This window comes from Sorex fumeus, unplaced genomic scaffold (genome assembly GCF_029834395.1).
Source record: "Sorex fumeus unplaced genomic scaffold, SorFum_2.1 ptg000008l, whole genome shotgun sequence".
NCBI classification, from domain to species: Eukaryota; Metazoa; Chordata; class Mammalia; order Eulipotyphla; family Soricidae; genus Sorex; species Sorex fumeus.
Window position 1 is genome coordinate 72,139,095 of NW_026606065.1, and position 72,089 is coordinate 72,211,183.

A 72,089-nucleotide genomic window follows, 5' to 3' on the forward strand; every position below is an offset into this window, starting at 1 on the left:
AGCCGGGATTTTTTTCCTTGTAAACTCATATTTTTTTCCTTACTTTTTTCCCTTCAGGGGGGAAAAACTTGATGAGGGCTTTATTTTGGAATTCCTCAAAACTTCTAGCACAGAAAAATGGTTTTACTGGGAATTCAATAACAATTTGCTATTGATTTGACACTGATAAGGGCAATTTTAACCTTAAAATGAATTATTTAACCTGTGGAGTATGCAGTACTCTCCCCTCGCCCCCAACACACACCAACTAGTATTAGTCTTAATGATATTCTAAAAGGGCAGATAGGACTTAAAGGAAATAATACCTGTTATAGTTTTAGTTAACTACTTCACGGTAAAAGGAAACAAATTAAGAAAAGGAGAAGTCAGAAAATCAATGCTAGAAGTCATGCTCAAGCTTTTAGTGGGTATCTCTTTCCAGTGAAAACTGGAGATCATATGCTCAATTCTTCAAGCAGCAATATGTTAGACTGTGTGACATGTTTTCCACTCAGAAGCTCAACAGGTCTTGGTATTTCATTAGTATTAGTCTTCTTGGCATGTATTTCTGCATGACTCACTTTATTCAGATTCTGATCTTCCCATACTACACCAGAGGAAAAGCATGTTCACCATAAATCACATTGTTTATTTGGTCAAACATATAGTAGAACTGGATTTAAAAACTCGGGCATTAAAACACACACACAAACACACAATATTTAGAATTTGATGCAATAAATCAAATATATAGAATTATTCGTCTCAGCAGTCTCTACCAAAGACTGAGAGGTATTCAAAGAGTTTACCAAAGCTCATTCCTGAAAACCTATCTTTAGAATGTATAGCACTGTAGCACTGTCCTCCCATTGCTCATCAATTTGCTCGAGCGGGCACCAGTAATGTCTCCAGTGTGAAACTTGTTGTTACTGTATTTGGCATATCGAATACACCACGGGGAGCTTGCCAGGCTCTGCTGTGCAGACGGAATACTCTCAGTAGTTTCCAGGCTCTCTGAAAGGGACGAAGAAATGGAACCTGGGTTAGCCGCATGCAAGGCAAATTCCCTACCCATTGTGCTATGGAGCTTAAATAATTGAGGACTTCATAATTCTCACGTTTTTGCCTAGCAAAAATTCATATATATATATAAAATATGTAAATATGTGCAATATATTAAAAATTATTCTATTTTTTCTAATCCAGTTACTTCTCCTGATACCAGTAATAATCTTAATTTTAGAAGATTTTTTCAGACATATATGCATGCATATTTTCTTCTCCTTTCATATAATATTTCAGCAGTGTTAGAACATTGATGCAAATAATGTCCTCTACTTTATTTGAATTGAGAGTATATATGCGTATATGTATGTGGAATGGAGAGATGGTATAGTGGGTAAAGCACTTGGCTTGTACACGGCCAAAACAGGCTTGATTCTCCAGGAACACATAGGGTACCTAAAGCCTTGCCAGGAGTGATCCCTGACCACAGAACCAGGAGTAAATCCTTAGCATGGACCAAAACACACACACACACACACACACACAAATAAATAAATAAAATAAAATAAAATAAAATAAGATTGCTTAGAAAAATTTTATGTGAGCACATAAATAAATTCCCTCATTTTTTCATGGTTAATAACTTTCCCTTTGGTGATTTTTGATAATGGATTTAACTATATTCATTTTTAAGCAACAGTTTTGATTATATATTTAGAAATAGACAACAATTTGCTTTAGTAAGACTGACTTATTGACTAATCATGTACAATAAATTTTTTTTTAGAATTCTAAATTCTTCTTTAAAATTTTTTTTTATTAGTGAAACACCATGAGGTACAGTTATAGACTTACAAATTTTTGTGCTTGGGTTTCAGTTATACAATTTTCAAGTACCCATCCCTCTACCAGCGCCCATCCTCCAAGACCACGGGTCCCAGCATCCCTCCCAACCCCCATTCCACCCTACCTCTGTGGCAGGGCATTCCCCCTTGTTCTCTCTCTCTTCTTTTGGGTCCTGTGTTTTGCAAGAGGCATTGAGTGGCAGTCATGTTTGGTCTATAGTCTACTTTCAGCATGCTTGAAAGAACACAAATATATTCACATATTAAAGGTTGAAATCAAAATTTGAGTCATTACATTTCTGGTTGAATTTACAAAATAATTTTGTTAACTTGTATTTGATCTTAGCAGATCCCAGGGCTGAGATCTCCAAGCCTGCTTGGATCGGGACTGGGCCTCCTTCACCCAGATCCCCCATCGTCCAGTAGGTAGGCGTCACACCCACCAACTGTCCCTGGCGCCAGGTAATCCCATCAAGGACCAAGACCCAGAGACTTAAAACCCAACTACATTTTATTGTCTAGTTCTTACTCTGTAGAACTTGGAAGGCTACCAAAAGCATCCTGACTGAATGGCAGAGTCTGGCAAACTCCCCGTGGCGTACTCAATATGCCAAATACCCATAACAATGATGGGTCTCATTCTCCTGACCCTAAAAGAGCCTTGAATATGGCACTTTCTAAAATCTCAAGGAATAGGACAAAGGAGACGTTACTAGTACCTGTTCGAGGAAATGGATGAACAAGAGGATTATTGTGATCATGAACTTGTATTTAGACAAGATGGTCTGATGAAACTAAGTCAAAGCTTATAAAGATAGGTTAATTACAACTGTTTAAATATTAGCAACATTAAAGAGTATAAATATGAAACATCATATATAAATCTGAGGCAAGCAAATCTTACCTAGGACAAGCTAATGTAGTATTGATTATAATGTTATTATGACCACAGAAAATTTAAGACAATACTTGAGTCAGTTTTTTCTTTTGATTTTGTTCTATTGAATTTTATACATTTCTCTATTTCAGAAAACAAGTGTTCTGTTATAGATATCTTTATGATTGAGTTTGCAAGTCCTGATTTCTTGTAATGAATATGGTGAATTAATAATGCTATAGTTGTATCACCTCAGATAATTAGACATGAAAGTAAGAAATTGTATAGTTAGGTAAGTGCATGGCACACTTTGCCTAGAAAGAGATTTTTATCCATATAAACTTGGGGAAATATTTCAAATAGAGTTAGAATTACATTTTCAACTAATTTTAGCTAGAGTGTGAAGAAAACATTTCAGAAAGAAAAGCTCTTCCTGTCTTCATTTTGATGACATACTCAGCCATTTTGTGTGGCCCTATGGTTTTTGTCATGAAAATAGAGTCTTTTTTTACCCTTTTGTCGTTGTCATTTCTGACACAGGAACAAGATACCAGAATTTTAATACTGTGTATATACTTTCAGTGATTCTAGCTGAGATAAATTACCAGCAACCTACATACTGTAATTCTCTCATTGCGAGTCTCAAGAATTACAAGGATTCTTGTACAAGACAAGTTCCATGAACACGTTTTTCCTTATAGGACCTTCTCCTAAATGTGATGACTACATATAGCATATCTTAATGATTATATAGGAAATTATTTAAAGGTGACTATCCTTCAATATTTTCTCACTTTGACAGTTTGTATGTATAATGTATTGTACTCCTTTACTATAAATATTATAGACCTAGATACAGCTTTTAAATCTTAGAGAGCTTATCAATAGAAGGCACTTATTTTAATATTTAATTTGATATAAGATGTAACAAATTTTAATATCTCCAGAGCTAGATTTGTATCACAATGATTATTGTAATACTTTACTTTTACAGTTACGAGCCTTTGTGTATGTTCTATTACTAATACCTAATTTATAGAGGATCACTCATTTCTGGTTAGTTATTAAAATTAGCTTGGTATATCTATTTACAATTTACACACATTAGGTTATTTTCCTCTTTATTTTTTTGTCAAGAAAAAAGGCAGTGATTTTGTGTTTTTTCTTACTGAATTATGGAGGAATTTAATACAAATTTTAAATTTAATTTATATTAATAATAGTTTTAGTATTTTATATTATTTAATACAAATGTCAACATTTGCTAAAACCATTCATTTACTTCCCAACTTTTGGAGCATTAAATAAAGATAGGGGCTGGGGTGATAGTACAGAGGGTGGGCTGTTTGCCTTGCAAGCGGCCAAACCGGGTTTGACTCCCAGCATTCCATATAGGTCTCCTGAGCACCGCCAAGGGTGGTTCCTCAGTGCAGAGCCAGGAGTGACCCCTGTGCATCACCAGGTGTGACCCAAAAAGCAGAAAAAAGAAAGAAAGGTATATTTTATGAGCATCTTCAAATGTTCTTTTTATTATATAAAATGGTAGATAATAAATTCTGCTTTCATAGATTCTCCCATGTGCTTTTGACACGTGCCATCTTTTTCAGCACATTATGACCTTTTTCCAAACGCATGACTTCTTTCATCGATACATATATCCACCAATTTTATATTTGTCTAGCTTTTTAATATTTTCTGAAATATTTCAGAAGTTAGAATGCAGAACCACTCCTATCTCATATTAATCCTGGCCATGCTTTCTTCATCTTTAAAAATCTGGTGTCTTTCGCCTTTTGGACCGCTATTACAAAAGTACCATAGATCTACTGGATGATAAAAATCAGAAATTTATCTTAGAGATTTGGAGGTTCATTTCTAAGACCTAAGGTGCCAACCAACTGAGTGATTTGGAGATTATGTGTGTTTTTTTTCATTTCTAGCTAAATCTGTTTTGTTGTCACATGCTGGAAGAGACAAGGGGATTCTATCGAGTCTCTTTAAGAAAAAAAAAAACTAATCCCATTTCTGGGCATTCTCTTCTTAGTCATCTTCCAAAGACCCAATTTCTAATATACTGGAAGTTAATATATTATTGTTAAAGTTAGAGGGAGGGGAAAGAAATGTACTCTAGAGAAAATAGTAATATCTCTCATTAAGATCATATAAATATTCAAAAACATAACTTAGAACATAGAAAACATTTAAGAAATTATAGTCTTGATTTATGGAACTTAAATACAGACATTTTGAGTCATTGCATCTGGATCAAATTTATACAGTATTCTGTTGACATTGAGTTTTCAGTAATTGACTCAGGAAGACAGCCTTACTTTCTCAGCTGAGAGGTTGTTTGACATATTTCCTGCTGAGACAATCAGTAGTGTACATGTAGGAAGTGTGGCATTTAAAGGACACTAGATATCCAAGAAAGTCTCCCTTAAAAGGAAAAAAGAGTACTTATAGTAGCTGGTTTCGTTTGCTATAAAGAGAATTTTTTTTCTATTGGTGGTTGGAGTAAATTTTGAAATTTTTCTAAATAATAAATTTAACTATTCTTTTAAAAAATGGATCTTCTAAATATCTTTATTTTACAATTTATATAATTTAAAATTTCAACAAATATTTAGAAAAGTATGGTAATTTGGAGAGATATGCATACATATATGTGTATATATGAGACAGATATATATACATTTAAATATTTATTAATATTTATATATAAAGATTTGGCTATAATACTAAAATAGCATTTTTAACGGTTACAAGAATGATAGAGTATATATCTTACAAAGAAGTAAAAGCGGTATTATACCTTTGGAGTAGGTCCATTTAAGGTCACTCCTATACCTTGGTTCTAAAATTTCATAAAGAAGGGGAGAACTGAAAGCATAACTAATTATACATATTAATAACTAAATGAGCATGTGATCAAAGTGATTATTGTGTCTTTTTTCCTAGGAGCAGAACTAAATATACTGCTCTTATTTCCTGGATTTAAGATCAAAGAAGAGAATAATTTAGCAATAGATCAATTACAGGTTGATATCTCACTTGGAAACTGATAAATATCTACTGTTTCTTCAAGTATTCCTTTTAGAAAAAACTTTGAGAAAAATATTTCCATTAATATTTTGTTTAGTTCTTTCATACTTTATTAAAGTAAAAGTAAAGTAAAGGCCCTCCCGTTGATCATCGATTTGCTCGAGCAGGCCCAGTAACGTCTCCATTGGAGACTTTGTGTTACTGTGTCTGGCATATCGGATACGTCACGGGGAGCTTGCCAGGCTCTGCCGTGAGGGCAAGACACTCTCGGTAGTTTGCCGGGCTCTCCGAGAGGGGCAGAGGAATCGAACTCGGGTCGGCCATGTTGGCTGCGTGCAAGGCAAATGCCCTACCGCTGTGCTATCGCTCCAGCGTCTGATCTCGTCTGATCTCGTCTGATCTCATCTGATCATACTTTATTAAGTAGGTATAATTATTTATGATAAACACATTAACTATATACTTTCCTGATTTTGGAACAGCTAAATTTCAAGGATAGAATTTTAACTAGATTCAGATTAATTCTAAAGCTTGGCCTCTTACCCACTATTAATGTTACCTAGTTATTCGAACAAATACAGAAAACTTCTGAAACACTAGAGATACTATTTAAGGGTCTTCCCCTTAGTCAAAAATGTAAGAACATGGGGTGGGAGAGACAGAATAGGGTTTAAGGCACTTTCCTGTTACATTACCAACCCCGGTTCATTATCCAGAATTGCACATGGTCCCCTGAACATGGAGTAATTCCTGAGTACTGGTATTTGTGATCGTACTCCACCCTGCCCACCAAAGTGTACAGACACCAAGTTAACTTTTTCTTTCAGAAGATGGTGACCCTGGAGACTCAAAAATAAATTCAGAAGAGAGCCTCAAGCAGCATAGATGTCTCCATACACCTCTTCAGGCTGAACTTCATTTCCAGGGCACCAGCTCCAATAGAGCCCTAGCAGCCAAAAACCTCCAGATACCAATGGCTATCATACTCAAGGTTGATATCCACAGGATTAGGATGAGTTCCTCACGCATGAGAATGAATCTGTTGCAAGCCTCAGGTATGTGGCTTTTGTGACTGAAATCTCCAGGCTCTTTCAGAGTCAAAAATGGGCGATCTGCTCCCATTTCCCTGTCTTTTCAAGAGTCTGGTGGCCATGCTCAAAGACTGCCTTCTGTGTAATATAAACTGTCTTATATGTAAGTTCATTAATGGCTATGATCCAAAGACTTACAAATAAATCTCAGAAGAGAGCAACAAGCTACAGAGATGCTTCCAGATCCCAAAGTCATCTCTAGTTGTATCACCCTATTTGAAATTTTAGAATCCTGTAGAATATGGTTGCAGTCACAGCCACACAAGATTTCAAACTCCATTCCACTGATGTACCAAGAGTAGCATACCACATTTGATGGGGTTTAGGGAGAATGCAATTGATCTCTATTCAAAAATAAGTAAATAAATATTAGCACAAAAGGCTCAACATATAACAACATGTAAATCATCTCCTATACAATGGTTTAAAGATACTAGGCTGAAATATAATAATCTTCACACATTTTCCTCTAAGGAAACTCTTTGATCATTTTAACATATTATTCATAACAAACCATACAAAACAAATTATTTAATTTGTTGGTAAAATTCAAAATGATGGTGGTGGGGTGCTGTTATGATGGTGGGATTGGTGTTGGGATATGCACTATAATAAATTATTGTGAACATCATGATCATGATCACAATCGTCCTGTTGTTCATCGATTGCCTCGAGCAGGCACCAGTAACGGCTCCTTCTTCCTAGCCCTGAGATTTTAAAAGAGCAATTTCAATGCTCTCTCAGGGTTAGGAGAATGAGACCCATCAATGTTACTGGTATTTGGCATATTGAATATGACACGGGAAGTTTGCTAGACTCTGCCGTGAGGGCAGGATACTTTTGGTAGCCTGCCGGTTTCTCCGAAGGAAAAATGAAATAATAAGATGTCGTGCAGCCACAAATGCAACTGAGCACTTTCAGGAGCTGGGTTTTATAGTCTCTGCGTCTTGGCCATTGAAGGGACCAACCTGGTGCTGGGGACAGCTGATGGGTGTGACGCCTACATACTGGAAGATGGTGGGGGGTCTGGTTGGAGAAGGTTCCGTTCCAATCCGAGCAGACTTGGAGATCTCAGCCCAAGGACCCGCATGCCTGGGTACCTCTGCCAGTTCTTTCATGCATGAGGCTTGTCTGGATGTGTGGAGAGTGGTCCCAGCATGGCCGTGGCTGACTCCGGAGGTCCTCAGCTGCTGGGGCTCTACTGTGGGGACTGGGGGGAGGGAAACTCAACCCTATGAACATCTATAAAATTAAATTAAATAAAAAATAAATTGATGACTCTTGTCTTCCTTCTTTCCCTCAGAAGTTTAATTGCCCCAAGTATTAAATATGTCTTCTTCCCAAAGAGTGTTCAGGATAATTTACATACAAGTGGTACTACATAGAATGTATCATGTTAAGCAAAATGACTCAGAAAGAAAGGGATAGACATAGAAAGATTGCATTCATCTGGGGAACATAAAGTAACAAAATAGGAGACTAACACCCAAGAATAGCCGAGATAAATACCAGGAAGTTTACTCCATGGCTTGGAGATCAGCCACACACCCTAGGGGAAAAGGGAGCTCAGATAGAGAAGGGAGCACCAAATAAAGGGTGTTGGGAGGATCCTCCCAGGATGGGAGAAGCATGCTGAAAGTAGACTATAGAACAAACATGATAGCCATTCATTACCTCTTTTGCAAACCACAACACCCAATAGGAGAGAGAGAACAAAAGGGAATGCCCTGCCACAGAAACAGGGTGGGATGGAGGGAATGGGGGGTGGGAGGGATACTGGGATCCGTGGTTGTGGGAAATGGGCACTGGTGGAGGGATGGGCATTTGATCATTGTATAATTGAAACCCAAGCACAAAACTTTGTAAGTCTACAACTGTACTTCATGGTGTCTCACTAATAAAAATTTAAAAATATTATAAATATTTTTACAAATCAAATTCTAAAAAAAGAGTGTTCAGGATGATATTAAAATTCATATTAGTTTACAAATTTTATTCAGCTATCTTCGGGACTCAGGCTCTGAATCATCCATATATTTTTTTATAGGGTGATATAGTTGAACTTTACTTCTCTGCAAGAGAGCTTTGTTCTATTTGTATGTCTTTGTTTTGTGGTGTTGGTGTTACTGAAGCCAAGGTCTCATTCCCTCATGCTCAGAGGCACTCGAGAGATAAGAGTTATTGAGAGAAAAAACATGTTTATTCGGGGACTGTCAAACTATGAAGATGGCAGAATATTGTCCCCTCTTACTCTCAGATTAAAGTTTGGAAAAATTCACTTGATCACTTGACATCTCATTACACATTGATTTGATTGAGCAGTGCCAATAACATCTCCATTCATCCCTGTCGAGTTCTAGTGTAGCCCAATGGTTTCTGCTTACTCCAGGAACATGAAAAGTCTCAAATCTATCATTCAGGGTCTTGACAAAGAAGTCTCACCATCTTGTTGGTGGGCGGCAACTTGATCTTTTGATGTCCTGTGGAATCAGTTGGTAAAAGCTCTAGTCCAGCTTTCATCTCCAAATCGCACTACATATCCAGCCCATCTGATTTTTAATGCTTTGGCAAACGAGACAGCATCTCTGATTCTTGATTATCAACAGAGGTCGGACTCCGCACTCTTTCTCTCTCTTGAGTGAAATGTGATAGTCCAAGTATAGCTCTTTTGATTTCTCTTTGGGAGACCCAAATAGCGTTCTCACTCTGTTTTCCTAGGGTCCAGGTCTCTGAAGAATATGTTAATGCGGGAAGAACAGCGGAATCAAAGAGATGTGCCCAGAGGTGGAGTTTCTTTGTCCTCTTAGCTATTTCTTTGACTCTCTTGATGGCGTTCCAAGCCTCTCCCTTCCTCCTGCACAACTCAGTGCCAGGTTATTCGTCATGTTGACTTCTTGACCTAGGAACACATAACTGTTGCATTTGAAGATGTTCATTCTGTTGAGAGCAAATGGATCGTCAGGACGAGACCGATTCCCATAAACATTGTCTTCATGAGATTCAGCTGTAGTCCCACCTTTCCACACTGATGGTCGAAGTCGGCCAGCATTTGCGCCACTTGACTAATGTTTGGTGTTATTAGAACAATGTTATCAGCAAAGCGGAGATGGTGTAGTTGTCGACTGTCTATCTTCACTCCCATTCCTTCCCATTCCAGTCGTCGCATCGTCGCATGATGTTCTCTGAATGGCACTTAAGAGTTTCAGTGAAATTGTTTCACCCTGCCATACCTCTCTCTTGACATGGATGATCACTTCCTTGTAGAATGGTGAGATTCTGGTAGTGAATCCGTAGTACAGCTCATGAAGGATCCTCATGTGTTGTGTTTGAACACCCTGTTTGTCTAGACTGACTGCTTTAGTCTCAACAGAATCAAAGGCCTTCTTTAAATCAATGAACATTAGACAGAGTGACATCTTGAACTCCTGAGAAACCTCAATGAGCTTTGTTACCGTGTGGATATGGTCAATCATGCTGAATCCTTTTAGGAACACAGCTTGCTCTCATGGTTGTACCTCATCTAGTGTTCTGCCAATCTTATTCAGGATGACTCGAGAGAACAGCTTGTAGACGACAGAAAACAGGCAGATGGGGCAATAGTTGCTAGTGTTGTGGAAGTCTCCCTTTTTGTGCAGTAGAATAGTCCTGCTCGTTTTCCATTGGGACTGAACCTTGCATTCAGACAGGTAGCACTACCTCCACTACTTCCACTACCCAGCCGCCACCACCGTCCAGGCTGCTTTCTAGACACTCAGGCCAAGACTCATGCACGAGTGAAGTCCCACAGAATCAGTTAAGTTGAACTTTGTGTCCTTGGACTTCAGGCTCAACGGGACCCAGAAACAGAGATACTCTACCTGCTCCCACCAATCTCTGGTGACCCAGGGACTAAACCCAAAAGCCCCACCCTACCCTGCACTGCCTGCTTCCACCAATCTCCAGCGACCCAGGGATCTCACCCAGAAGCCACACACTCCTGGTACCAGATAAATACCTCATCAGCAGACCTCCACTACCTCCACTACCCAACTGTCGCCACGTTCCACGTCGCTTTCTGGAACATCACAAGACAGTTAATACCCATCTCCCAAGATTACGGCACCATATTTGATGGGGTTCAAATCTTTTGAACCATGGGAATACCTACAAGGGCGATTAGAGGCTTCCATAAAAGCCTCTCTCACATTCCAAGAGCCTGGCAAGCTACCAAGAGTATCCCACCCGCATGGCAGAGCCTGGCAAACTATCTGTGGTGTATTCAATATTCCAAAAACAATGGGTCTCATTCCCCAGACCCTGAAAGAGCCACGAATGTGGCAGTGTTAAAAAGAATGAGGAAGGAGAGGCTGATAAAATCTCTAGGTCAAATTAGGCTGCCAAAATGAAGAAGGACTAAAATGACTGTCTACTTTCAATGCATGTTTGCTGGCATGAGATGCATCCATCGAGGATCTGATGGTGCAAGAGCAAAATATTAAGTATGACAACATTGTATGACCAAGTATGACCAAAACAAGAAGACATCAACCGCATCATGCATTTTCGACACTGGAGAAGAACTGTTCCTTGGAACATGTGACAAAAGAGGCATTGGTGGTGTTGGTGTACTTGTCAACACAAACTTGGCCGTAAGCATTGATTCATTAGAAAGCCTAACAACCCAAATTGGACGATTACACTTGAATAGATGTGGCTCACTGCCGGCAGTTTCTATCTTCATTGTCTACGCACCAACATCAAATTATGATGAAGGAGAAATTGAGAAGTTCTACATGGAGCTAGGGAAGTTCTATAAAGAAGACCACACCTTCCACAAGATCATTGTCAGTAAGGAATGCCGAGCGAGAGAGAGCCACAAAAAGACGCCCGTTTTTGGAAACTCTTGAGTCCATTCACTAATGTGGCTTGGCACAAGCCTCAGGCAATCCACAAGCAAATATCCGAGCTTGCAAAGCAGTGCAGAGAAGCTATAATGGAAAACCTCAAAGAGAGAAGAGCAACAGTGCTGGCAGATGCAGCAGAATCCAGGAGTAGCATTCGCAAAGCCTACCTGTCCTTCGCTGACTACAAGAACAAGATGACTGCCCTCCGACATCCTGATGGATCTATCACATCTTCCAGAAGGGAAACGGAGATTATTCATGACTTCTACTCGGATCTCTCCAATAGCCACGTTCACTTGCCCACATACCAAGTTTCGCAGGATGGGTATGTCGTTCCCAATATTCTCCCTTCCGAAATCCCATGCAGCATTTCATCTGTAAAGAAGCGAAGAGTACCTGGCCCAGACAGGGTCAGACCCGAACACCTGAGGAACCTGCTATCAGTACTCATCAATACACTGGCTCAGCTCTTCACATGCTACCTTGGAAAAGATTTAAATAAATAAATGAGAAGTGGGACAGGATGTTATAAGAAAGGAAGGCACTATGTGGTTATCTGGTTGGTGTCAGTGATTAATAGTGACTGTCCATTTCTGGTAAAATGTTGAAACCACATTCTCTTAATGATCTCTATCCAAAGGGCCTAGTGATCATTTTTGTTTGTTAGTTTGGACCATGATTGACTCTGGCTTAATATTAAATATACAGACTAATTAAAAAAATTTGTATTAATGAATATAAAATACTCTATAGTCTCCAGGAAACTAGGGAAGGCCCTGGATGGATCTTCCCTTCACTACCTGTGTTCAGTGGTCTCAGGCACAACCTTACCCAGGGCTGTCCATGTCATGGGCGAGGAGGAGGAAACAAGGACCAAGACACTTGGTGGTCAGTTGCTGTTTATTCCATTCTCCCCACATGCCTGCTCTAGTCTCCCTGAACCCCTCATTCTAATCTCACACTGCCCCTCATTCCTTTCTCCTCCTGTTTCTCCCACTCATCTCTCTGTGCTCCATCTCGCAGCCTAGGCACTCTCTCTCCATGTGCCTGCTACTATATCTTCTTCTACATTCTTCTCTTATATTCTTCTTCTACATCCTTCTGTCCCCCTTGCTAAACTCTCCGCGCTCCATCTTGTTGACTTGCTCTCTCTCTCATCTTTCTAAAGAGTCTCTCAACTCTCCAACTCCCTCATCTCTGTTCAATTCCTTCACACTAGGGGTAGATGCTATACCCTATCAGGTAGCAAAATTAACATAAAAAAGTTCTTCCTGACTCAAGGGAGGAAACACCACCTGGGTGTACTCCTCTTCTCCTTAGTCCAATAGCTTAATTAACGTCTTTATTAACATCTTAATTCTACTAAATATTAGTTATTTTGCATGGACACAGTATGAGATGAATTGAGCTTGTAGGGTGGGTTTCCTGGGAACATCTCACCATGGACTCAGAGTACAGTTCTCAGGCCGGATTAACCATTCCTAATCTTAGCAGGGTCCGAATTTAGTTATTGCTTTTTTTTTTTTAAATAGGAGTACTGCTATTTATTCAGCCACTGATTAGCTGGTTGAATTGTGCATGAACTCCACCTTACTTTTTTTCATTTTTTATAATTTTATTTATTGAATCACCATGAGAGCAGTTACAAAGCTTTCGGGTCTAAGTCTCAGTCATACAATGAAACACCCATACCTTCACCAGTGCCCATTATCCACCACCAAATCCCCAGCATACCCACATCCCACACACTCCCCCTACCTGTGGAGCAGATGATTTCCACCATTACTCTCTCTCTCTCTACTTTGATCACATTCAGTATTTCGACACCAGACCCACCATTATTATTTGAGATTTTACCCCAACACCCAGATCTGCTGAAAAGGCAACAGTAGACAATTAGTGTTCTATTGCTGGTTATGAATAACATATGATGTCACGTGGCTGCAATAGGACCACGTGATTTTGAAATTCTTAAATTTTAACACTTAAATCTGGAGGGATTTCTGCCAAAAGCCACTGGGTTTTGAGATTTGCTCCTGAGTCTCTGGGATCATGGCCGTTGAGCAGCTGGATTAGTAGCCAGAGAAGCCATTCAATGGCGATGACTTGGGGTCTCTTTGGGACAGGGAGACCAGGACCGGCTCCACCCCCATCCTGTGAGGCCCAACAAGTTTCATCACTGCGGACCCAGACCTCACTGTCCAATGGCCTCTGGAGGATGACGGCCACTGAGCCACCAAGGGGGAACAGGTAGAGGGACAACACCCTTTCCCTCCTGGGATGGCCCGGCAACAGTAACCTACTGCGGGGTCTGGACACATTTCTGCCAAAAGCCGCCGGGTTTCGAGATTTGCTCCTGAGTCTCTGGGATCATGGCCATTAAGCAGCTTGATCAGGAGCCAGAGAGGCCATGCCTCCAATTATATAGTTGATCCGGAGGTGGTTTGTGGCTGTGTTTCCCACATACCTAACTTTTGGCAGTTTACTTTCTTGGTAAACTTTGCCCCAAGTTATCGTGGTCTGGCCAAAGGCACAGCAGCAATTTTGGGGTATCTGGAAGTCTGAAGGTGCCATCAAGCTTCTGATCCACTCACCTCACAGGTACAGATTGACCTTCTGGTGGTACCATACCCCCTAGTTATTGCTTTTTGGATCATGACAGCATTTGTCCATGACCAAGTTCTTAACTTATAGCTAAGCATTATGGCACGTTGGCCATTCCCATTTCGATGCCAGGGTAGCATATAGCTCACTGTTGCCCTGGGTCTGTTCAGTCCCTAGTTGGAACCCTGAATTGGGGGTGCTAGGAAGTGAGGGCAACTGAGGCTTAGTTTGAGAGAACAGATGTCCAGGAGGTATATATCATTCAGAGTCAATTAATTCCCAAGTTACGAAAGCACAGCATTAACTGTCTTCTTGTGCCCATACAGAAAGGACATTGCTCTAAATTAACTATGCAAACGACTTAAGGAGATGAGAAAAGCAATATTTACAAGTCAACAAAGCACAAAAAAAGAAGTTACAAATAAACACAAAAGAATGGGAGCAATGTGACTGGAGTAGCACAATTAACCCAAGCTCCCTGTGGCAAGGCGGAAAGGAAAAAAACAATGCTATCTTACATAAGACAAGGCTAAGTTACAAGAAATAGATGTGGGAACAAGTAGATGGAATATTAATGCTTTAATCATTTCCAGGAGAGATCAGATCCAAGTCCTTACACAATGTAACACACTAAGAAACATCCCTGAACCTTATTTGGGCATTTAATTTAGAAAACTAGCGATGTTAATCCTTAATCTTAGAAAGGGTATCAATTATTACAGAGTCAGAAATGTGCTCAGTACATCTGATTGATCAACAACTTTTGACTATCCGTCAATAAGTTCGCTAGCTTACCAAAGATTTTCTTTTAAAAAAACCCAACATTATGTTTCAGTAAGATAAATTTAGTCATTTTAAAAATTGCATTCTTCTTCAATGAAGTCTTCCATGTCATTTAATTTTGATGAAAATGTTAGCATCGGTTGTGGTAAAGGGTTAAAATTGACATGCTATTTAAATGGCATAGAATATAAAGAAATAAACTGCCTCAGTCTTCTTTCTTTAGCATGCATTCAAATGTCTCCTCAAATTGCTTTATTTACTCCTTCACAAATAATTATTCTCTCTTTGGTAGATTTCAAACTCCATTTGTAGCCCTCAATGTATTTATGCTGTGACTTCCACATTGTTTGTGGTGAATTGTGGCAATAGCCCACATAACAGTATCTTATTCACATGGAAGGAGGGAGAGTGAAGAGCTATTTCTTTTTGTTTGTTTGATTTTTAATTTTAATTTTTTGGATTAAATATCTGTAACATAGACCAACCACAAAGCTGTTAATGATGGGTTTCAGTCATACAATTATCTACCACCCAGCCCTTCACCAGTGTATGCTTGCCTTCACAATCCAAAAAAAAATCTTTTTCTTTGTACTTCTTTTTATACTGCTTCACTTGCCAAGCTCAGTACTACAAGCTAGAAAGAACAGATAAATTAGGAGTAACAAAACAGAACTTTAAAAAAAAATTACCTTCTGTCTGATCAAAGGTCAATGAAAGCAAACTAGTATGAAAACCATTATGGAAGAATGAGTGAGTCACTAGGTATGTGAATTAATTATTTGGGGGCAAAGTATAATTTCTGTTTGTGAAATACACTGCTTTACCAGAAAACTGAAAAGGAATTATTAAGAGAACTGCTCAATGGTGCGCAAGTCCTTCTAGGAGAAGTGTTAGAATTAGGGTGCTCTATTAGATTTCTACTAAGCCACCAGGATTCACAATTCTGTCTGTTTCCCTAGTATGGATAAGAAAACTTTGAAAAATTACCTTCGGTCAAATCAGGGGAAATAAGGAATGACATTCTGGGAGTTATAGGCTTCCAAAAAGTGACACTGAGGAGGTAAGAAACTATTGATACTGGGAGCTCTGGGCTTGCTATGATTTCATCAAATATCTTTCAGTAGATGTCTACCACCTGGGGATGAGATGGTAGATTTGTAGATAAAACTACTTAGAAAAGTTTATTGCTATGCAGTGGAGTCATCTGGTGGTTTCCAAACTGGGATATTAGTCTCCTTCTCAAGCAAATAATGATTTTAATAAATCCCACCCCCTCCTATTTCCTTCATATTGTGCTCAGCACAGTTCAAAGTGTAAGGAAGTATGAATAGGCATCAGAAGAGAGTAGAGTATATTGCAATTTTACCAGAGTGGAAAAGCCACAGTCTGTTGCGCATTGAGTGAAAGGGTGAATCTAAAGTGGACTGACATTTTCAAAGGGCACAGTAAGTTTCAGTGGCTAACGTAATACTGCTTAAATAATCAAAAGTACCAGAAATTTTGTAAAACAAGACTGAGATAGTTTAAAATTAACTATTTGGGGAACACATTATTCTATATCAACCAGAAGAGGCTTAACTTACACCAGCTATATAAATTTTTATCTCTGCTATCTGTAAAGCTTCTTTTTAAGAATTGGTGTCTGTTATAACACAGATATTGAAAAGACAAAAGACTCCATTTCACTTGTTACACAGACTAATAAATAGTATCAATGGTCTTGATTAAGTATACTATTAAAAATAGTGTGGGAATAATTTGTTTAATAAGGCTGAAATGTGTGTGTGTGTGTGTGTGTGTCTGTGTGTCTGTGTGTGTGTGCGTACTGACTCTTGGATAGATAGAAGCAGGTATAAATGTCAACCATACATATTGATGCAAAAACTCCAATGGAAAGCAAATGTACAATTTGTAAACAGATTAGTATGGTTTCTTCCGACAGAGATACTGTCTTAGAAAAAAAGAGCAATTTAAAGATAATCCTGTGCCAAAAATAGCACTTTTTTATCCAGTCTTCCTATTAGGAGTTATGCATTCTTAGCTGAAAACTTGAATATAAGTATATTTTCATAAAATAGATGACTTATTTGTTTTTAATCAGTTCCATATTTATTGTACAGGAATGCATATATCTTAATCGAGACAAAGCATAGATCTGAAATTACCCAGTTTCAAAAAAATTGTATTGCATCACCCATTAAAACAATGAAATTGAAGTCATAGCTTTTAATTCTAAATAGATATATTAAAGTTTGAAATTCTTCCAAGCACTGCTTGAATTTGTTCTTCATCTAGGAGATAAAGGACAGTAATGCTGTTCTATTTCACCAGGGTGCTTGAGGAATAAGTAGTAAGAATTGTTGTAGCTTGCCTTTATTAAGCTAGAAGTTCTTTATAAATGCCAAAAAAAGACAAAGGGCCATAAACATACAACCAGGAATGTGTTTATAACAAAGAATACATTTGGATAGATAAATTACATAAATTGGAAGACAGTGCTTAGGCAGACTTTAATCAGCTTTGAGAGTCCTGCAGAGAGCAAGTACCGCTGGTATGGTGCATGCTTAGCTTGTGCCCAACATTCCAAGCATCACATGGTCCTTTGAGAATTGCTGAATATAGCTCAGGAGGCCCCAAGCACTGCAGAACAGGTAGTCAGGTAGCCCAGGTAGACCTGCACTACTGGGTCTTAGCAGTGAAACATTTTTGGCACTTGCTTTGAAATGCAGATGACCTGTTTGACAAAGAATCAATTTTGGAAGCCTCAACCTCTTGAGCATCTCCAACGAACCATAACCCACCCAATTCTTTATTATTATTCTTTGAGTTTAAGAAATCGATACTGGTTTTCATGTGATAGTTCTTAGTAAAGATCAAATCTTCTGCTAAACAATAATCATGTTCTAGTTGTCATCAAAATAAAAAGTCAGAATTATGGAATGTGGTTGTGACCACTAACCACCAAAAGCTTTCTCCAATGCCACACTCTGCTACATGATTCGTCACTCTTTTTAGAGAGCAAAATGGGATTGTCAATTACAACTTTCAAACTCAGTTATGTGTAAAAACATGACTGTACAAGTCAGAGATAGTCTCCTGCAATATTAGTTCCCTTACTCCTTATTTTTGGATTCAATTTTGAGAAAATATAGCTTCTTTATAATTCAGCTACTAAACACAATATGTGACACAGGAAAAATTTCTCCTCAGGCTGGTCGATGACCTTTCCATATCCAGAGGAAAAATAAAGGTGAACTGGATATAGGCTTCTACATTGTACAACACATTCCACAGATTCATCCTTGTTCTTTACCACCAAAATGCTATTATTCACCAGTAGGTAGTCATTTGCATCATGAGAAGCATAAGTAGGCATTTTGCATTAAGAGGAGCATAAGCAGGCAGATATTTGCATTAGGACCCTAAGTAGTTAGGCATTTACACAAGGAGGATCATGGTATTAACTCGTTATGGGAGGCCTCTGGAAAAGAGCTGAAATTGTCTGCTCTAGATGAGGATAGAATACATTTTGGTATTGAGTATTTTTATTTCTTCAAACACTTTTCTAAAGAAAACTTACAAAGAAATCCTTTTGGTGACACTGCAAAATTAAGTTTAATGTTCTTCTATTTGCCTGTGTCTTTTATCAAGGTATTTCAAGAATTCAAATGATTTTATAAAATTCCACTCTTTATTACTTCCATGACTATGACAATGGAAGGGTGTGACACTTCCGCCATCTTCTATTTTTTTAAACAGAGCAGGAAAGTTTTCTTTAAATAATCTTAACTAGAAATGGCCAACCTGTTCAAAAATAGCTCTGGTGACAGCTTCAACTTCATGCCTTTTCAGAATTGAACATAAGCGATACCTTCCCCTTTTCTCTTGTAAGGCCTTGAAATAATTGGAAGGATATTTTTATTATACAATTCATCTGGAAATGAAAGGCTGGGGAATTTGGGAAAGGGCCATTTTTTCTTTCCTTGTGATATCTTTGCCTGAGTCTTGGGGTATGATGTTTGATGTGCCACGAGGAAGATGGCCCTCATTAGAGTTTCAGACCATTTGCACAGGCACCAGAAGAGTTCAAAATGGAAAGATCCGCATCTGTGTAGTAACTCACACAATTTCTGCTTTGTGACTTTGAGCTATGACTAATTTTTATAATAGAGTTTTTACCTTTTGTTAATATATTTGACTTATTGTCTTTATTGCTCTCATATACATAGTTTCATAGTAATGTAACCACATGTTCAGTGTCATTTTGCCATTGATAATAAGAGCAATAATGCACATCTATCCAGGGGTTCTGAGCAGTTCACAAATATCATCCTACAAAAATTGGTAACTTTATTGTTGGATTGACCACATTATATCTTCTAATCATTTTTAAATTTTTGCATAGAGAATTTCAAATCATATTATTTATTCACAATGACATACACAGTTACAAAGTTGTTCATGATAGGATTTCAGTCATATGATGTTACAACACTTGTTCCTTCACCAGTGTACTTTTCCTACCAATCATGGTCCTAGTTTCTCCTCCACCCTTCTCTATGGAAAGAACTCTCTTTCTCTCCCAATCCTCTCTCCCTCTTTCTCCTTCTTTCCTTCCCTCTCTCTCCCAATCTCTCTCTCCCTCTCCCTCTCTCCCCTATCTCTCCCCATCTCTCCACATCTCTCTCTCTTTCTATCTCTCTCCCTCTCTCTCTCACCTCTTTTTATCCTTCTGTCCCTCTCTCCTTCTCTCTCTCTGCCTCTTTTTCCTTTTGGGTCTTATGGTGTGCAATACAGATATTGACAGGTTATCAGGTATAACCTTTACCTATTTTCAACTCTATATGATCATGTTTATCCTACCTCTATTCTAAGTGTCTTCACTCTCCACAACCTGTGGCAAGCTTCCAACCATTGACCAGTCCTCCTGGTCCCTATTTATCCTAGCCTTGGATATTTTAGGTCCTTATATATATATACATATATATATACATAAATATACATATATATATAATTTAGTCATGCTATATCTGTCCCATACCTTCTGACTTATTTCACTCAGCATGATGCTTTCCATGTAAATGTCACCAATTTTTAAGCATATTTCATGACATCATTCTTTCTTATGGCTGCATAGTATTCCATTGTGCGGATGCACCATTTTTCTTTATCCAGTCATGTGTTCTTGGGCACTCAGGTTGTTTCCAGATTGTGCTACTGGGAATAAATAGTGCTGAAATGAACACCAAACTTCAGGTGAAGTTCTGCTGTATGTTTTTGGGTCTCCAGGGTATATTTCCGGAAGTGATACTGGTGAGTCAAAAGGGAACTCAATTTCAAGTTTTTTGAGGAATGTCCATATTGTTATCCAAAAAAGCTGGACCAGTTGGCGTTCCCACCATCAATGAAGGAGAGACCCTTTATCCCTGCATCTGTGCCAGCATTGATTACTCCTATTCTTTTTGATGTGTGCAGGTCTCTTAGTTTTAAGAGAATATCTCATTGTTGTTTTGATTTGCATTTTTCTAATGAGTAGTAATGTAGAGCATTTTTTCATGTGTCTTTTGGCCATTTGTATTTTTTTTAAGTTTCTGTTAATTTCTTCTCCCCATTTTTTGACAGAGTTGGAGATTTTTTTCTTGTCAAGCTCTACTAGTGTCTTTTATATCCTGGATATTGACCAATTATGTGATGGGTATTGGGTAAATAAGTTTTCCTGTTCTGTGGCCTCTCTCTATATTTTGTTCAACATTTCTTTTGTGATGCAGAAGCATCTTAGTTTAATGTAGTCCCATCCGTTTATGTTTGTTTCCACTTGCTTGGTCAGTGATGTTTTATCTTTGAAGATTCCTTTAGCTTCAATGTCATGGAAGTTTTTGTTTATGGTTTCTTCAATGTACTTTATGGATCCAGGTCTGATATTGAAATCTTTAAAACATTTCATCTGACATTGTGCATGCACATGGATAATAAAAGTCAATAAAAATACAACCACAGCCGCATAGGACATTGTTGTGTGGACTAAGCATTTAAATGGGGTTAGGATGTAGCTAGTTTCAAATATTTCATAAGTCCTAGAAAGAATAACAATTATATTTTTATTCTTTAATTATTAAGTCTCACATATTAATTTATGCTTTCATTTCCCTGTTATAAGTAAAGGCCCTCCCGTTGATCGTCGATTTGCTTGAGTGGGCCCAGTAACGTCTCCATTGGAGACTTTGTTGTTACTGTGTCTGGCATATCGAATACTCTCGGTAGCTTGCCGGGATCTCCGAGAGGGGCGGAGGAATCGAACTCAGGTCAGCCATGTTGGCTGTGTGTAAGGCGAACGCCCTACCCGCTGCGAGAGCCCGGCAAGCTACTGAGAGTATTCAATATGCCAGACACAGTAACAACAAAGTCTCCAATGGAGACGTTACTGGGCCCGCTCGAGCAAATCGACGATCAACGGGAGGGCCTTTACCTTTACCTTTATTTCCCTGTTATCATTCTGGTCTCTGTTTGACATTGAATGTATCTTGTGTTTGTCCTTCTGAATTTCACTGAAATTTATTGACTTTATATTATCCTAATGAGTCAAGATGTTTAATATCTTTGAAGGGACTATTAGCCAGGCTGATAATCCTTGTAAACACAATAATAAGAGAAAAAACAAGTAACACTTCCAGATCTTTCTTTTGCAAAGTTTGTCAATGAGACCAAGCTATTACAAAAATACTAACTGCAAGGTGACAGATTCTGCCCCTCAAAAGAGGCTGAAATTATTGATATTTTAAATAATTTATGGAGAAATAATTCAGAGCTTTAACTGAGGTGGTTAAACTGCAGAGCTTTTAGCCAGAGTGGTTGACTCTGCTGGTATTCCTGAAGGGAGTCATGAAGCTGGTTGTACAAATGTTAGAAACATTTTTCCATGGTTTAACTACTACAAACTGTAGTATATGGCCACAACCAATGTAAAGATACATTGTGAGCAGAGTACTGACAGAAAAACAAAGAACAATTTTCTTTGTTTACCTCCAACCTTGTATTCTTCCTCTAGGCGCATAATAGGAAGTCAACTGGAAAATGGTATGTGGCTGGAAATTTCATCCCCAGATTGTTAAAGGAAGGGTTAAGAGGAGGTACTTTACTAACTGGCACAAGTAGTGTAAGAGTAAGATAAATGACAGAGTATAGATAAAAGACTCTTAATTGTAGATATTAGAAGAGTAGAGGAAAGTTTATTACTTTAATCTAATCAGGTTAATCACTTAATCACTTAACTTCCTGTTAGTCGTCGATTTGCTCAAGCGGGCACCAGTAACATCTCCATTTGTCCCTGTCACGTGCTAGTGTAGCCCAATGGCATCTGTTCGCTCTGGGAACATGAAGAGCCTCAAACCGATCGTTCATGATCTTGATGAAGAAGTCTGACCATCTGGTAGGTGGGCGGCCACGTGGTCTTTTGACATCCTGTGGGATCCAGTCAGTAACAGCTCTAGTCCAGCGGTCATCTTTAAATCTCATTACATGACCAGCCCATCTGATTTTGACACCTTGGCAAATGAGACAGCATCCCCGATTCTTGATCGTTGACGGATGTCGAAACTTTGGATTCTTTCTCTCATTTGAGTGAAATTTTTTTGATATTTTTTGATATTCCAAGCATAGCTCTTTCAATTCCTCTTTGGGAGACCCGAATAGCGTTCTCATCCTGTTTACGTAGGGCCCAGGTCTCTGAGGCATATGTTAATGCACGAAGAACAGTGGAATCAAAGACATGTGTCCGGAGCTGGAGGTTCTTCGTCCTCTTAGCTATTTCTTCAATGCTCTTGAAGGCGTTCCAAACTGCTCTCTTCCTCCTGCGCAGCTCGGGTGCCAGGTCATTTGTCATGTTGACTTCTCGACCTAGGTACACATAGCTGTTGCATTCAGAGATGGTTGTTCCGTTGAGAGCGAATGGGGCGTCAGGAACGAGGCTGTTTCTCAGAAACATTGTCTTTGTAAGATTCAGCTGTAGTCCTACCTTTCCACACTCACGGTCAAAGTGGGCCAGCATTTGTGCCGCTTGGCTGATGTTTGGTGTTATTAAAACAATGTCATTAGCAAAGCGGAGGTGGTGTAGTTGCCGACCATCTGTCTTCACTCCCATTCCTTCCCATTCCAGTTGTCGCATGATGTTCTCGAGGGTGGCACTGAAGAGTTTTGGTGAAATGATATCACCCTGCTGAACCCCTCTAATTACAACCAGTAATTACAACTGGTCTCATTCACCTGACCCAATCAGTTTTATCTGTTTCATATTGAGAATCACAGAGAATTTTCCATTGTTCTTCATTCTGCCATCTACAATTATTTTTTTGTTTTGTTTTGTTTTTTGTTTTTTTGGGTCACACCTGGGGATGTACAGGGGTTACTCCTGGCTCTGCACTCAGGAATTACTCCTGGCAGTGCTCAGAGGATCATATGGGATGCTGGGAATAAAACCTGGTCGGCCGCGTGCAAGGCAAACCCCCAACCCACTGTGCTATCTCTGCAGCTCCCATGCCATCTACAATTCTGACTTTTTTTTTTTAACCCACGTGGTTTATAACAGTATTCACCTTGATCTCCACCCCCACTTCCCTTGGCATATGGCATGTTATGAGTTCTGTTTTAATCTGATTTTATTCTCTCCTCTATTGAATACTGGAAAATTACTCAGGTGCTCTTAACTCCCCCCTCCCCTGTACACAAAAACAGTGTAACTATGTAAAATTATCTTTAGTGATTATTTTACCAAATAGGTCTCTCAAATCATCTTATTGTACACATATAAAAAGTCTAGAGATTCAAAGAGACCAGTGGGTAGAATTAAAGAATAATTTTTTAGAACATCCCCTTAGTGTTTTAAGCATACAAACCTTTTAAAAGAAACACAGAGTTTACATTTACATTCCTCAACATTATTGTTGAGGAAACTGTCACATTATATACTTTCCTTGAAACATTAATCTGTCACAGGTTTTAGTTTACAAATATTTAGGAGCATAGTGCAAAAGAACATGAGCTTTACTATGGGGGATAAGGAATAATTGAAGAAAATCAGATAAAGTCAGAGAATAATGGATCTATTGGAAAGAATATAGTATTAAAGAAATATTTAGGGGCCAGAAAGATAGTACAGCTGGTAATGTACTTGTGCTGCGTGATACAGAACTGAGTTTGATTACGACCACCCCATATGCCCCCCAAACCTGCCAGGAGTGATCCCTATGTACAGAACCAGAATAAGCCCAGAGAACTGCCAGGTGTGACAAAACAAAACAAAAAAATAAAAACAAAGAGGTATTTACATGAAATAACCAAACTGTGCATCATGGGTTATAATGTGTATAATTGATGAGTAACAGGGACAGGGACACTTAGTCTTTACAACCAGACTGTAAGGAAGAAAGTGGGTACTTACATAGTAAAATAACAAATTATGCTGGTAAATGCATTCACATTGAGATTTCATAAAGTTGTAGAATATATAAATGTAAAAATATCTTTTTGAAGCAAAGAACTGTTTTAAGATTAAGGCAGTCAACCAGGGTTCATCATGTCCTGGACCATCACCATGAGTGATCCCCGAGGAGAGAGTGAGGAGTGATTCGTGGCTTAAGTAGGGTGTGACCCAGCCATTCTACACCCATCACCAAAAAGTAGCCCTACAACAAAAACCCAGAAAATTGTTTTCATAATTTTCAAAATTATACATTTGCAGAAACATCAGAAAATCTTGAAATGTTCTAACTAAATACAATAAAAACTGGCATATTTCCTGGTCCAAAGTAAGGAATTAATATCTCTTACTCCAAAAAAAATAGTCATAATTACTCTCAGTTAACATTTCAAGTCAACTATTTTCCTCTGTATTGCTTTGCTTTGTTTTTTGATGTCTCGAACAGCATCACCAAAAATACCGCAGTTATGTATTACAAGTGCAATTTTTTGACCAAAGAAAATCTCCTTTGAGATTTACTTTAAATACTATCCTCTATACCTTCACTACTCAATCTTTTGTTCATATTACAACAGTACCAGCATTATAGATTTCCCTCTCTACCTGAATAAAGAATTTTCCTATTTCCTACGTAGCAATGTAGCACTGTAGCACTGTCCTCCCGTTGTTTATCAATTTGCTCGAGCAGGCCCAGTAATGTCTCCATTGTGAGACTTGTTGCTACTGTGTTTGGCATATCAAATATGTCGTGGGGAGCTTGCCAGGCTTTGCTGTGCAGGCAAGATACTCTTGGTAGCTTGCCGGGCTCTATAAGAGGGGCGGAGGAATGGAACTCTGGTTGGCCGGGCTGGTCACATGCAAGGCAAATGCTTTACCCACTGTGCTATTGCTCCAGCCCTTTTAGCTATAATTTGCATGAGGATGCTCACAAATTCTGTATTAATTAAAGGTAATAGTGTTTAGTTACCCCCAAGTCATACTAAATAGTATTATTTTACTTTAAGATAGTGGTGAAAGAGCATGTTTTTGTGCTTACTCTAATACAAATGCTAGGCTTCAAGTAAGAGGAACTGAATGAAACAAAACCAGCATATCCCCATGACCTTCAAGGGATACATTGCCTAATCTGAAAACCTCAGTGTCAGTCCCAAGTCTGACACTGTGCAAGTCTTTTTCACTTATAAAATTTGAGACTAACTTGCAAAGATTCCTTTTACCTTTGAAAAAGTCACATGCATAGTGCTTTCTAGATAGAGGCATTTAATAATGATTGTTAAATTGGATTTAGAACATTTATCTCACTCATGTGAAAAGTTAATTACTAGTACCATCTTTATAAACCTGATCATTTAAATCTAAAATTAGTGACTTCTTTAGATCAAGCAAATGCTAGGATCAGAAAGCTAAATAAGGAAAAACAAAACCCAAAACCTGAGCTTGTCAGCATCCATTTCTGCATCTACGAAAAGTTTATATGATTTCTTGTGGAAGTAAAATTCTCACCATATTTTTCTAACAAAAATGCATTCTACAGTATTTGATATTTCCTCAAAAATTCAATGTAAAATTATATTTCAAATTAAAAATTGTACATTTTGCTTGCATGGGACATATTTTTCACTTTTATTTTTAAAGCACTATATCTATACTGGATCAGTACTGCACACATATCCTTTTAATTTTTTCTCACTGTATACATGTTATCACTAAAACCTAAGAAGAGGAACACAACATTCCTTGCACTGTATTTAATCTGAATTGCCACTATTTTTACTAAGCTGGTCAGGTAAGTTTTTACTTTTTAATGTTTAAAATGTGGGGGCTGGGTTGGGGGTGTAACACCCAGAGGTGCTCAGGATTACTACTAGCTCCACAGTCAGGAATCATTCTTGGTGGGCTATAGGGACATATGTGATGCTGAGAGATTGATCCTGGGTTATTGTGTGTAAGACAAGGGACCTGCATGCTATATTATTTCTCGGGACCATAGTTTGGTAAATTTCTAATCACCATTCAGATTGCTCCAGGACAGAAGAACTTGAGTGACTCCTCTCAATATATAAGCTCTTTTCCCTTCTAATTTAATAATAATTTCAATGAGAGTTTCTTGGGGTGTACAGGTTCTAAGAACAAAATGAGCATTTGTCTGATGACACAACACATAATAGTTCAAATATAGCATTTCAGTTTGCATAGGAAATCATGGAATCTTCTATTGTTCACAACACAGAAAAGGTTAATAACTAAAGGGAAGTTTTATCAGATTTCCCTTAACACCATACATATTTTGTAAGTCTATTCTCTACTGAAATTTTAGCAGTTTCCTTACTTATACAGTATTCATTTTAATCTCATTACTGTTATAGAAAACAAAGGAAATAGCACATTAACACTTCAAAATACTATTCACTTTATAGTCTATAAAAGACAAACTTACAAAAAGATTTATATGAATTTTCAAGCACTGAAACATGAAAAGTAAAATTAAAATAAGAAAAAGAGATAATAAGATGTTACCATAAGAAAAGTGATACTGTTATGATCCATATAGAAAATATGCATTCATTAATTCACAAAATATTCACTGCAATGCCACCACAAACTGGTTAGAATTATGCTATCCAAAGGGCTATGTCTGTGAGTCAGTATGACCACAATGATTTTACATTCTTGGGAATACAGATGAATATGTCACAAAAAAAACATCCAAGTAGTATACAATAAATCACCATAAAGAAATTACATATACAAAGGACTAATGGGTGAAAATAAACAAATGAGAAGAAAACATTCTGGGACAAATTTAATCCAAGAGCAGGCAGCTTGAGTAGGACATTGTTTAAGACTGGGGGTTGGGGCGATCCTGCAGTGCTCAGATCCTATTTCAGGCTCTTTGTTCTGGGACCTTGATGGTGCTTAGAGGATCAAACCAGGATTGGCCACGTATAAGGCAAGCACCTTAACTCTTGTATTATCTCTGCACAAAGTTTAGAATTTAATATATGTGTCATAGGAGAGTGTGAGCTGCACCTGGCAGTGCTCAGGGCTTAGTATGACTCTGTACTCAGAGATCACTACAACAGATGCCCAGAAATTGTATGTGGTGCCTGGGTTGGAATCCCGGTAGGTCACATGTAAGGCAAGTATCTTACCAGCAATACTATCTCTCTAGCCTAGTTATAGATTTTTTAAGAAAATAGAAGTTCCAGGCCAGAGTGATAGTACAGCAGATAGTGTATTTGCCTTGCATATAGCTGACCTAGGTTCAATTCCCAGAATTCCATATGGTTCCCTGAGTGCCACCAGGAATAATCCCGTAGTGCAGGGCCAAGAGTGACCCTTGAGAATTGCTGGGTGTGGCCCTCCCCTAGTATCCTCTCTGAAAAAAAATCAAAAGTTCTTCATGAAAAGCAATTTTATTAGACAAAGACAGTGTCTTATTTAAATATAAAATATATAATTGCAGTGTCTAGATGATTTTTTACCTTTTTACCAATAAGTTTTATACTATTTTACAAATATTAAGTAAATTACATTGTAATGTGAGAAATTAATGAAATAATCAGAAGAAAAAAGCAGGCATAACTTCATTTTCATGCCTGCATTTCAAAATATGTCCAGAATATTCATTTCAAAATTAGCTTCAAATGAAATTAAAACACTTGATTACTTGTCAAAGACTAAACTCATGAATGCTGATTTGTTCCTCTTACAGCATGTAAAATCAAGGCATATTGTTCTTTATGCCTGGTATCCTGGAGAGCTCTTATTACGTTTTTATTCCTCTACAAACTTTACCCAGATCTGGTAACTTAAGGATGGCACTTGATTATTGAATTAATTTCCAGAAACATGCCTGCAGAGTATCAGTATTTAGATATTCTTGTGGAAGCAGAATTGTAGTTAAATGCAGTATCTTCAGATTTTGTTATCTATTTGGATCTTTCTCCGCTTTATTGGTTGTGGGACTTTGAAGAAGTTAATTATCCTTTCTCAGACAATTTTTCTGTTAGGTTGAGGGAAAACAATAAGAATATACGCAGAGGACTTCTTGAATGATGAAATTATATTGATGTATTTCAAATATCTAATGACAATATGTGAACAGAGTAAAGAGAAGTTGCAGACATTCAAAGAGAAATCACAAGATCACAGTAACACCTTTTCTCAGAAACTCTTAGACTTTTCAGTAACTAGATTTAATATCAATTGGCAAAGTTCAGTTTATTTTGTCATATTTAACTTCCTCCTTCAGTTAAAATTATTGAGGCAGGCAGTAGGATTACAGGCTATAGGAAACTATCAGTTCAGTACTGGACTGTTAGTTACCAAAGGCATCTGAGGAGAATACACAAGTGATGATTTCCTCCCCCTGGTGAATTTAATGGCATAAAATCTGTCATTACTGCTGTATCAAACCCCTTTTAAAAATTAAAAAAAAAAAAAAGAATTTTAGACTACATCTTTTTAATGAGACCACAAATTGCTTTCCACATCATAGAATGATCCTTTTTAGGAAAGAATTCTGGGTATAATTTTCTACATATATAGCAAAATGTAATTTTATTTCTAGTATACCACCGTTCTGTATTATGCATGTTTAGCCAGGCAAAAGTTGTTCACAGAAATTCCTTTACTTATATGAGAAGCAAAGATGAGAAGAGGTTTGTAAGAGTGATAGAAATGCTTTATATCATGAGACAAATCCCAGTACCACTAGGGAACTGATTCAGTATGGAAACAATTTCATTTTTCTTTCATTATGGGAATGATACTCTGTCTATTAACAGTACTGAAGTGAGATTGTCCAGACAGTTATTTTAATAGGATAACATGCTATGCGTTGTCATTTGGTTTTGCAAAAGTGTGTATGCCCATTTGTCTATGGAACTATGCTTCAAATAAGTTCAATCTATCATAGTATAGTGGTGTTAGCCCCTTTTATTATATAAACCTGTCAGGGCATTACAACATAAACAACACATTCTGCCCAGCTGCAAAATACTTATTCGAAGAGTCCATTTAGTTTCATAAACTTTTTCTAAGTCACTGACACCTTAAACAAACTATGACAAGCATTTATATTATACACCAAAAGAGAGGAATAACTCACTCTACAAATTGTATCTAGTGACTACCAGCAAAAGAAAAATATATGAGAAAAGATAAATCTCTATTCAAAAAATCAGATATATTAATAATTCCTAGGAAAATGTATTTATTTTCCTTTTACTGTCTTCAAAAACAGGACATGACAAAGGATAAAATTTATCCCAGACTCATAAATCTATTTCAACTTTGGTTTACATAATTGTTTTCTTACTGGTAGAACAGAGTCTTCTTTCTGTAGTGTTATGTTTTTCTATGCTTATTTTAAATGATGTGGTTTAAACCCAAATGGTATGTAAATATGTACTTTCATGTGACTATAAATGTGTCCATAAAAATATACATTCTCCAGAAGTCAGTCATCTCAGCTTTTCCTCATATATTTGTGCAAATCTATAAGTGTGCATATAAGTAATAGTAAATACAATAGTAAATAAAGTAAGGCAACCGATTTGGGATTTACATATCTATTTTCTGCAGAGTAACTATTCTTTTAACTGAACTTCCTAACTGAAATGTGCCCTGAGGCAATTCTGTATCACAACATTGTGGTTAGAGAACTGGTCCCAATTTCTTCCAACTGTACCATTTAGAACTCTCCCCAAGTATTGACAAGATGAGCCGCAGCCTTTTACAGAGGAGAGCAAGCTTATATGAAGAGAGACAAGGATACTTTCAAGGGACTAAGATTTGAAATATTGATATAGTCACATTAATTGAATTTTTGCCTTGAGAAGTGATTACAAAAATGTTGCTCCAATATTAATTTGTATCTGCTTTGGATAAGATTAACATTAATTTCTTCGCCAGTCCCCATTACTCTTTTATTATTCATTAGCATCTCTCTTTGCATGTGTAAGAGACCTTGATGAAGCATGTTTATTCATAGACTAACCTTTTTAAATAATTCTAACAGCTCTCTAACTGTAACCTTCCTGGCATGCTGAATATCTCCTCTTTGTTTCATTATTCAGTGCTTGCACTCTATCCTCCACTTGAGATGCTGAACATGAATCATCCTCCTCTTCCTATTGCTCTCTTCCTCCCACTAAAATGTCCTCTGCAACCCGATCCCACAGGAGAGCTGTGTTCACAAAATACTGCAGCAAAATAGTCTCTAGGTTGAATCAGGCACAGTAATTTCCACAGATCTCAAGTGCAATTATCAATCTTTTTTTTGCTTTTTAGCTTAGCATATATGTTACTATGCTTTAGTTCATTGTTCATTTACCTTTTGTTAGAATATTTTGTTTGAGTTCACTTTTGATGAAAGCTTTGGAGGTGACATTTTATCCTTTCTTTGTGTATGTAAGCTCTAGGGTTTATTTTTCTAAGTAGATAAAATGGACAAAGCTGTGAAAAGGAAAGGGAGAAAAGTAGAATCAGTGAAGTAATTATGATTTTCTATAGCTGGAATTGCATTGTCTTAATTTCCTAATGCTGCTTAAATACTTGAAAATGAGCAAATCATATTTTTTTGTTTCAGTAAGTTTTAACATTAGACATTACTTTGAAATAAAGTGTAGGAATACTTCTCTCATTAAATCACAGGTCTGCTTCTTTTTGAATTATTCTGTATACATACATATATGTGTATATGTATACACATATATGTGTGTATATTACTGTTAAACAGACCAAAATACGAAAATATGTTTGGATATTCCTAACTCTAAACATAAATACTCTGTGACACGGACAGGATACTATGTATACACATTTTATAGTTAAACTCTTAATCCTTGGCAAAATAGAATATTTCTAATAATTTATTTTAATGTAGAAAAAGCCACAGTGTTGATACAGTTCTAGAATTAAAATTGATCAGATAGCAAAGCTAAAATATTAAAATCAATAAGCATAAAAATTAAATTTTGTTAAAGTTGTTATATCTAACCATGGGGCTCTTAAGTCCTTGTCTAAGAATCTATTAAGCTTGTTGCTAGTTGAGTAATCCATGTTATGATGTTGTTTGTTAATTTTAGTCAGCTTCTATGTTGCCTCCCCATCTAATTTGGTGCACTTCTACTGGAATTTCAGTGTTGAAAAATTAGGAGGTTTCAAGTGGTCCAGACACACTGGGATCTATGGTCTGGGCCAGTGAGCCAACATTTCAGTGACTATGGGAGGTAGGAGTAGCTTCTGAGTCTTTCAGAAGTATGGGGGTTGTGGGTAGGCTGCCCACTCCAACTCCAAAAAAAAAAAAACCAACAGAGTTATCATCCTGGACATGGGCTTATCTGAAATTATTTTCAGTTTGCTATCTCTGCAGAGAATGTTTGTGAGGGTGTGGAGTAGAATTCTAGACATGGCCTAAGTGGTGGGGTGGTAATTGCAGCTATTGGAGCTTTGGCTGGGCTTGTCTTCAGCCGGCTTGCCTCCTCAGAGTGTCCTGAAGTGTTTAGCTAGAAGGACTGGTGATCCCATAAATCTTAGCTGTTTGACATGTATCTCCTGGGAAATTTAGTTATGGTGTACTGTACAACTAAGTACTTTATGTTGTAACATTCAAATAAAGGTAATGAACTTCCACAGAGTGAATCATATAGGATCTAGCAACCTATTGTACTAGAGTAAACCAGTAAGGAAAGTGCTATTGTTATATTGGAGAGGAGCCATTTCATTCTTCTTCTTCTTCTTCTTCTTTTTTTGATTTTTTGGATCACACCCAGTGATGCACAGGGGTTACTTCTGACTCATTCACTCAGGAATTTCTACTGGCGGTGCTGGCGGGACCATATGAGATGCTGGGAATTGAACCTGGGACGGCCGCGTGCAGGGCAAACGTTCTACCTGCTGTGCAGTCCCAAGATTTCATTCTAATGACCCCAATGAAACAGATACTTTTATTAGAAAACTGATGTCTTTTTACAGAGAAACAAGATTTTGGTACTCCAAGGAAAAGGACCTCACCTGTTATATAGTCAGAAGACAATCCCAATTAAATGAAGATAGCTTTGCTGGAGGCTTTGAGTTAAAATTCTAAAACTCCATAGGCAGCAAGTAAGTTGAGAAATGAATGGCCAAAAATCAATAAAGGACATTCTCATTATCTAGCTAACTTGAAGCAAAAGGGGAAAGCAATCACTTAGAAATTTTATTTCCCTGTTACAATTCAAGAGGTGTAGACTGTTTAAAGTAAAGGGCTTGTTTCCTGAGAAGAAATCTAGTTGAGCAGAACTGACTGATAGGGACACACTTGAGGATAAGTGAAAGCATGAGAGGTTCCTTCCTCGCTTTTGCTCCTTACTTCTTACAAGACCCCTCCCAGGCATTTTTCACCAAAAGAAATAAATTTTAAGACAAATTGAAAAACTCCGCGAAGCTCAATTGTAGATGATGTTTTCTTCAGTGGAGCTGGTCTATCCTTACCAATAGCTGGTTCCTTTGTTAAAATAAAAAGCAGTGAGTTTGTTTTATTACTGCAGTTTTCGTTCACAGATAAGACATATAAAGTATATCTATTTATTTTTCTTCCATATGGTAGATATATAAACAGACACAATAAGAGATTGTCAGAGAAAGAGGGGAAGCCATTACATACAGCCTGGGCAAATTTTGATGAGCAAGCATTCGTGTGTCTCTGTGTGTGTGTGTGTGTGTGTGTGTGTGTGTGTGTGTGTGTATGTGTACACTTTTACATATCTGTAAGTTTATGAGCTTATTTTTGTATGTTGTAAAAATGTCAAGGTTGATAGCAATATTTTATGTCAAATATAGATTGTTATCTCTTTTCTAATACTCACCACTTGTGTTATTATGAATCAGAAAGCATAATTTATTTTTGTTTATTTTTTGTTTGTTTCTGGGACATCTCAGCTATAGTCAGAGATTGCTCCTGGCTCTAGAATTAGGGCTCACTTCTGGGGACCATATGTGCCAGGGAGAAAACTAGAACTTTGTCACATAGAAGACAATGTCCTAGCAATTGCACTAACTTTCTGGACCCAAATCATGTACAATTTGGTTCATTTTACATATTTTAAAGTTTTTTTTCAATTTTTCTTAAGGATTGGCAATGATTGAAATTTATTTACTTACCAATGAAACATGGTTCATTTTTGACTAGTGAAAATTTTCAAGAATTCTGTGGCTAAAATATGAGGGACTGAGCTGGGGCCATAGAAGAAGATAAGTTATAACTATTTGCATTTATTCATAAGTCAATCATTTAAGGTAAGACACAAAGCATGTAAAATTTTACTCAAGGAATACAAATAAAGTAATTAAGGGAGATTAAGAAAGTAGGAGTAAGAAAGTAGAAGATACTGCAAAAGTTATCAGATATGTGTTTTACCTAAATCTTGTTTTAGTCCTCAAGTCCCCAAGTGTCATGTTTGGAAAAAGCACTATGATTTATTATTTGTTCTTTTCAAATTCTACTCTAAGCTGCTGTACCAATTAGAAGTGAATATGTGGACAAGGGAATGAATTTTACAAGTCCCTTGGGCATTTGACTCATAGAATTTTCACTTCTCTGCTTTCACTGTACTTGCAGTTATTTGTTCCTATATTGCGTAGTAGCTATTATACTCAGTGAATCTAAACTCTGATTACTATTCAGAATATTCTCTACCATCCATGCTGAAAAAAATTACATTTTCCAAAGATTTCTTCCTCATATATAGAGTTTTCTTTTCTTAAAATCATCTTTGAATTTTGGCTGTTATAAATTTAGACATCATTCTCGCTCAAATATATATATATATACATATATATACAACTGAGTGATATATATTCTATAATATATTACACATATTCATTATATTACATGCATATAGTATTTTACATGCATATATCTCAGTTTTCTTCAAGTATCAGATTTCTATTGAAAATTTGATTGATTATAGTTTCCAATACTGTCAGTGAAAATGGTTTTAGTAACTTTATTAATGTTTTACTTTTTTAATGAAATAATCTAGTATATTCTGTTCCTCATTCCTCTGAAATTTTACAATAATATATCTGAGGTAGGACTTTCCATTCTTGGACTTAGTGCTCAGTAGTAGCTCTAAAATGGATATTCATATTTTTTCAGTTTAGATTCAATCTATTGAACTGTTTCTTTGATCCTGTATCATCAATTTTTGCTCCTTCTGAAACTCAGAATATTCAGATATTTGCTTTAATGGACCCATTCATTTACTTTGTCTAAACAGTAATTTCCATAGTTTTTTTATAAAAATAATTTTATTCTATATTTTCTTAATAAGCTTAAACCTATCACTTTTATAAAGCGTGATACTTAATATATATATGTATATGTATATATAGAGCTGGAGTGATAGCACAGCGGTAGGGCGTTTGCCTTGCACGCAGCCAACATGGCCGACCCGAGTTCAATTCCTCCGCCCCTCTCAGAGAGCCCGGCAAGCTACCGAGAGTATCTCGCCCGCACAGCAGAGCCTGGCAAGCTACCCGTGATGCATTCGATATGCCAAACACAATAACAAGTCTCACAATGTTACTGGGCCCCCTCGAGCAAATCGATGAACAACGGGAGGACCGTGACTGTGATATGTATATATAGTATGTATATGCAAGCATGTTAAGAGTGTATAATTTTTGCTTTGTTCCTTCTAAGAGAACTTTGGGAGAACTCTCATTCTCAGTCCATTTTTGTCTGTTTTATGTTTGTCTGTTTGCTCTCCCGAGAGGGGCAGAGGAATCAAACTCGGGTCAGTTAATACAAGTGGTACTCAGAGTTTATTCATGGCTCTGGGCTCACTGATCTCTGCTGGTGGGCTCAGGGGGACTATATAGGGTACTGGGGATCAAGCCCAGGTCACTGCCTACCTGTTGTATTATTGTTCTTATTTCATTATCAATGTATTTTTATTTAATAAACATGCTATATTCATTGTATTGCTATTATGTCTTTCTTAATAGTCATAGTGTATTAAATTAGAATTTTAAAGCTCTCTTCGTCCCCTATTATAATACTCAGGCATTTTCAACTGCTTGAAGACCATTAGTATCTTGCACACTATATTAAAAACTGGTTTGTACATTTCTCTGAATAGAAAAATACAGATTTCTAATACCAAGCAATAGAATTGCTGTTCAATTCCTTTAGGTGACTTCTAAGTTTGTACATATGTATTAGCATATTTAAATAAAATTTATAAATTTTTATAGATATAAATATGAAAAAAATGACCACTAAAAGAATCCAAGTTTAAAAAAGGGTTCTCAACTTTATTATATTAGAGATTTTTGTACCCATAAGTCTGTAACCAATGTTTTTGATATCTAAAGTTGTGTTATCCTTGTTTCTTCTCAGTTTTTTAACCCTCATAACTTTACTATACATAGCTTAAGTGGAAGTGAAGAAGTGAAGGCAACCAATTGATTGTCACTGTCAGTGTCATTGTCCTCCTGTTGTTCATTGATTTGCTCGAGTGGACCCAGTAACGTCTCCATTGTGACAATTATTACTGTGTTTGGCATGAAGAATACATCACGGGTAGCTTGCCAGGCTTTGCTGTGCAGGAGAGATACTCTCGGAAGCTTGCCGGGCTCTCCCGAGAGGGGTGGATGAATCAAACTCGGGTCAGCCAACTGATGAAAACCCAATTGATTGTAAACCCTTTTATATTTATGTTCTCCATTTTAATATAAAATTTATATATTAATTGTTTAATTATTTAGATAATTTGCTTATAAAAAGATTATTTTTCCCATTGTGTGTTTAAGAGAATTTTAACATAAGGTTTTACTTTTACTATTTGTCTACTGTTGATTCAAATTTTCTTTTTTAACTCCATGGATTCATGTGTTTTATCTTGTTTATACATGCAAATATTTTTTAAACTCTGGTACAATAAAAACTGCTCAAAGAAGTTTTAATAATTTTAATATATATTCACATTAATCAAGCATATTCGTTAAGGAAAATTGATAGTCATAAGAATAATGTTATTTTGTCTAGTGTCCTCTTTGAACACAGGAATATTAGCTTTTGACAACCTACATAGCACTTGTCTACTCAGATTTTGTCATTATATATGAATTATTGAGTTTTATTTAAATTATTATTACATCAACGTAATAAGTCACCTATAATACTGATTAAATACAATTATCCTTTTCATAATTTTAAATAATTATTACAATATCTTTATTTCATATACATTTAACATTCATTGACATTTCATTAAAAACATGATTACCTTATTCTTCACCTTTTTTTCATTTATTCATTACATCAAAAATAGTTTCAGAAATAATATTAACTTCTAACATAACTGAGGAAACAATTTTCCTATCTTCACGTGTCAGTTTTAAAAAATGGAAATATAAAATTTGATTTACATTCATTGCTCTATTATCTTCAAGCGCTTAATATTGTTAAGTGAGAAATCATAGCAAATTGGAGTTTTTTCTACTTGAAAAACAGTCTGATTCCTTTTTTTATGTTTTTAATATGCTTAAAGGTATTTTTGGTCAGAATGTGTTAGCCAATAACTTTGTTCCATATGATGAAACCGTAAAATTTTTGTTGTAATTTGTCTTTAGTCCCAATTTCAATTAATTTCAATGAGCTTATAAGCAGTCACATACATGCAGTTTCATTATAGTGCAATTTTTTTTAGTGCCAAATTTTCAAGGATATTCTCAAAGAAAACTTGTGAAATTTACTAAATTTACTAAAATGTGAATAGACTGCTGACTTGTTTTCACTAACGTGCTATTAAAGAAGCTAAAGTTTTTCAATGAAGCACAACATTTAAATCATATTTATTTGCTCTTCTCTGTTTTGCTCTGAACTTAGTGCTCTGTTACTAATATCAGATTAGCTGAAAAAAATGAGAAATTCACAATAATAATCTCTTTGTTTGCTACAAGCCCAATTGTTTTGTGTGCCTAGGATGACTTATCTAATCTACCAAGGCTTTTAAAAAATCTTACCTCTACCTTGGGCTGTAGCCATAGCACAGTAGTAGGGCATTTGCCTTGCATGTGGCCGGCCAGGTCAATCCAGGTTTGATTCCTCTACACCTCTTGGAGAGCCGGCAAGCTACCGAGAGTATCTCGCCCTCATGGCAAAGCCTGGCAAGCTACCCGTGAGGAATTCAATATGCCAAACACAGTAACAACAAGTTTCACGATGGAGACATTACTGGGCCCACTCGAGCAAATCGATGAACAATGGGAGGACAATGACAATGACCTTGGAGTAAAACTCTTTTTTGTCTTAATTTTGGGTCTTATATTTCAGAGTCTCTCCTTATGCTTTCAATTATCTTTATAATTGACCAATTCTTTCTGGGTTTTGTCTCTGCTTTTGTAATATTTTTTACAAAGCAGAGATAAAAATTAGCATTAACACTTTCTGGTGGCTCCCCCTAGGTCAGTAGCATCAGTAGTTAGTTAATACACTTTCCAAGTATTATAAGTAACAATTATTTACCAAATATCTTACATCACAATAGTATTCATCAACCAACTCTGTAATATCATTTGCCTTGTTATCTTTTCATTGACCATTAAATCGATTTCACAATACCCTACTTCAACATCTAAATGATTATATTACATAAAGTAATAATAGATATTGAAGGCTATAAACCATGATTTCTAGTATATTTATCCTGTAGATTTTTCTCATATATGAAATTTTTAGTAAATTATTCTGATGCATTCACATGTTTTCCAAATATGATAATATAGGGGTTTAGTATCTGTCTTTGTTACATTTACTGACTTAAATTTGTGACTCCAAGATAATCGTCAAGCTTGTGAAGCAACTAGTGCACATGAAAACTTCTAGAGACTTTTTATTTAATTGTAAAAATTATAGTGAGGACACTTATTGAAATCTACACTGAAGCTTGTAAATGTACAACACAGTACTTACTATTGCACTTGTATTATAAATCTGATATCTTCAAAGTATTCAGTTTGCATAACTGAAGTATATACTCATAATTTGAGTATATGGCAATGATCATTCTACTTTGTTTCTGTAAGTTTGAGTGGTTTAGATTATCATGTAAGTAGATAATTAGTTTCTCATTCCTTTGAGATTATTTCCCTTAATATAATATCCTCCATTTTCATCCATATTATTGAACATGGCAGAATTCCGGATTTAAAAAAGGTAAATATTTCTTTTCGTGTACATATAAAAATTTTAACCATTTAATTACTGAATAAAAAGCCATATATTTTTTATGTCTTAATGGTATTAATAGTGAACATAGTTTAAGTATCTCTTAGGAATTCTGATTTTAGATCTTTTGGGTTTTTTTAATTTTTTGGACCTAGAAGTGGAATTACTGCCATCAACTACTATTATCATGTTTAATCTTTTGAGGAACCACCACATTATTTTTAGTGTGGCCACAATATCTTTATATTTCCAACAACAGTGTACAAAACTGTCATTTCAATTTTAGCGTATTTTCTCCAACACTTAAAACTAAAAATCTCCTAATAGCTGTGAGATCATGTAATTTTATTGTATTATTTTCACTTTCTTGTTTGTTATTTGTCTCGATTAAAGCATTAAGTAAAATATCTGAAGCTAAAAACTTCCCATGAAAAACACAAGGGAAAAGCTTCTTGACATTGTTCCTTGAAATGATACTTGGAAATGATATCAAAATCACAAATAGCAAAAGTAAAAATAGACAATTAGACTATATCAAACATAATCTCCTATACAAAAAAATAAACAAAATGAAAAGGCAGTCTAGTGAATGAAAGAAAAAATTTTCAGAAATTTAAATAAAATATATTAAACTAAGCAGTTAATATACAAAACAAAGAAGGAGCTTGTAACTCAATATTAAAATTCAATAATCCATTTTCAAAAAATACAAAATATGTCAATAGATATTTTTCAAAGGAAAATATACAATGGTCAACGAGGTATATAATAATGTTCTCAACATCATCAATATTGCAGTAAACTTCATGTGTCATATGTATTTTTTTCATATTATGTAAGTTTTTTTACAGATATTTCAAGCTAAACTTTAATAATAGAGTTGCTTCTTCCTGAAGACCCAACTAAGAACTGTGAACTGATCAGTTTCTACATGAAAAAAGTCAGTGTGGGAATATGATACTACTATATCAGCTTACACTTCACCTTCTTTATGTAAGGAGCAGAATTGGAGCTATGAGTCACCAAGATAGATCATTGCCGCCCCTTTGTGGCTTCTTGAGACCATAGCTATATGTGGTCTGTGACCTTTATAGAGGAATTAGAACATTTTTGAGGCCAACCAAGATTTTTGTCAAGTGTAACAATATGAAGTCAGACACAATGCTTATTTGAGCTACAGTTTTGCATTTTCATTTTGCATGTTTCTCATATTTAACAGTTTGGCAAGGGACAAAAACAGAATTAGACAAATAAAACTAGGCAAGGATTTTCAAGGTGAAATGCACACTAACTGGAGGTAATTTATAATATATAGAGATCAGCAAGGAGAACCAAACCTAGAAAAATTAAATGGCCTGAGACAAGTTGTCCTGACATGAATTTCAGAATCATATATGATTCTGAATTTTTGTATTATTCTCAATTTTAGAGTATTTTCATTATGAATTAAGCAACTGGGGGTTTCCTATCAAGCTACTCTTTCCCTAGCAGGTTCATGAAACCCTACATGCGTTTTTTTTTTTTTAAATATTCAAAGTTGTGAAACAGTTAATCACAAAGTATACAAGAATAAGGGGCATAGTACCTTACACTCCTGTAATATCTTTTTATTCAAAAGAGTAACATAAATACAAAACCATTTTTGTTTACTTGTGACTGTTATGGAAACCATCTTGATTGAGGAACAATCTTCCCAAAGGCTGTTTGGCTGGAGTACTACGTCTATGTTCCCCATGAGGTATCTCAGCTGGGGTATTATTGCGCCAGTCAATAAAAGTTGACTTTCTTCTCTTAAAATAAGCTTTTAAAATGTGCTTTGAGTTTCTCTTCTACCTGAGAAAAATAATTCAGTTTGGGGGTTGAAATAAATGTTAGAATTTTTGTTTTATACACATTCCCTTTGAGCCACTATAAAATTATATAAAAACTAATCACATTTCTATGCATTATCTAAATATCAACAGATTGCTAATCAGTTTAGTTCATCTTCTCAATCAAAACCTAAAAAAAATAGCTGTTTCTCATGAAATTAGTCTCAGTGATATTGAGAAGTGAGCTGTATATTTAAGCTGCTGAAATATTTGATGTTGCTGCCTTTCTGAAACATTCTAGGGCCTGAATGTCAAGCCAAATGTAGATAATCTTTAAGAAACATTGCTGGAGGCAATTTTGTTATTCTTGCTATTAAGTTTTCATTTCTGATTACTGCATAGTCTTTCCAATTCATCACTTCACAATTAATCCTGAAAACAGCCTAAAAGATTAAGTTAAGGGGACTTTGCCAATTTGGGTATACTGAGAAGTTGTGAATCTGCTTTAACTTCATACAGAGGACAACACTTTCAGGACCTCTGACCTATCAGATATCTAATAAATGTTTGAATTTAGTGACCATACTGTTAAGGTCAAAAAATAATTAAGAGAAACCATGTGTTCAGTCAGTTCTCAGTATTCTGCCATTAAAAACAGAAACACTTTCTTTGTCTCTGAAATTTTCTTCTACCCTCACCAAGTCAAGATGCCATAGAATTACCATAACCACTAACACTTTTAAGCTCTTACTCACAAAACAATTTAAAATCTATTGGTAAGTTAATTTCCAACATGATGAATCATGTGATTTGTCTTATTAGTTTAGATTTTGGTGCCTAAACGTTCCCTGTGAGAAAGTATTTAGAGTTTTAAGACCTCATAAAAATCATGTGTAGGAAACAATTATTATTTAAGCTAGATTACTCTATCACTGTATCACTGTCATCCCATTGTTCATCGATTTCTTTAAGCAGGCACCAGTAACATCTCCATCATCCTAGCCCTGAGATTTTAGAAAGTGCAACATTCGAGGCTCGTTCAGGGTCAGGGGAATGAAACCCATAATTGTTACTGGGTTTTGGCATATCAAATATGCTATGGGCAGTTTGCCAGACTCTGCCATGTGGGCAGGGTACTCTCAGTTGCCTGCTGGGTTCTCCAAGAGTAAAAACTAGATAATAAGAGGTTGCGCGGCCGCATGCTTCAGGAGCTGGGTTTTATAGTCTCTGGGTCTTCGCCTTTGATGGGATAACACAGCTCCAGGGACAGTTGGTGGGTGTAACATTTACCTACTGGAAGATGGGGGTCTAGGTGGAGGAGGCTCAGTCCCAATCAGAGCAGGCTTGAAGATCTCAGCCCCGGGTCCCGCATGCCTGGGCTTCTCTGCCGCTTCCTTCAGGAGTAAGGATTGTCCAAACGTGTGGAGAGTGGTCTTAAGCATGGAGGTCTTCAGATGCTGGGGCTCTGCTCGGAGCCGGGAGGAAAACTCAACCCACCCCTCTCCAAGGGGCCCCGGTGAGGACAGCCAGGCGTGGGGGCAGGAGACTGCACTGTTCTCTTCTGGGAGCTGGCTTTTATAGTCTCTGGGTCTTGGCCATGGTTGGGACAAGCTAGATAATTAGAACTATTGTGAACTTTTCAATAAACATACCTGTACCAATTAGTTCATATTTGTGGATCAAAGTGATTGATTACTTTTCAGCCTCATTTTCTCAAATCAAAGATGTTTGTTATGGAGACATTGTGAGTTGTCAAATGCGTGGAATATCTTATTCTAATCCTGACTTATTAGTATAATTTTACTCTTCGAAATGAGCAGCAAAAATAACGGAGGAGCTATAATTGGCAACAGAATGAGACAGTCGCCTCTGGCAATTGAGGTGAAATAGGTTGACTGTTGAATTGTAAGATCCAATTTTTCTTTGTTAGCTCTTGTCCCTCCTGTTCTATCTGCAATTGTAAGGTTAATCAGCAATACTTCAGCGTGAAGCTGCATGGTATTCTGATCTGGAATTTGAACTGAACTTGGAGAGGGACTTTTCTCTTCTAAGCATCAGTTTCCTTATCTGCAAATCTAGGATAACAGCACTTTTGTTGTTAAACTAGCTGATGTGTATTTGATATAGTTTATGTAACATTCCTGACAAGAAATTGGTACTAATTAATGATATAGTGATTATAGTGATGAGTTGTTATATTCTGGAAAACAGAAATTTAATTAGTTTAAAGTGTCTGGCCTAAACTCAACTGCCCACCCCCCACGTACATGTGTATTCCACAATCAAAATATTAAATGTCAATTTTAATCTCAGAATAAAATTGTATAGCGGGCTATCAACACTTGATAATGGAAGTTGACTATAGAAGTGCTAACAAATATTTTGATGTTTTCAGGAAAGTAATAGGCTTCTTAAGGAAATGGTGTTGCAAGATAAGCTATTCAGTCTTTTCTGCTAAGGACACAATTATGTATTTTGTTGAATAAGTTTATAGTGTGAATAAGCAATCAAAATTAAACCAAATAGTGATTGAATCCCCAAGAGGTAGTTTACCTTTACAACACCTTTGAGTCACTGAATTGCATTTCCAAAATTCTTTGCACTGGACATTGAGAACAGATGCAAATGTTAATAAGAATCTGAAAATGAAGGTAAGTCGATGGGAGAGTAACAGTGTTTTCTCTTTAGTGGATTAGGATAGTTTATTAATCGGCATAATTAGTTCTAATGCTTCTAGTTGGCAGCTGCCACTGGAAGTGTGACTTTAAATAAAAATCCTCAATAAAGAAGTCCTAAAAGCCTTAATTTTATGTTTACCAAATAAAATTCTCTTCCATTTGCATTTTTTAGAAAAATATTAAAAGTAATTACATTTTAGGTAGCTAGTCCAGACTATCTAATTAATTTTTGTTCAATTTAATTTGCATCAGATTTATATTTAATACAGTAGAAAACAATTTAAGCTAGTACTTGAAGTTAATAATTATGCCTTAAATATGTATAATAATTCAATTTACAACTTTCAATATATACTAATTATAATTTTATACACAACAAAATAATAACATATATTTTATACAATTTTTGAAAGATAAAATGCATATAAACCTATACACTATTTTTATGTATTTACCACTTGGAATAAGTTATTCACTATTCATGTGCAGGAGATAGGAATCTATAATCCTCTGCATTCTGATATGCATTAAAATTAAGTAGTAAGCTCCTAGTTAGTGAATTTATGATTTCATGCTAAATTTTTTAGTGGTTAAGGAAAAAGAATGTTTTACTCCGAAAAGTTTTTCTCAGCCAATATAATTATAATGTAGATCACATAGTTTCACTAGGACTTGTTTTTACAAATATAAATTGGATATAAATAAGAATTAAAAAGTAACGGGTAACATTTAAAGTTTTACAAAAATGCTCAAAATTTTAGTCACTATATTTTAAAATATAGTGAAATCCAACATGCCATCTCGTCGGTAAAGAAACAAAGAGCACCTGGCCCAGACAAGATCAGACCTGAACACCTGAAGAACTTACCATCAGTACTCATCAATACATTGGCTCGACTCTTCACACGCTACCTGTCTGAATGCAAGGTTCCATCCCAATGGAAAACCAGCAGGACTGTACTACTATACAAGAAAGGAGACATCCACGACATTGGCAACTATCGCCCAATCTGCCTATTGTCTGTCATCTACAAACTATTCACTCGAGTCATCCTGAATAGGATTACCAGAACACTAGATGAAGGACAACCATGTGAACAAGCTGGATTCCGAAAAGGATTCAGTACCATCGACCATATCCACACAATAACCAAGCTCATTGAGGTATCTCGGGAGTTCAAGATGCCGCTCTGTCTAACGTTCATTGATTTAAAGAAGGCCTTTGATTCTGTTGAGATGGAAGCGGTCATGGAAGCCCTAGCCAATCAGGGTGTACAAACTCAATACATCAGGATCCTTCGTGAGCTCTATTGCGGATTCACTACCAAGATCTCACCATTCTACAAAGAAATAATCATCCATATCAAGAGAGGGGTTTGGCAGGGTGATACCATTTCACCAAAACTCTTCAGTGCCACCCTCGAGAACATCATGCGACGACTGGAATGGGAAAACATGGGAGTGAAGATAGATGGTCGGCAACTACACCACCTCCGCTTTGCTGATGACATCGTTCTAATAACACCAAACATCAGCCAAGCGGCACAAATGCTGAACGACTTTGACCGTGAATGTGGAAAGGTCAGACTACAGCTGAATCTTGCGAAGACAATGTTTATGAGAAACAGCCTTGTTCCTGACGCTCCATTCGCTCTCAACGGAACCACCATCTCCAAATGCAACAGTTATATATACCTGGAGCGATAGCACAGCGGGTAGGGCGTTCGCCTTGCACGTGGCCAACATGGCCGACCCGAGTTCGATTCCTCCACCCCTCTCGGAGAGCCCGGCAAGCTACCGAGAGTATTGGATATGCCAGACACAGTAACAACAAAGTCTCCAATGGAGACGTTACTGGGCCCGCTCGAGCAAATCGACGATCAACGGGAGGGCCTTTACCTTTACCTTATATACCTAGGTCGAGAAATCAACATGATGAATGACCTGGCACCTGAGTTGCGCAGGAGGAAGAGAGCGGCTTGGAATGCCTTCAAGAGCATTGAAGAAATAACTAAAAGGACAAAGAACCTCCAGCTACGAGCACATCTCTTTGATTCCACTATTCTTCCTGCATTAACATATGCCTCAGAGACCTGGACCCTACGAAAACAGGATGAGAACGCTATTCGGGTCTCTCAAAGAGGAATCGAAAGAACTATGCTTGGAATATCACGATTCACTCAAATGAGAGATAGAATCCGGAGTTCTGATCTTCGTCAACGCTCAAGAATCAGGGATGCTGTCTCATTTGCCAAGACATCAAATATCAGATGGGCTGGACACGTAATGAGGTTTACAGACAACCGCTGGACTAGAGTCATTACTGATTGGATTCCATGGGACATCAAAAGATCACGTGGACGCCCACCTATAAGATGGTCAGACTTCTTCGTCAAGACCCTAAATGATCGGTTTGGGGCTCTGCATGTTCCTAGAACGAACAGATACCATTGGGGTACGCTAGCACGCAACCGGGATGAATGGAGACGTTACTGGCACTCGCTCGAATAAATCGATGAATAACGGGGATTAAGTGATTAAGTGATTAAGTGATAAGTGATATTTTAAAATAATCTTAAGAATCATAAAGAGAATGCCTAATAGGTAATAGTAATAAAGTTATGGTTCAAAGCTTGGACACTATAAGTATCTGGTTCAAGTAATTACATTCACCAGCTAACTTTGTGATATTGGGTAACTTACTTGATCTCTGGACTTTGCTTTCATGTAACTTGGGAGATTATTAATACCATTTAATTTTATTTTGGCTGCTGAAGAAGTTATTATGTTAGGTTTCTTTCAACTATGTCTAGAAAAACATGCAAAATTAAATTTTTACATCCACGCATATATGTTTTGGAATGCTAGTTCCCCTAATAATAGCATGCACTAGTCTTTTATGCAATAGGTGCTTCCTAGAAGAGTATTATGTATTTTTATAACAATTATCACTTTGAACAATGAACTCAGAATTCTGTAATGTTACCATAGTGTTACTTAAAATGTACCATATATGAGAATCATAGGGATGGCTTGTTAAAAAATCCAGATTGCTTATCTTCATCACCAGTAAGAATCTATGTTTTTTGTATTTTTCACCAACTCCCCAATATTGCTGATGCTGCTCTCTTGAGATCTCCACCTTGAAACTACTTCCTAAAGGGGAAATTTGGAGAAAATAATCCATTTAAATACATTAAATATTATACATTATAAATTTCTTTAAATAATAATATTTTAATGCAGTTTGTGCTAACTCTTGACTAGTTTGTGGATATATGAATGGTATAATATAGGAAGAGAAAATCTGCTCACAAAGGAAAGAATTTTTACTCTAAGATGTTGTACATCATAGGAATTCCATCTTGGCATATCAGTGAAGTCTGGAAATACCTTGAGACACTATTAAGAAAGTGTTTAGTATTTGTGTAGCTGAAGATAACAAATGAAGAACAGTTGGAAAAGTGATTAAGGGAAACAGTGGACAGTCCAGTAGAGCTTCATTGATATGCTAATGCTGTATTATACTTCAAACCTGAGCAGGAGAAATCAAATTTCCTAACCTCAAGCTACCTCCAGGGTGTTTGGCCAGTATAGTGTCAATTTAGTAGTGTTTTAGGAAGATTAAGTCTATGGAGTAATAGAAATAGGGATTTAGATTGAAAAGAGACACTGGTAATAAAACTTGGCAAGGATAAAAAAAATCATAAAAAGTGCCATCTGGTGGAAGTATTTTATGGCCGTTATGTTGGATTAAGTTTCTGACTCTAAACCAATGTAGTTGGGTTCAAAATAGTCTTTCTCACTCTGAATCAACATGGATGCAAAAATTCAGTTATTCATATTGTAAATAAAAATCCACTCTGCTCAGAATGAACTTAATCATGTTTCCAAAATCACCTTTGAAGAATCTCCTTGTCAATTTTTCTTCTCTTCCTTCATTTCACCAATTCTATCCTCTTCTGTCATTTTTCTACCCACACCGTTCCCTTTAAAACATGTAATAGCAAAAAGCAGGGTTAAGGAAGTGTTATGCAATTCATTCTTTTAAAATTTTCTTAATTTTATCTTATGTGAAGAGTAGTGAATAATCATTTAGTCTAATTTGGAGTGAGAGAAGAGAAATTCAAGAGAAAAGACCAGAAAAATTGGCATTTTAAAGAGAGCCCTTTCAAGAATATATTCTATATCCATATCCTTTATCACTGTACTAAAAATATGAAGACAAAACCCTGAGAGCACAAAGTAAATACTTCAAAAATGGAGCTGGAAAGTGTTGATAATATAGAATAGAGAGAAGAGATAGAAATTTGCTGACCTAGGGACATTATACTAACTACCTATCCCATAATTTGACCAACTTGGGGGGGAAGATGTAGAAAAGTTAAGGAGACAACAAGGTCACCAATAGCCTTGCTTTATCAGGGCATTTTAGCTGTCACCTGAATGGTAGAAGCAGTTCCATTATGTAACATCATTTTATGTATAGTAGTTCTGTTGAACACAGCAAGTCAATTGTAAAATTATGCAACTGCATTGATTCTTTGGTTTATAAAAGCTAAGGCATATTGAGCAATGCATTATATGTTTGACACCAAACTGCTTTGGTTGCCAATAATCAATATGAACACAAAGTACAAAAACAAATGTTTAAAGGCAGAAAAGCAAGAGTATGTCACTTGATCAGAAAGTACTACTTTAGGAAAAATAAAGAAACACAAAATCTAGGGCATCTATAGATATTAAGCTTTTAATTGAACATTTCTAGTTCCCCTGACTTTGGGAAATCATTTTATAATGAGCACAGCAGTGAGAATCTATCTATGTACTATGAGATGCCTAAATGACAACGCTGTCTGCAAATGTCTCCTTCATTTTTGTGTGAGATATTTTTAGGGGTGAATCTCCATGACACAGTAATGACAGCTGATATCTTGGTACTGTTTAGTGCCAGAGTCTTTAGTTAGGATGTTGATACCAAATCCATTTTTAATCCTTCATGAAATGCAGAATTTCAAAAAGCAGTATCTAACAAAATGTGTATATTATTTTTGGCATCTTGTGTCTTCAAGTGACAAAAAATAATAAAAGTTGAAAATATTCTCTTGATGTTACAAACAGACTATTATCCATTTTTACATTTACTACAGAATTTTTGCATGTAGGTTCTTTTCTTATATCTTAATTGCTAGAATTGAATAGAGAAAGACTGAAAAAATTATTCACATGTGCATATAGACTTTTAAACATTTGGAATATCTTGATAATGGATATAGAAATCAGAGTGGGATGGGACAGTAATATGGGATCTAGAGAGGCGAATGCTATGACAAATGTCATTGGCAAGTGTTGAAAAGCGGCTAAACTTTGGACAGCATTTGGAAGCTCACAAAGAAGAGGTTAGGGCATTGGCAAAAAATGTCAATATTGGTATAGGTTCCCAATGCAGGATGACTTACCATGTTCATTCTCACGAGCCACCCCCTCTCTGTCCTTCCCTCTAGTCCTATTTGAAAATAAGAGAGGAACAATAAATAGATGTTTAGTTCATACTTGATGATGTGATGCAGCCTAGGAGGAATATAAATTTCACTCCAATGATGAGTTTATAGATTCTTCTTGGCAAATGTATAAAAGCAAGTAGCCAAATAATGTCATGCAGAGATGAAGAGTTAAAAATAATTGATTGGCACCTAAGAATACCTGGCATGCCTGTTCTGTTGTGCCAAGTTAATCACTGCTGCAGACAGGAATGTTTGTTTCTGGAAACTGTAGTAGAAGTATCAAATGCTTACTAGACCTATAGGTCACTCATAGCTGACATATTGTGATTTTTCAGTTCCAAGTTCAATTCAGTAGACTGACCCGAGAACTACCACTTACAGCATCGTTCCTGATAAAAAAGCTTTTGGCATGAGAAAACTTGATTTTCAGATGGACTTCTGATCTATTCACAAATTGAGGCCTAAATTGTGAAGAACAGTAAAAAGACATTGTAAAACTTACCTGGATATATTAGGGCTGAATATATCAAGTTTAGTAAGACAGTGCTCATGTATATTTTGTGGTGTATGTTGTAACTTTTTTTATTGCATCATAGTGAGATACACAGTTACAGAGTTGCTCATAATTGGATTTCAGTCATATTATGTTCCAACATATGCCCCTTCAACAATGTACATTTCAGTTTACATTTCCAACACACGTACCTTCAACATTATACCACCAATATCCCCCCAACACCCCGTGCCTATGGCAGGCATTTTTCTTCTCTCTCCCTCTGCCTTTACCTCTTCCTCTTCCTCCCCTCCATCCTTCGGGCATTATGTATTACAAGAAGGGTATTGAAGGGGTATCATATATATATCCCTTCACCTACTTTCAGCACTTGAATACTTGGTACTTGTCCAGTGTGGTCATTTCCAAGTATTCTTGTTATAATAGTCCCTTCTCTATCCTAACTGCCCTCTGTCCTCAACATACTTACGGTAAGCTTTCAACCGTTGACCAGTTCCCTTGAACCCTGTTTTTCCTAGCCTTGAAGATTAGTCTCATACCATTGAAATTTGCTTATTAATGGATGGACATGGATATTATCATGCTTAGTGAAATGAGTCAAAAGGGACAGATACAGAATGACTGCATTTATTTGTGGAGTATAAAAAAACATTTCTTATGCATATTTAGGTGATCTTTTGAAAGAGAGCAGCACATGCTCAGTTATTTACTTGCATACCAGTTTAGCTCTCCTTAAATTTATCCATACCAAGGCTTCTTTAGAGTGGTTATTGATACTCTTATCTGGTGTGCTTAATTAAGCACACTATTGACAAAACACGGATCTTTATTTAATCTAGTCTAGAAGTTAAAAACATGCTTTCAATTACTGATGAAACACAGTCAAGCTATGAAAATAGAAATCTTAAGGTGGCAAGTACTCTGACTTAATATTTTAGTATTTATTACAAATGAGCTAGTATGCTAACAGCTAACCATAGATTCTCTTTGGTCCTCCAAAGAACTACATGAAATATATATCATTTTGCAACCCTGTATAACAGATGCATAAACAGAAGTAAAAATATCCAACATTAGGAGTTGTAGAGCTAAGATTCAGATCCTAATATTGTATTTCCAGAGGCTCCTTTGCTGTATGTTGTTAACTGTTTTAAATCTTGTCTGGGAAATGATATCTCCATTCCCATCAAATAGATGTTGAACCAGATTTGAGGAGTCAGCCTGGAAAATCAAAAATTATTATCCTATCTTACCTAAATGATATACCGCTTTTCAAGGATTTGTGCTTTAACACATTTTATTACACTTTATTCTCTCTAGAAAGTGTTTTTATACCTTTTAAGATTAAAAGTATTAGTTGACTAAAAACTAACATATGTGCATCACAATAAATTTTAGGGTAGATATTTTCTATAAAGTAGTTAACCAAAGATAATTGAAAGCCCTTTTTAATTTTCCAATTTTTATTACTTATCAACATATTTTATCCCATGATATCTGCTGTCTTATTATATAGAATATTCAAGATTACTGTTAGAAATACTAAGAATAATTTACCAGTGACATATTTCTTTGAAAATTTATGGTAATAATAAATTAAAATATAGATTTAGTTCCATACAGATTAATTGAAAGGAAACTAAAATTTTGAAGCCAAATTTTATTTTAAGTTTTCAGCATCTTATCTAATTTTTCTGACAATAAAAGGTAATAAAATTTGACACACGAGGAAACTGAGATTTGGAGAAGTCTATAAAGAAATTTGTCAGAAAACTAGCTAATGATTGAAAAGAAATTTTAAATTAAGTATGAGGATATTTTGGGTCTTATGTCTTAACACTATTCAAAACTTAATCTCTGCAGTCATAAATCATAAATTATATTTTCTTTGATATTAAATTTCTTTGAAGACTTTCTCCTTTGGGAATACTTTCTATTCAGTTGTGTTAATGTTTTACAACTGAAAATAGTTGTATTTTTCTAAACATTTATAAAACTTATAATGAAAAGTAATCATATCATTTTTGGATTTTCTTAACATGTTTTGTCTTGAAAATTCTCTGATGATGAACATATTTTTGCAAAGAAGTTTCACACTGATCCTTTTCTAGATATATATAGTAAAATCTATATTGTAAAATCTAGAAAGTAAGTATACTTTCTATATTTAGGTTTCTTAATGAGATGGAAGTAAAAGGAGGATACTGGGAGAGTTACCAAAAAATGAGATATTTTTAAGCTATATGTTTCATATCTTTCCAACCTCTTCTTATGAATCTGATAATAATTACTATAATAACATACTTGAATGAACACAGTGTTTAATGCCTACCCTCAAGTGTAAACAGGATGATGGCTAGGGAAAAAGAGGCTTTGGAAAAAACTACTTTAACAGTAATGCGGTAGGGCATTTGCCTTGCATGCAGGAGGTCCTGCCAAGCCTGGTTCAACTCCTCTGACCCTCTGGGAGAGCACGGCAAGCTACCAAGAGTATCTCACCTGCACGGCAAAGCCTGGTAAGCTATTAATGACTTATTCAATATGCCAAACACAGCAACAACAAATCTCACAATGGAGATGTTACTGGGCACACTTGAGCAAGTTGATTTACAACGGGAACACCGTGACCATGATATTTTATATTGAACAATGGTCAACAAATGTTCTTGAAGCTACAGGATTGTTTTGCCTAAAATGCTAAGAAAATAACCCACAAGTTTACTTGGAATTATAGTTTAAAAGAAAGTAATAGTTCTTGGGCTGTATTATGAATCTATTTCCTGTGCATTTAGATAAAATTCACAGGAAATCTGCACCTGTTCAGAGGTCATGTCCAGATACCTTTTTATTTGAAAAATGACAAAATTAAAATTCCTCAAAATATTTAACAAATTTGCAGTTATTGGAAGAAAGTATAGAAACTTTCTCATTGGAATATCTTGACAGTCCCCAAATTAACAAATTTTAACTTTGCCAATAATGTTGAAAATTACCCTATATGGAAACTGAAGGACATCGGTTTATAAACAACGTGTATCACTTCACTTGTATCACTTGTTATCCCGTTGCTTATTGATTTTACTCAAGTGGGTGCCAGTAACATCTCCATGCATCCCTGTCGAGTACTAGTGCAGCCAAATGGCATCGGCTTGCTCCAGGAACACAAAGAGCATCAAACTGTTCATTCAGGGTCTTTTTAAATTTCAGTTATACAATGATTGAGTACCCATCCCTCCACCATGGCCCATTTCAAACCTCCAATGCTCCCAGCATCCCTCACATTCCCCACTCCCCATGCCACCCCACCTGTGGCAGGGCATTGCCTTTTGTTTTCTCTCTCCTTTGGGGTGCTGTGGTTTGCAAAAGAGGCACTGAGTGTCAATTATGTTAGGTCTATAGTCTAATTTCAGCATGCACCTCTCATCCTGGGAGGATCCTCCCAACATCCTTTACTTGGTGCTCTCCTCTCTATCTGAGCTGCCTTCTTCCCCAATATGTGTGGCTGGCCCCAAGCCATGGAATGAAACTCCTGGTACTTATCTCGGCTATTCTTGTATGTTATTCTCCCATTTTGTTACTTTATATTTCCCAGATGAATGCAATATTTCTATGTCTGTTTCGATCTTTCAGACTAATTTCACTCAGCATGGTACTTTCCATGTAGTAACACTTGTATGTAAATTTCATGACTTCATCTTTTTTAACAGCTGCAAAGTACTCCATTGTGTAGATGTATCAAAGTTTCTTTAACCAGTCATCTGTTCTCAGCACTCGGGTTTTTTCCATATTTTGGCTATTGTGAATAGTGCAGCAATGAACATAGAAGTGCAGATATCATTTCAACTATATTATTTTGCCTCTCCGGGATATATTTCCAGGAGTGGTATTGCTGGGTCAAATGGGAGCTCAATTCCTAATTTTTTGAGAATCATCCAAACTGTTTTCTAAAAAGGCTGAACCTGTCGGCATTCCCACCAGCAGTGAAGAAGAGTTCCTTTCTCACCACAACCCCATCAATACTGGTTGATTTTTTTTTCTTTTGGATGTGGGCAAGTCTCTGTGGTTGAGATGATATCTCATTGTTGTTTTATTCTGCATCTCCCTGATTATTAGTGATGTAGAACATTTTCTCATGTGCCTTTTTGCCATTTAGATTTCTTCTTTGGGAAAGTTTCTGTTCATTTCATCGTCCCATTTTTTGATGTGGATAGATGTTTTCTTTTTGTAGAGTTCAATCAGTGCTTTTTGTATCTTGATATCAACCCTTTATCAGATGGGCATTGGGTAAATATCCATTGCAATTCTGTACATTGTCTTTGTATTCAGGTTACAGTATCTTTTGAGGTGCAGAGCATCTTAATTTAATATAGGCCCATTTATTTATCTCTGTTTCCAGTTGTTTGGTCAGTGGAATGTCGTCTTTGAAAATACCGTTAGACTCAATATAGTGGAGGGATTTGCTGACCTTGTCTTCATTGTATCTTATGGATTTTGGTCTGATGTTGACATCTTTAATCCATTTTGATCTGACTTTTGTGCATAGTGTTAGGTTGAGGTCAAAGCCCATTTGTTTGCATGTGGTTGTCCAGTTATGTCAGTACTATTTGTTGAAGAGACTTTCCTTGTTCCACTTCACATTTCTTGCTCCCTTATCAAAGATTAAATGCTCATACATTTGGGGTTGTTGTGTACGGATATTCCACCCCGTTCCATTGGTCTGCAGCCCTGTCTTTGTTCCAGTACCTTGCTGTTTTAATTATTTCCGCTTTGCAGTAGAGTTTGAGGTTGGGGAGGGTGATGCCTCCCTACGTCTTTTTCCCAAGAATTCCTGTAGCTATTTGTGAGCATTTGTTATTCCATATGAATTTCAGTAGTGCTTGATCTATTCCTTTGAAGAATTTTATGGGTATCTTTATAGGGATCTCGTTGAATCTGTATAATGCTTTTGGGAGTATTACCATTTTGACAATGTTTATTCTTCCTATGCATGAGCAGAGGATATGTTTCCATTTCCTCGTGTCCTCTTTTATTTCATGGAGTAGCATTTTATAGTTATCTTCGTAGAGGTACTTTACCTCTTTAGTTAGGCTGATTCCGAGGTATTTGATTTTCTGGAGCACAATTGTGAACAGTATTGTTTTTTCATGTCACTTTCCTATCTCTCATTATTTGCATATAGGAAGGCAATGGGTTTTGGGGCATTGCTTTTATAGCCTGCGACTTTACTTGTCAAAACTATTGTTTCTAGGAGTATCTTGGTAGAGGATTTAGGATTCTCAAGATATAGTATCATGTCGTATGCGAATAGTGAGATCTTGATTTCTTCCTTTCCTATATGGATGCCTTTAATGTATTTTTCTTGCCTAATTGCTATTGCAAGTACTTCCAGTACTATGTTAAATAGAATTGGAGATACTGGGCTTCCTTGTCTTGTCTATGACCTTAGAGAAAAGGTCCTTAGTTTTTCCCCATTGAGGATAATGCTTGCTATGGGTTTGTTGTAGATGACTTTGACTATCTTGAGGAAAGTTCATTCAAAACTCATTTTGAGGAGAGTTTTCATCATAAACGGGTGCTGGATCTTGTCAAAAGCTTTCTCTGTGTCTATTGATATGATCATATGGTTTTCATCTTTACTTTTGTTGATATAATGGATTATGTTGATTGATTTCTAATGTTAAACCATCCTTGCATCCCCGGGATGAATTCCACTTGGTTGTGGTGTATGATGTTTTTGATTAGTTGTTGGATTCTATTTGCTAATATTTTGTTGAGGATCTCTGCATCCATGTTCATCAGGGATATTGGCCTATAGTTTTCTTTTTTGGGGGTGTCTTTTTTTGCTTTAGGTATTAGGGAGAAATACGCCTCATAGAAGCTGTTTGGTAGAGTTCCTGTATTTTTTCAATTTCCTGGAAAAGCTTGAGGAGAACTGGCAAAAGATCTTCTTTGAATGTTTGGTGAATTCACTAATGAATTTATCTGGGCCTGGACTTTTGTTTTTGGGAAGACTTTTGATTACCGCTTCAATTTCCTTGATATGAATGGGTCTATTCAGGTATCCTAAGTCTTCCTGGTTAAATCTTGGGAGATTATAGGAATCCAGGAATTTATCCATTTCTTCTAGGTTCTCTTGTTTTGTGGCATATAGACTATCAAAGTAGTCTCTGATGATCTTTTGAATTTCATTGGTGTCTGTTGTGATGTGCCTTTTTCATTTCCCATGTGGTTTATGGGCTGGAGCGATAGCACAGCGGGTAGGGCGTTCGCCTTACACGCGGCCAACATGGCCGACCCGAGTTCGATTCCTCCACCCCTCTCGGAGAGCCCGGCAAGCTACCGGAGAGTATTCGATATGCCAGACACAGTAACAACAAAGTCTCCAATGGAGACATTACTGGGCCCGCTCGAGCAAATCGACGATCAACGGGAGGGCCTTTACTTTAGTTTACAATGTGGTTTATTAGGGTTCTCTCTCTCTCTCTCTTTGCGAGTCTTGCTAGTGGTTTATCAATCTTATTTATTTTCTCAAAGAACCATCTCTTGGTTTCATTGACCTTTTGGATATTTTTTTTTGCTTCCATGTCATTAATTTCTACTCTAAGTTTTATTATTTCTTTCCTTCAGCCAATTTTGGGTTCCTTTTGTTGTTTTTTTTTCCCTAAGATCTTGAGCTGTGTGGTTAGGTTATCTATGTAGTCCCTGTCTTTTTTCCTTAGGAATGTTTGCAACGCTATAAATTTTCCTCTTAGAATGGCTTTAGCTGCATCCAATAGATTCTGATATCTCGTGTGTTCATTCTTGTTTGTTTCCAGGTATCTTGTGATTTTGTCTTTGACTTCCTTTCTGACCCACTCATTAGTTCAACATTGAGTAGTTTAATTTCCAGGTGTTTGATTTGTTTTTCGATGTGTTTGTGTGATTCACTTCTGTTTTCAACACATCATGGTCTGAAAAGATTATTGATACTACTTCTATCTTCCTGATTCTATTGAGGTATGTTTTGTGGCCTAGCACATTGTCTATTTTGGAGAATGTTCCGTCTTCACTGGAGAAGAATGTATATTCTTTCTCTTTGGGATGTAAAGCCCTGTATAGATCTATTAGCCCTCTCTTCTAGTTCTTCCTTCAAAGCCAGTGTTTCCTTGCTGAGTTTTGTTCTTGTTGATCTATCCAGAGGTGATAAGGCGATGCTGAAGTCTCCAACTACTATTGTGTTGCTAGCAACTTCCTCCTTAAAATCTGTTAGCGGTTGTTTTAAATATTTAGCTGGTCCATCATTAGTCTGTATACATTTAAGAGTGTAATTTCTTCCTGTTGTACGTATTCCTTGATAAATAAAAAATGGCCTTTGCTATCCCTTCTAATCTTTTTCAACCTGAAATTGACGTTTTCAGATACTAGTATGGCCACCCCAGCTTTATTTTTTAATGTACGAGTACTGCTATTTATTCAGCCACTGATTAGCTGATTGAATTGGGCATGAACTCCACCTTACTTTTTTTCATAATTTCATTTATTTCCTTCTTATATTTATTTATTGAATCACTGTGGGAAAAGTTGCAAAGCTTTCAGGTTTAACTCTCAGTCATACAATGATGAAACACCTTTCCCTTCACCATTACTCATTTTTCACGACCAAGAACACCAATATACTCCCCCTTCCACCCCTCCCAATGCCTGTGAGGCAGATGATTTCTACTTAACTCTTCTATACATTGATTGTATTCATTATTTCGACAAAAGATGCACTATTATTGTTTAGAATTTTCCCCCCAACAATCAAAATTGTGAAAAGACATTGCAAAATACTTTGTTTTCCTTAGCAGGATATGATAATCATATAATGTCTTGTGGCCACAATAGTGCCTGTGCAATTTTGGATTTCTGCAAAGAGCCAGATAATTACGAGATTGGTTTCTGCGCGTCTGGTGTTATAGTTGTACTAGAGAGCCACTCGTGGGAGGCAACTCGTGACCTCGGTAGGACATGAGGGATGAGCCCGTACCGCCCCCCTTCCCATGAGACTGCAGTTGCCTTGTCACCGCAGGCTCATAGCTCGCTTTCCAATAAGCTCTGAGGTGGAGGTCACCTTGCTGCCGGGAGGCGGGGAGAAGGCAGAAGGGAGCAACACCCTTTCCCTCCCTGGTAGACATGGCACTGTAGTTTAACGCATGGTCCATTCACTTTTCTGCCGCAAGCTGCCGGGCTCTGGATTAAGTCTTTTTGCCTCTGGAGCCATGGCTGTGCCAGAGAGCCACTCATGGGAGGCAACTAGTGACCTCGATAGGGTGTGAAGGAAGAGCCAGTACTGCTGCCCTTCCCATGGAACTGCAGTTGCCCCATCACTGTCGACTCACACCTGGCTTTCCAAGAAGCTCTGAGGTGGTGGCCACCTTGTATGCGGTCCAGATGCATTTCTGTCAAAAGCTGCTGGGTTTCTAGATTTGTTTCTGAGTCTCTGGGATCATGGCCATTAATCAGCTTGATCAGGAGCCAGAGAGGCTGTTTGTAGGCAGCGACTTGGGGGCTCGTTGGGATGGGGAGGTAAGGGCCAGTTCCACCCCCATCTGGTGAGGCCCCACGTGTCTCGTCACTTCAGGCCCAAACCTGACTGTCCAGTGGCCTCTGGAGGATGGCTGTCACCGGGCTACCAGGGGGAACAGGCCAAGGCACAAAACCTATTACCACCTGGAGTGGTCCAGCTCCAGTAACCTACTGCAGGAACAGGATGCATTTTCTGTCAAAAGCCTTTGGGTTCTGAGATTCCTTTCTGAATCTTTGGGATCATAGCTGTTAAGCAGTTCAATCAGGAACCAGAGAGGCCATGCCTCCAATTATATAGCTGGGCTGGAGGTGGTTTGTGGGTGTGTCTCCCACATACCTAACTTTTGGCCATTTACTTTCTTGGTAAACTTTGCCCCAAGTTTTTGGGGTCTGGCCAAAGGCACAGAAGCAATTTTGGGGAGTCTGAAAGTCTGACGGTGCCATCAGGCTGCTGATGCACTCTCCTCACAGGTACAGATTCACCTGCTGGTGGCACGGTACCCCCAACCCCAGCTTTTTGAGGGAGCTGTGTGCTTTCAGAATTGTTTTCCATCCTTTACCTTTGAGTCTATGTTTGCTCTTATTGTTCATATGAGTTTCTTATAGACAACAGAATGTTGGTTTCAGTTTCTGAATCCATTTTGCCACTCTGTGTCTCTTGATTGGTGCTTTTAGACTATTGACATTGAGAGAGATAATTGTCATGGGGTGTTGTGCCATCTTTCTGTAGGGGTTGGTTATGTTTATAAATGTTTTCCTTCTTATCTTACAGGAGGCCCTTTATTCCTTCTTTTAGATTTGGTTTTGTGTTTATGAAGTTCCTGAGCTGTTGTTTATCTACAAAATGGTGTATAGTTCCATCGAGTTTGAGTGAGAGTATAGGTGGATAAAGTTTTCTTGGTGAGGCGTTCATTTCATTGAGTGTTTTCACTATATTCCACCATTGCCTTCGGGTTTTCTCTGATAACTCTGCTCTAAACTTTAGGGGTGATCCTTTGTATGTGATTTCCTTCTTTGACCTTGCTGCTTGCAGTATTGTGTCTCTGTCCACAGCATCCATCATTCTGACTATGATATGCCTTGGAGTGTTTTTACTTGGGTCTCTTTTAGCTGGCACCCTTCTGGCTCCTTGGCTCTAGATGTCTGCATTCTTTAACTCTGGGAACTTTTCAGCAATTATTTCTTTGACTGTGGCTTTTCCATTGGGGTTGCCTCCCTGTTCTTCTAGTACTCTGACAATTCTAATGTTTTTCCTCTTGGAATCATCCCCTAGGTCTCTGATTCTCTTAGAGCTATTTTGAGGTCTTTTCCCATTGCTTGTTGTTCCCTATGTGATTTCTGTTGCTCATCTTCAAGCTCCCTAATCCTGTCTTCTCCCATATTCGTCCTACTGCTAAGGGTACCTACTGAGTTTTTAACTTCGTCTACCGAATCCTTTATTTGTGACACTTCTTTTTGTAAAAGTAAAGTAAAGTAAAGGCCCTCCCGTTGATCGTCGATTTGCTCGAGCGGGCCCAGTAACGTCTCCATTGGAGACTTTGTTGTTACTGTGTCTGGCATATCGAATACTCTCGGTAGCTTGCCGGGCTCTCCGAGAGGGGCGGAGGAATCGAACTCGCTTTTTTAATTTCTGCTCTCATTTCTTCCTGTATTTACCCGGCTATCTATTCTGCTGTTTCTTTCATTTCTTCCTTTAGTTTTCTGGATATTTCCTTCATTGATTCTTTGAGTAGATCCTTGAAAACCCTCTGCATTTTATCACGGAATTCTTTATTGGACAGAGCATATTTGTGGATAACCCCAGTTGAGGATTTGGGACTCTTTTCTTCTTCCTCTCCTTGTAGTGGAGATTTGCGCTGTTTCTTCATGTTGTTTTGGTTTTCTAGTGGTATAACCCCTGAATTCAGTACTGTTCCCTCTTATTGTGGGAAAGGATACTGGATAAGATCGGTCGATGGTGGTCACCCTTCTCCCTTTCTAGAGTCTAACCTTCCTCTCAGGCATTATTCTTTGGCTTATGAGGGGCATCTAGTGAAGTTTTGGAGAAGGTTCTCTTTAATATTGGGCTTGTACAGCTTCTTGCATACTGGTGTTTTGTTACAATTGGAGTAGGCCAGTGGATTATTGTTGAATTATTGTTGAGGTGGCTAGAATTTTTTCCACAGAATTAGATGGTAAAGGCTGGGATGAAAGTCCAGAGTGCTGAGAGTGGGAAATATAGCTGTGGCCACGTGAGAGGTGGCCCACCTCGGGGAAGGCTATGCCCACTTTTGAGGAAGCCATGCCCCCTAAAATGGTGGCCACACCCCCACCCAGTCCAGATGTTAGTCCACAGACCAGTTGGAGTAGTTGGGCTGGCACTCACTGCAGAAGTGGAGGCTGGTGCCCCAGGGTGGGGTCCTGGCAGCAGCTGGCTTTCAGAGTCATGGGTTTAGGTGGAGGGGGGGCCACCAACCCTGTTGCCGGGCAAGTACCCAGATGAGTGATCATTCAGGGTCCTGACGAAGTCCGACCATCTCATAGGTGGGGGGCCAGGTAATCTTTAGACATTCAGTGGAATTCATTCGGTAACAGCTCTAGTCCAGTGTTTGTCTCTAAATCGCATTACATGTCTGGCCCATCTGATCTTCGATGCCTTGGCAAATAAGACAGCATCCCTGATTCTAGATCGTCAATGGAGGTCGCAACTCTGGATTCCTTCCCTCAATTGAGTAAGGCATGATACTCCAAGCATAGCTCTTTTGATTCCTCTTTAGGATACCTGAATAGTATTCTCCTCCTGTTTTTGTAGGGCCCAGGTCTTTGAGGTATATGTTAGTGAAGCAAAAATGGTGGTGTCGAAAAGATGTGCCCAGATCCAGAAGTTCTTCATTCTCTTAATAACTTCTTTGACACCATTGAAGGCATTTCATTCCGCTCTCTTCCTCCTGTGCAGTTTTGGTGCCAAGTCGTTCATTGTGTTGAGTTCTCGACCCAGGTAAACATAACTGCTGCATTCAGAGATGTCTGTTTCTTTGAGAGCAAATGGAATGTCAAGAACTAGTTCATTTCTCATGAATACTGTCTTCATGAGTTTCATCTTCAGTCCAACCTTTTCACTCTCATGTTAGAAGTTGGCCAGCATTTGTATGCTAAGCATATGTGTTTGAAATGAATAATCAATAAATTAAATGAATATGTGAATACTGTGTAAGCTGAAGACATGAGCATTATAACTGCCTGTGAAGAGTGTGGGAATGTAGCTTTAGTTTCATAATGCATTACTATATAGGTCAGTAACCTGTGTGCTCTCCTAGTGAACACGGTTAATGTAAGATATGACTCAGATATGAAAAGTCTTATGTTACTGTTGAATTAATATGATGAAAGATGAAAATATAATTTTATTTTTACTTTTATGATTACCAGGATTTAGGTTTTTTTTTAATTCAGATGTAAGTAGTAAGTACAGGTTATATAATGTTAGGAGTATTATAGTCTATCATCTCCAGGCTTGCAATATCACACATTAAGAGTTTCCAGCAAATACCTAAATATGTTATAATGTTTGTAAGACTATGATAAAAAATCAATATATATGTTCCATAGAAAGTAGGCTTTTGTTGGAGGCTAAATTTTATTTTTTCCATCTTTTTGTCTGCAACATTCATATTTTAATGTTGACTAGGTAGTATCTGAACATCTATAACGTATTCAGAGCACTGTAGCACTGTAGCACTGTCCTCCCATTGTTCATCAATTTGCTTGAGGGGGCACCAGTAACATCTCACAATAAATTGTGAGACTTGTTGTTGCTGTTTTTGGCATATTGAATACGTCACGGTTAGCTTGCTAGGCTTTGTCATGCAAGCAAAATACTCTTGGTAGCTTGCAGGTCTCTCTGAGAGGGGCGGAGGAATTGAACCCAGGTTGGCTGTGTACAAGACAAACACCCTACCTGCTGTGCTTTTTAAAAATCATTTACATTTAATGTAGTGTTGATGAACAATATTCAGTTAGAATAATTAAATTAAATTACTGAATATTATCTAAAGAGCCTGCTTTTATGATCAAGTAAAAGCCAAAGAAAATAAATTGCAATGTAATTTCACCTGTATGTGATACTAACAACAGAGTCAGGTCTTTCACTTGTTATTAAACTGAATTCAATTTTGTACACTAAATTACTTTGTATTTGTCTCAAAAGGAGAACATAGGATTCTTATTTTAAAAGTGATGTGTTCTTTTTTTAATAGAAGTAAATATGTAGTGTAAATAACATAATGCAAACATTATTAATGAATTTTTGTTCAATTCTATGATATTAGCTCAAACATAATAAACTATTCGGATTAACTGACATCATCATCTTTGAAACATACCATTTCTGGAAAGATAAACTTTTGATCTTTTTAATTAACTGTTTTAGGTTAATAGATGGGCTGGTGTGATATCACAGCAGGTAGGGCGCTTGCCTTGCATGCGGCTGACCCAGGTTTGATTCCTCCACCCCTCTCATAGAGCCTGGCAAGCTACCAAGAGTATTCCATCTGCATAGCAGAGCCTGGCAAGCTCCCCATGGCATACTCGACATGCCCAAAACAGTAACAACAAGTCTAACAATGGAAATGTTGCTGGTGCCAGCTCGATCAAATCAATGAACAATGGAAAGACAGTGCTACAGTGCTACAGGTAAATAGATAGTACAGAAACTAATGTTCTGCTTTGCAGATCCAGTGGTTTCTTTCCCAACAACACAAGTGGTCTCTGAGCACAGAGCCACCACCATGTGTGGCTCCCCCATCAAAAAAATCTTATTTTACAAATTTTGATAATGATATAATTAAACATTGAATGCTACCCAAACCTTCAAGTCCATTTTTACATACAATCAGAATAAAAGATTTAATACTGGTTGGTGAATAACTATCCTAAGAAGAAATAGTCACAGAACTACTATCACCGAGTTTGGTTTGAATTCTTCTATGATACAAATGAGCTACTCTAAAGAATTTATTAAGTTTGCCATCTTGTTACATATATCTAATTGTTTCTATTAATCGGATGGTTTTATTAAATCAATTCCCACCTTCCTTTTTAGGGTAAAATAGTAATTTGAAACACATTTGTATGTATCAGCATCTTATTATTGCATCTTTAAAGCATCAATTGACTCATATGCTAAAAAGATCATATTAAACTCAGTTTTATAAAATATGATCTAATTTCCTAAAGAAATTTAATTAATTTGGTGGCGAGTTGTTTGTTTTTGTGGCCATACCTTGAAGTACTCACTGCTTCTGACTGTGTTCTCAGTGACCACTCCTGGCAGTACTCTGTAGATCATAATAGTGCTGGGAATCAAACCTTGTTTTACCATATACAAGCATGTTCCTAACCAATACTTAATGCTCAAAATATATGACAATGTCTTCATTTTCCTATCAACTGTGGTTCTGCACCCTCTATCCATCTTACTTCTCACAAGTTAGCAATAAGCAGCTCTGAGACTCATGACCAAAGTGTTCTTTAAATATGAAATAACATTTTACTTCTTCATTTGTTTCAATACCCAGACATTTGACATCAATAATACCAAACACTTTTTGTAGTGCAAAGCACAAGGAACAAATCTCTAATGATTAAATAATTGCATTAAGTACTATTTTTCCATCACTGAATTCTTAGGTAACTTAGCAGCAGTATTTGTGCATACAACTGTACAATTGATGCACACTGTAAAATTGTGCACATGGATGTACAAGTTTTAAATTCTTCTGACAAGTCCAGACAAATAGGATTACTCTCCTAGCCCCTTCCCCCCACCACTTTCCATCTATTTTTGTCTTGGTATAAGTTTTACTCAGTAACAAATTAGACTGGAATCTTGAATTTATCAAAATATGCATGAACCCTGAGTGTATAACCTTGAGGGTATAACCTTGAGTAAAACAGAGACATATGCTATATGATTTCAGTTATATGTATAATATTGAAAATTAAAACTGAACTAAAAATACAAAACAGATTGATTGTCTTGCTCAATAGGAGTATTGGGAAATAGGTGAAATAGGTAAAGGAGATCATGAGATATAAACATCCAGTTAAATAAAACAGAGGAGAACAATAACTAATATGATATCACCAATTTAAAATTTGCTAAATTGTGACAAACATACAATATAAAATACTTATCACAGTTACTTTGAGACAAATCATAATATTTTACACAAGAAATTATATCGTGTGCATCATTTATATTAAATTTAGTGACTTTAGAAAAAGACGTCCAAATCAGTTAGTATTAGAAAATTCATGATAGTAGGGAATTTCTAAGAGATCAGAAGGTAGTTAGACTATTATGAATGTTTTGTTTATCCTGGCTTTATGTTTGTTTTTTTTAAAAAAGTCATTGATTTTCATGAAAGAATAGAAAGATCAAATAGCCATTGATCCTTTTATATACATATCTTAAGCCTTTATATTTCACTATCCTCCCCAATATTTTTGTAAGGCAAACAGTTTTTAATATCTGATCAAGTAAAAGATTACGTATATTGATATCTACATCATTTTGCCCCAGTTCATCAATTTCCAATTTTGACATGTCTTTCCCTCTACACTTTTTTTTGGCGAGGTGGGTGCGGGGAGCAGAGGAAAGAAGTAATATCTCAGAAAAGAAAAGGCAACGAAGGGTGAAGTAGGATTTTCAATAAAGTACATTAGTTTCCTAAGCTTCTTCCTCTTACATGTATTTAAAAAGTATGAAAAGACAGCTCAGAGAAATATACTGCATGGTTTTCATTTTTTTCTTTATTTTTGTTTTTGGGGCCACATTCAGCAGCGTTTAAGGCTTATTATATACCTGACTCTGTGCTCAGGGATTACTCTAGGACCATATGTGGTGCTGGGGATCAAACCCAGGTTGGCCATGTGCACGGTGAGGGCCCTACCTGCTCTACTATTGTTGTAGTGAGGTTGGTTTTTTTTATTAAAAATTTTTTTAATAGTGAGACATCATGAGGTACAGTTGCAGACTTACACATTTTCGTGTTTGGGTTTCAATTATACAATGATCAAACACCCATCCCTCCACCAGTACCCATTTCCCACCACCACGGATCCCAGTATCCCTCCCACCCCCCACCTCCCCCATCCCACCCTGTCTCTGTGGCAGGGCATTCCCTTTTGTCACTGTTGGTGGGAATGCTGACTGGTTCAGCCCTTTTGGAAAACAGTACGGACGATTCTCAAAAAATTAGAAATTGAGCTCCCATTTGATCCAGCAATACCACTCCTGGGAATATATCCCAGAGAGGCAAAAAAGTATAGTCGAAGTGACATCTGCAATTGTCTGTTCATTACAGCACTCTTTACAATAGCCAGAATATGGAAAAAACCTGAGTGCCCAAGAACAGATGACTGGTTAAAGAAACTTTGGTACATTTACACAATGGTGTACTATGTAGCTGCTGTGGTGAGTTTTGACTTCAGAGGCCTGAATTCATTCCTCAGCATCACATAGTCCATTGAGTTCCATCAGCATCAACCTCTGAACAATGAGCTTGGATGGGGAATAGTACTAAGCAGAGCACATGTTAAATCCTGCCCAAAACAAACAAACAAAAAAATAATTTATCCATAGCGTTGTTCTCTGTGCTGTATCTTTCAAAAAGTATACTAGAGTAGCTCTAGTTGTTTTCTACTAAATCTTCAAGTGACACAGTAATATATAAATAAGAATTTCTGGATTTTATGAACAAGTAAATCTAATTCACATTTCTTCTTAAAAGAGTTAAGAGAGTTTCTTACAGAAATGTTGTGAAATTGTTTTCTTCTATTTATATAAACTCAGCTAGTAAAATTAATTCAAGAACCAAGTCAAAATAGATATATAATTGATTCATAGGTAGATGTTGACAGCCTGGCTTTCATGGTTACTCAACTGAAACTTTAAGGAAATCATTTTTATCCTGAGAATTATAGCACAATCAGGTTTAATTTCCCTGTATTTTGCCTCATAGGAATTTCTAGTTAAAGCAGAATATTACTCAAAGATGTACTCTCGGAGAGCCCGGCAAGCTACCGAGAGTATCTCGCCTGCACAGCAATGCCTGGCAAGCTCCCCATGACGTATCTGATATGCCAAACACAGTAACATGTCTCACAATGTTACTAGGCCGCTCGAGCAAATTGATGAGCAATGGGAGGACAGTGACAGTGATGTAAACAAAGTAAAACAAAATCATTTATTCATTTTCAAATATTTCTGAACAGTCTAAGAGAAAAATTATGTTCATAGTTATATAAATTTACATGAAAGCAGAAGAATGAAACTGATACCACAAACAATTCATATGGTCATAAGAGACTTGGAAAACTTCAGTTTTATATAGATTCAATCTACAAATAGTATATTGCTTCACTTTTTTAATTTTGGGGGGGAAAGGCACACATGTTGAGGCTCAGGAGTTGCTCCTGAATCTGGTCTCAGGAATCACTCCTGGTGGGTTCAGGGAACCATATACAGTGCTGGAAGTGAAAACAGGTTGGCTCCATGCAAGGCAAGTACCCGACTCACTGTACTATCGCTCTGACCCCAAGCACATTATTTTAATATGAAGAAGATAATTTGCATTTCCACTTAGAGATAGGTAGAAAATAATTTAATCACTTCTAATCCAGAATGTTATTGTCCATTGAGTTTGTGTTTAAAGGCAATATTTGCATAATTATAGACAAGATATGAGATTACTCTCATAGCTCTATCATCATCAGTACAGGGTCCTCTTTTCTTCTATGCATTAAGCTGCCACCCCTACTTTCAACACATATTATTTGTATTTTGAGTCTTCAAATTGCCAATACCTTTGACAGAGAAGGAGCAGATCTGGGATCTATTCTAGGGTTTGTGTAAGGGGAATACTTAAAATGTTAGCTTTACTTCCCACATAATATTCCTTTCATGGTCCTTTTGCATTGAGAAAAAATAATCAAATGCCAGTGACCTCCAACTGATACATATATATATGTATATGTATATAGATATATAGATATGTATATAGATTGAGAATTTTTAAAAATGAGTTTTTATGTCAAAAATGAAAATTATTTGGTAGTCCTGTAATATTGCACAAAATCATGGAAGAGTTTTTCAGTTCATGAGAAGTGAAATAGAAAGGACTACAGAAAACTCTGAAAAAAAATTATGATTTTTGAGGTCTGACTATGATAGATCACAATGGCATCAATCTATGCATGAGTGAATAGATTAGTCAAGTGTTATACCCATCTTTACCAGTTATTTAGCATATGTATCCATTTGGAATTGAATAAAACCGCATTCATTACGACAGAATAATAAGTAGTTATTATCTGCATGTATTGATATTTAAAATTAGAAAGTAAAGTGTAAGGTCATATTATTTTTACATTTTAGTTTAAGAACTAAGCATCATACCTGCTCAATAAGCTGTATAGAACAACTATTCACATATATGAAACTAAAAGTTCCTTTGCTGAGAGATAAGTAATGGTGGTGGATCTAGTTTTTGTTGGTAGAGAAAAGATTATCTAAAGTGAATCAGAAGTAAAAATTTAAATTAATTTTAATATCAATACACACAATTTTATACTTTTTAAAATGTGATAATTTAATCCTACTATCCTCCAGTATATATTTTTAACCACAAAACTCAGAAAATAAATAAAATCTGATATGTGGGATCATGAGGCACATATATAAATCATATTAATAAAAGATTTTTATTTACTTATTTATTATTTATTGAATCACTGTGAGAACAGGTACAAAACCTTCGGGTTTAAGTCTTGATCATATAATGATCAAATGCCCATCCCTTCACCAGTGCACGTTTTCCACCACCAAGAACACCAGTATAACCCCATCCTACACCTCCTCCTGCCTGTGTGGTAAATGATTTCCACATTACTCTCGCTCTTCTTTGATTACATTCAATATTTCGACAAAATACCAACCATTATTATTTGGAATTTCCCCACAACAATCAGACCTGCCAAAAAGGCATCATTAGAAAATTTGTTTTCTATTGCTCATTATGAAGAGTATATGATGTCCTTATGACGAGTATACAATTTTGGAATTCTGATAATTTAGTAATTAAGTCTGGAGGGATTTCCGCCAAAAACCGCTGGGTTCTAAGATTGGTTTGTGTGCCTCTGGGATCATGTCTGTTAAGGAGCTTGATAAGTAGCCAGAGGAGCTTGATAAGAGACCCTTGGGGTCTCTTCGGGGTGGGGGAGAAGGTTATAAAAGATTTTTAAGTGGGATCATATATAAATCACATTCAAAATTTTTAAATGCATTCAGAAAATTCTCAAGAACTTTGTTTTAGTATACCCCATAATATACTCATATTAATATTTATAGTAAACTTAGGAGGAAGAGAAGAGGAATAATACCAAAAAATTTATTTTTACTGAGGCAAAACTTGGTAATAATACTGAGTATGCTTATGTTTTAGGAGTACAATGTTAACCCAATATTTACAACCAGTGTGCCAGTATTCGACCACATTGTCCATTGGAACCCCTCAACACTTATAACTCACTTCCCTATACCGGGTAATTTTGATTCTGTGATCAGATCCTACTGGTTTGTCCTCTTTTTATATAATGAGATTGATGTATTCTGCTTTACTTGTGGATTTAAGAGTTTAATCCAAAGAAATCACTGGTCAACATCTTGGAGTGTTTTGTAAGTGCTTTAATAATTATGATATACACTATCCAACTTTTTAATCAATTTTGAGATAACATTTTTCATGTGTTCTTGAGATAGTGGTCTAATTTCATTCTTTAGCATACAACTATCCCGTTTGCCCAGCATTTTTTGCTGCAGAGACCATTTTCTATTTTGTACTTTTCATTCCTTTTAAAATGTGTAGTTTTCTATATGTAATGAATTATTTTGGTTTCTGAATTCTATCAAATTATTTTGGGTTCCTTTATTGCAATACTAGAATATTTTAATATAATATCTTTTTGTAAAGTCATTATATTGGGGCATATGATACCTTCCTCTTCATTTTTTTCAGGATTGCTTTGGATCTTCAGGGTCTTTATGGCTCCATAAATTTTAATAATGTTTATTCTATGTCTTTGGAGAAATCTATTGAAATTTTGATAGGAAATTATATTGAATCTCTATATTACCTTGAGTAGGGTGGTTACTTTATCATTGTCAACTTTTCCAGTTCTATGAGCACAGAATGAGTTTCCACACATTATGTTTTCTAATTCTTTTAGCTAAGACTTAGCATTTCACTTACAGTATTTTAAATCCTTTATTGGTACTAAAGCAGTCAATTCTTATAATGCAGTTGTAAATGGAATAGCACTCTTTAATTTTCCTCTTCTAGGCTTTTGTTTGTATACAAAAATGCTACCTATCTTTGTATTTTGAAATTTTTAGCCTGCCATTTTACTGCCTCTTATTTCTAATAGTTTTTCTTAGTGGAAATTGTAAAGCTTGCTTTCCATATTATCTTGTAATCTACAATAGTAGTACTTAGCTTTCCCCCAATTTATATTTTCTTTCTTCCTTTCTTTCTTTCTTTCTTTCTTTTTTTCTTTCTTTCTTTCTTTCTCTCTCTCTCTCTCTTTCTCTCTCTCTTTTTTTCTTTCTTTCTTTCTTTCTTTGTTTATTTATTTCTTTCTTTCGTTTCTTGCCTAAATATTTGTTAGGAAAATCCAAAATTTATTATTTTTTAAAATTATTTTTTAAATCACTGTGAGATACAGTTACAAAGCTTTGCTGTTTAAGTTTCAGTCATACACTGATCGATGACCCAGCGCACCACCAATGCACATCTTCCACCAGGAAGGTCCCCAGCCCCCATCCCACCATGCTTCTATGGAAGAAAATCTCCTCCATATTCTCTTTTGTATTGCTTGTAATGAATACAGTAAGATGTCTTGCAATTGTGAGAGAGACCACATGCTCCTAGAATTCTAAAATTTTAGATAATTAGCGTCTGGAGAAATCTCTGCAGTGGACTGCTGGCAGATTCCTTTGTGTGTCTCTGGATTATGGCAGTTAAGGAGCTTAAGTTGTAGCCAAAGACAGTTTATGGGCACGGAGTCCAGGGTCTTATGGGAACGGGATGAGAAGGACTGGCCTATCTCCTGTCCCTTGAGACCTGGAGTTTTTTGTCACTGAACCCGCATATCTGCACTTCTCATTGGGTTCTGGAAGTTGGCAGCTGCCAGGGTTTTTTAGAGGCAAGTGGAGGGACAATGCCTACACCCATATGAGGGACCCAAGTGAAGTCGGCATGGCTTAAAATCTAGAGACATCTCTGTAGCAAGCTGCTCGGTTTGGAGCTTCTTTTGTGTGTCTCTGGATCATGGCCCTTGTATCCATCTCTTCCAGAGAAATAAAGTATTGGCACATGCCCTGTAGGGCATGCCTGCTCTCTCACAGCTCATCGCTGAGGCTTTTGGTTTCTTTCGAGATTTAGGAGTCTCTAAAATAAGACCAATAAATGAGCTTGTATATCTGAGTTGGAGGCGGTTTGTGGGTGTGGCTCCCACATACCTAACTTTTGGTCATTTGATTTTTTGGTAATCTTGACCCCAAGTTGTTGGGATCCAGCCAAAATCACAGGAGCAATTTTGTGGTATCAGGAAGTCTGAAAGCACCATCAGGCTGCTGATGCTCTCACCCTGCAGGTACAGGTTAACCTGCTGGGCTTTGCCTAAATATTTTTGGACTGTCAAAAATATGCTGCATATGTTGTAGTGAGAGTAAATATACTTACATTGTTGTTGACTTAACAGGTAAATACTTTCCATTTTTCTATTTTGAGTAGGTAAAAACACAACTTTTTTTGTCCATTCAATAATCATTAGATATTTGGGCCATTTCCAATTCTTGACACAGTAAGGAACATAGATGTGCATACATTCAGTTATTATTTTATGTTTTTGGTATAAATGAATAAAATCACTGAGTCAGATTCTAGTCCTATTTTGATACAATTTTCAATTTTTTGCGAAGTCTTCATTTTGTTTTCTATAGAGGTTCTCACCAATAGTGAATGAGAGTTCCTTTTTAACCACATAACTGCCAAACCAGTTGTTTCTGGACTTTTTGAAATATGCCATATGTACTGATAAAAGATAATATTTGTCATTTCAATTTGATAGCATTTACCTAATAATAAGTGATAATAAATTTAATTTTTTATCTGTCCATCTGCATATTTTCTTCAGAGTGGTACAAATTTGTCTCCTGTCGCCATGTTTTTTTTTTTTCCTTAAATTTTTATTAGTGAAACGCCATGAGGTACAGTTGTAGACTTACAAATATTTGTGCTTGGGTTTCAGTTATACAATGATCGAATACCCATCCCTCCACCAGTACCCATTCTTCACCACCACCAGTCCCAGTATCCCTCCCTCCCTCCATCCCCCATCCCAACCTACCTCTGTGGCAGGGCATTTCCTTTTGTTATCTTTCTCCTTTTGAGTGCTGTGGTTTGCAAAAGACACATTGAATGGTAATCTTGTTCGGTCTATTGTCTACTCTCATAACGCATTTCCCATCCTGAGAGGAACCTCCCAACACCCTTTACCTGGTGCTCCCTTCTCTATCTGAGCTGCCTTTTCCCCCAGCATGTGTGGCTGTCCTCAAAGCCATGGAGTAATACTCCTGGGACTTATCTCGGCTATTCTTGTGTGCTAGTCTCCTATTTTGTTACTTTATGTTCCCAAGATAAATGCAGTCTTTCTATGTCTGTCCCTTTCTTTCTGATTCATTTCGCTTAGCATTATACTTTCCATGTAGAACCAGTTGTATATGAATTTCATGATTCATCTTTTCTAACAGCTGCGTAGAACTCCATTGTGTAGATGTACCAAAGTTTCTTTAACCAGTCATCCGTTCTCAGGCACTCAAGTTTTTTCCAGATTCTAGCTATTGTAAAGAGTGCTGCAATGAACAAACAAGTGCAGATATCATTTCAACTATACTTTTTTGCCTCTCTGGGATATATTCCCAGGAGTGGTATTGCTGGATCAAATGGGAGATCAATTTCTAATTTTTTGAGGATCTTCCATACTGTTTTCCAAAAGGGCTGAACCAGACAGCATTCCCACCAGCAGTGAAGGAGAGTCCCTTTCTCGTCACATCCACACCAACACCATTTGCTTTTGGTCTTTTGGATGTGTGTCCCCATGTTTTGATGTAGTTATAGATGTCTTTGTG